At 34.8% G+C, this 72,089-nt stretch overlaps 1 protein-coding gene across 2 annotated transcripts; it reads left to right on the forward strand.

Annotated features, from left to right (window-relative positions):
* Positions 1-21,708: 21,708 nt before the first annotated feature.
* trx (histone lysine N-methyltransferase trithorax) lies at positions 21,709-40,017 on the forward strand. 2 transcript variants are annotated; one of them, XM_031980291.2, is made up of 10 exons: positions 21,709-22,052; positions 22,772-24,206; positions 24,324-24,890; positions 24,981-25,414; positions 25,512-25,673; positions 25,734-26,129; positions 26,549-33,288; positions 33,374-33,536; positions 33,613-33,759; positions 34,267-40,017. In XM_031980291.2, exons 1-10 carry the CDS (start codon positions 21,888-21,890, stop codon positions 34,438-34,440), a joined length of 10,383 nt encoding a protein of 3,460 aa, XP_031836151.2. In that variant the 5' UTR covers positions 21,709-21,887; the 3' UTR covers positions 34,441-40,017. The 2 variants fall into 2 exon arrangements, with proteins under 2 accessions (XP_031836151.2, XP_076225772.1); XM_076369657.1 differs by lacking the exon at positions 25,734-26,129.
* The last annotated feature ends 32,072 nt before the right edge of the window (positions 40,018-72,089 follow it).

The following is a 72,089-nucleotide window of genomic DNA, read 5'->3' on the forward strand; positions in this document are numbered from 1 at the left end:
GTTCCGAGACGGCAAACGGCAAAGCACCTGAACTGTTCGCGCACAGGGAACTGTTGGATAACGCATGTTTCGCATAGGGTAAAAACGCCTAATACGGAGCGCCACAATATTTTGGAAAACGAATAGCTTGATGTGACAGTTATCATGAAAAACACGTATTTAGTAATAGAAAATAATCATATTAATAGTTGTTTGATAGTACTTAATATAGATATAGATTTCTTAATATAGATAGACGAAAGAATTTCATTTTTGCATGATTTATTATTGAACACGTTCGTTTGTCACTATTTAAAAGCAACTTGCTGCAAATTTATTTTCTTCTTATAATAGTTATTATTTTTCTATCGGAATATGTGGATTCCTAATATGAAACACGTTTCATTTTGGGTGCACATTCTTTGTTAATGTTACATATTATTATGTTATATATTTATGTTACGGTGGTAATTACAAAACTGATAGTAATGAAGAAACATACGTCCAATACATCGTATTTATTAAGAACGTAGCTTTGATGCAGGTTTCGGTGAAAAAACGTATATCTCTCGTTTTGGTAAATTTTTCAAATTAAGTGTACTGTATTAGGTACCGCTACCCTACACATCGCTTTTGCCAAATTGTGATTCGGAATCTCTCGGTTCCGGTGATCACTTTGGAAACTTAAATCTCGATGATCAAGAGGTCGTAAAATTTGCGTTTTAATGTTTAACCGCTGAAGATCGCGTGAATGTTAATGAATCGTTGGAGGGGTGCAGGGTCTACCAGTGATTCTTGTTGAAGACTATTATATTGAGTGGCCCGGAATGATAGCGGTCTAACTAATGTTTCTGAGTTCTAGGGGAACGGAAGGTTTTGGGAAATGCTTTCGGATTAATTAAATACTAGTGTTATAATGTTATTAATGGTGTTAATTATTAATATTAGTATATAGTCATTGATAATATTATTAATTATATTATTAGTATTGATCAGTTTCAGAAAGATACACCTCTTTACCTTCAAATGAAACATTTTTATACACATTCGTATATTTTGTTACGGAATGTTAAATGTTAATTAATTTTATATACTTTCTCATTTTTTTTTACTATTACAGTGTAATTTCATATTTCGCCATAAATTAGCAACAATCAATGATAAAAAGCAAACTGATTTAAGTTACAGTTTATCTTCTATATTTGTCAAGTATATAATAATATAATGTATCAAAAATGTAGGATTATTGAAAAAATATATAAGTACTTTTATATGTATGATAACCTAGTTCTTCGTACTAAAGCTATTTCATTATGAATTATAAATTTTAGAATATTCTTTATTACAAAGATAGTTCGAATAATGACATAGAGACTTATTAATTAGTAATGAGCCAAAAATGTATAAAATCTAGGTTCATAACATATCCAACAGTGAAGAATTTCATCCCGAAAATATCTCCGTATCATTTAAAGTACGTAAAAATACGTAACAAAAATGTCAAGTATGGCAGTTCATCCGATCTCATAAAAAAAACTCCCAACATTGCTTTGAAACGATGCTTTTAAACCGGAAGACCTTGTTAATAATTAAAAAATATTGTCGAAAATACGCGAAAGAGTCAACGAACTATAACAAATGGTAAAAGTGGATGTATGAAACATTAATATCGTCAAAATTTTAGTACCCGTTGAAATATGACGAATGTAATGATGTTTTCTTATAAATTTCATTATTTTGAACAGAAAACATATTTGTCGCGTGGTATTTCTATATGTGGTATTCATGTTTTCATTACTTCGTATTATGCGCGTAGTCATAAATACTTCAATGTTATTGTAAACCATATTTCCATATCATAAAATCATGTTTCTTTCATTTGCGACAGTAAATACAGCATTAAGCCAGTTCGTACAGAATACTTCCAATTCAATTTCATAAACAATGGTATCATTCGTTAAACATAAGTAAAAATTCATACTTCGATGTTATCAATATTCAATTTAACCCATCGATTATCGAGTCAGCACTTACTAAAAAATTCCGCACAAAGGAAATTCGTTTATTAATAAAACAGAAATTGAATTGGCCATTTGGAAAGTCACGTTGATCGATAACAAAATATTGTACTATTGGGCTTCCGTTTTTGAAGTTTTGAAGTTTTTAATTTTTAGTTTTTAGATTTTTTTTAGAAGTTTTTAGTTTTTAGATTTAGTTTAATAGCTCAACTATTCGCTGGCTAAATCAAAACTAATAAGGGAAGTTATCAAACTCGGAAATTCAAAAAATTATGAAACGTCATGTGTAAGTCACGCCTATTACATTGCAACTTTTTTCATGTCAAATTTCATTTTGAAGGGGTGAAACTACCCCTTGAAAAAAACACAAGTTTTTCTTTTCCGTGGATTCTCTTGAGAACGATCAAGAATAGCAAGAATAAGTTTCATTAAAAAAATACATCGTTCCTTCGTGTCTATAAAATTCCAAAATAAATTTTCCAAAAAATTCAAATTTTTTAAAATACGCTCATTGCCAATTCTTGTCAGGAAAAACGAAGAAAGCAGTGTCCTTCATACGTTATAATAGTTTGAAAACAGATGTCATTTGTTTCGAAGGAAAAACAATCCTTTCGTTTACCAAGTACAAAAAAGACGTCCAAATTTTCGCATCGACCCAATATCTTTCAATACCGATTATATACCTGTTTTACACATTATATACTTATAATGTATAATGAATGATATTGGTTTGATGCGAAATTTGATGTCTTTTTTATATGTGATGAATGAAAGAATTGTGTTTCCTTCCAAACAAATGACATCTGTTTTAAAACTATTATCCATTTCACAAACAATCAACTAATCCCAACGACCATTCTCCCAAAAAAGTCTCATTTCAAAAGGTTAAACCTTCGTCCTGTGCGTTCCCGAGGCCTCCCGTAATTCCGCGTATCCCCGCAAATTAATCGAATGTAAACAAGACCGGTGGATTCCAGAGCAATGAAGAGAGTCCCGTCGCGAGGCGGGATCGCGAAGGAATAAAAGTTTCCCGCCGTTGACTCTAAACCGTATTTTTGCGCGGCGGATCACACAATTTACGCATGCAGCGAGCGTAGAAAGCTAGAAGTCGGTTCATCGCACGGGGAACGTGAGAAATACACATTCTACCTTTTTTTCCTCCCTTCTCCGCTCTTCCTCATCCTCCTTCGCGCTCGCGTACACACGCTAGAAGTTGCGGGACGCGCGTGCACCGCGGAAAATAGAGTGAGAGACTGGAAAGGGGCCGAAGGGTGTGTGTGTGTGTGGGGGGGGGGGTGAAAAAAGCGAAAAAAAGAGAAGAAAATAAAAGAGGCGAAGGGGGAAGTAAAAACCGCAGCGTTCTGCGCTGCCTGTCCCCCCTCCCCAGCCACTATTAAACATGTAGTTCCCTGGGTAAAAACAAAAATCGCTCGATCCCGCGCGCCACGCGTTGCGCGTTCGCGTAGGATCTTCGTGGAATCGGGCCGGCCGCGGCCGACAAAAGCGCAAAATCGTTATCGGCGCACGATTTTTACAATCGTACACTGGGGAATTAGCCCCGGGTATTTTTTAGCGAGCGACTCGAGTGGCCCTCGATCATTTTCGCGATTTGAAAACTACGAATAGGCCGTTGGTTCGAGTCGTTCGCGCTAAATGGAAGGTAGGAAACTGGGAGGCGAGAATAGAAGAAAGGAATAGAAAAGTGAAAATCGAATAGGGATGAGAGCAACGCTATTGACATTACACGCTGCCGACGACGGCTGTTTCATCATTTTTTTCTTGAGAATTTCTAAATACTAAAACTACCAGATTCCTGATTTCTTCTTTCCGCAATTATGAAAAAGATAACAGATGTTTCTGTGAGAAATTGTTAAAGCAATTGAGTTAGTAATACGCAGACTGAATTATAAACCAATTGAAGTTTCAATAGATGCACTATTGGAGTTTCTATAGAAGAATTTCAAAAAGTCAATTTAACTTCTTGGTTGTTTTAGTGTTAGCTGTTTTTAACGAGTATACTCGGCATAAAAGTATTGCAAGGTTTTGTGTTATGACTGAGAGTATATTCGTCAATGCAGTTATAACCTATGTGTAAAATGCGACACATTTTAGGTACGCACTTTTCAAAGAGGTCGCAACAGCCAACTCATTAATATTTCTTTCTTTTAGTTTGTACCCTAAACACGTCTGTAGTGGCAATTCATATGCAATTGTTCTTTTGTTTTCATAGTTCTCTCTTCCTTCCTTGTCTTGCTCGTTGTAATGTGTCCGCTTGTAGATATGCGTTTATATTTGAATAAATCTTTGTGTATCTAAATGATCTGTGTTAATTTATTGTCTTCAAATCCCATAATTAACAAGATTAACCCCTTGATCTATGATTTATCTTTCAACTATTTACTTTGTCGTTAATAATTTATTGCAAACAAAGAAAAATTCTGGACATATTTTACATCTGTGTTTGCTCTGAGATATAAAACGGATAACAAAAGAATAATATTTAATTTCAATTCGAAAGAATCAAGTAATATTTATAACTGTTAAACTTTGTTTAAAATTTTCACCACGAGTCTGACACATTAGTATAAGGCAAGCGATTAATAATTGGTATTTAAGCATTTCTTTGTAAGATTTTTTAATGTTAATTAAGGAGCAGTAAGCGTAATGGCCAATGGATTATTTTAGATTGCGTAATTTCATAGTTTTACCTTGCAATTGTTATAGAAGGAAGTAATTTAACCTCTTTTTGATATAGTACAGTCATCGATACTGCACGTTGATCCATTTCTCACGGAAATAAACTGTTTAAAAAATAAACGGCTTTAATCCAGAATTCAAACTTAACCCAGATCCAACTCCAAACCATATAAATCGCACTTTCACAAACTATCCAGTGATCGAAGGATTGCTCAAACGTTGGTGATTCACAAAAAGCATCCGATAAACGATGACTGAATCAATGGAACTATTGAACATCATGTAATAACGACTTAACCCCTTAATGTATTATTTGCTTTCGTTACAAAGTTTTTGTAACATTTTACTATCGACAATTTGGAAATTGAACAAAATTTCCCATTCCACTATAAATGCAAACATACTTTGAAGATAACAAATTGGTAATAGCAAAATGGTGTCTTGCTTTGGTCCCTGGACAATGAACAGCACTGATTTTTATTAAATTGGTTTGCAAATCTTCATTGTAAGACAAGGGTTTAAATAAAAGGGCAGCATCCACCAACTGTTGACCTTGCGATGGTTTACGACAAATTCGAACGAAGGTTCGCTATAAGTCAGACAATAAAATGAAACGTAATAATTGGAATTTAAACAAAAGCTTATATTAGCCCGCGCTATATCAGACAGCGGTCCAATTATATTCTTCCACGCAATAATCCCAAGGAAAATTATTGGATCACGTTACACACGAGATGACTTACCGGTTCACGATTATAATTGTAATAGTGTTGCCAGCGTGAAAAGAGAAGCAAACGAGTGGTCGGTAGGGGAGAATGGGTTGCGGTGGGGCGGGGGACGAAGGAGTGGAGAGAGAGAGGTCGGAAAAAAGAAACCGGCGAACATACATGCTTATACATATTAATAGGCGGTGCAGGTATACACGTAGATCTACAAGTGCACGCATAGGTATCGATATCGTGGACCGGTTCGTTCTTTACGACGGAGTCGACCGTTTCCACGGAGAACGAACTGCCGCGTACCCCCATATATCCCTCGGACCGATCCAGTTTAGACACCCACGTGGCATCCATTATCCGGATCGTGTCTGACGTTCAACGAAAGAAATTTGTTTTATTGTACACACGACCGTACTCATATTCTTAGCTGAAATCGCTGCTCGGACACGGATAACGCGCCGTCCACGCTTTCTTTCGTTCTCGATCGAGTCGGGTTGGCAAGGGACAACGAATACGTAATATGCCGGAGGGAAAGGGACAGAGAGAGACGGGACGGTTAGATACACGTATCAATAGCGAGGGATATATAGGTGCACGTTAAGAGACAGAGACCGGTTCACGCTTTACGACAATGTAACCGTACTATTCGCTAGGACTCAATAAGATAGGATCTTAGGAGTTCGAAAGAGCGAACCGATGCGAACGCCCACGCGGTCGCTCGGATAACCATGTCGCGTGACGTTTCCTTTTTGCTTTATTTCTTTATTTCTTACTTTATTTCTTTTTATCTCTGTTTCCTTCTTTCATTCTTTCCTTCTCTGTTCCTTTCCTTTCTTCTTCTTATATTTCTTCATTTCATTCTTTCTTTCCTTCCTCCCATATTGTTTCCTTCCTTTCTTCTTGTATGTGTTCCTTCCTATATTTCTTTATTTCTTTTTATCTCTATTTCCTTCTTTCTTTCTTCCTATATTCCGTTTTTCTTTCCTTCTTCCTATATTGTCTTCTTTCTTTGTATTTCTTTCCTTGCTCTCTTCTTACATTTCTTTCTTTCTTACTTTTATTTTTGTGCTTTTCTTTTTAACTGCACTTCCTATATTTCTACATTTTTTCCACATTTCCTTTGCTTTTTCTATATTTCCTGTATTTTTGTATTTCTATGTTTCCGTGCTTCCTTTTTTCCTTCTACATTCCTCATATTTCTATATTCCTTTCTTTCTTTCTGTATTGCCTACAGCTACCTATAATCCTATATCTTTACGTTCTTGCGCTTCCTTCTTTCTATTTATGTTTCCTATATTTCTATGCCGTTCTCTATGTTCCTTTCTTCCTTTCTACGTGCCGATTTATTTAATCGAGGAATACAGAAATGTAACGAATATGCAGGTATTTGAAAAAATACGAGTTACAAATTAAATCAATAATGTACCGTTATATACGTATACAAAATCAAACTCACATTGAACGTCGAACACGTGTCGATTACAACAAATTCGCGTTTCGAATTTCTAACATTACGTTCCATATATGTAAACTGTTTCTTTTTAAAGTGGTATAGGTGCATTCTTTGAAAAAAATGAGTTAATGGTACTTTCAGTAAAATATAGATATCCTCTTGTTATATTTATAATCACACGGTCAATGACATACGATATACTCATAAATTAACCAAAAGCAGTTTAATTATACAATATTATCGCAAAAATGTTTTCTTTGTAAGTGGAATATGTCCATTTCTATCTGAAAAATCGTTTATTTGCTTCAACAAGTTTATTAATCATTATCGCATAATAAAATTTAACAAGTATATGATTTTATAAACATTACCCGAGTTAATTTAAATTATTATAATAAAATTATTTTCCAAGTTTAGTCGTATATTCTGAATTGACTTCTCGACATCTCGAATAATAAAGATTACAAAATTAAATGTCCAAAATTCAATTAAGGAAAAATAATTAACACGTTGATTGTCATGAGGGTCACCGGTGATCTCCACCCAAATCGAGTTATTATAATTAATTCAATTAAATGACAATAATAACGCAATTCAATCAAATGATTTAATAATATATTTTTTCCGTTGTGTGTATTTTACTCTATGGAATCGCGTGGCATTCAACGTGTTAAACTGAGAAAATAATTTTAACACTAAAACTATCGAACTATCGGTCAAACTGACTCACTTCAGAATCTTTATTTTGCAAGTATTTAAATTATGAAGGCGTTTGCGGCGGATCTTCAATTAAATTCATGTATTCCCACAGATACAAGACTAGAAGACTAAGAACCTCAAAAGACATGTTGTTCTAATTTTAATAAAAAAATTAGAAATGTCACTCTAATTGCTCGGTAGTTCTAATGTTAAGTGAAAATTTCAAAGAGTTCCGATGTCTTCAGTAGAAATAGCACTAAACATCTCAGTGTATGAAAAAAAGAACTTATACCACTTTAAAAAAAGACGACTCACATCTTTCATTCCATGTCCCCCTTTTACCTTTTCCTTTCCTTTCATATTTCTTCCTTTCTTCCGTTCCGTTTACCCAAATACCGGGAATACATTAATCTCCTTGGAAACATCGATACCTAGATAACTTTTTAATTGCACGAGTGGGCGATTCAAACGGGTTCGCCGCGATAACGAAGCAAAGAATTATATGGTAATACGAATCAGGAGGAGGCGCATTGATCAATCGTTTCCACCGTGGCTGTATATCAAATTTTCCGCGCCTCGTTCCGCGCCCGACATACATATTTTATACCGGTATTTTCAGGGCCGAACGAGAATTACAAACATTCCGCGGTCAATACAATTACCGCGATAAATTCTGCGGCGCGGGTATAAATTGTGCCCGCGAAAATATTAGAATTGAATACAAAAGGAGGGGGGGGGGGGGGGGGACAGATGAAAAACCGTTCCCGGCGCCGTTGTCGCGGAAACGCAGCCTAAATTTCCGCGTTATTCGCTGCAAAGGCCGACGGGCGTTTTTGAATGAATCTGTAGCGTTTCTGCGAGCTCGCGGAAGCGTTTTACGGGGAAACGTGGGAGCGTTTTGACGATGAATTATTCGTCGTTATAAATATATTTTTCGTTACAATATACGAATGTTGGGTGATTTATGATTTCTTGATATTTTTATGAGACTCGAATGGCTCACTTGCTAAATCGATTAACTCCACTTTTTGAATTTTTAAAAGTTTGTCGTTAAAACGCTTCGTCGGCTCTTGACTTTTCATATTAACCCTTTACATTCTGTAGGCTCTATTGAGGCACCACTTATATTATTAAATATTTCGATGATCAACAGTGAAAAAACTACCCTATGATTATTACATTTGGAAGTGGAGTACTAAGGATTAAACATAGAACTTACAATAATAATAAAAATCACTTCGGAGTTATATTATTTTATACATTTTACGTATTCTTTAGGTTAAAGCTATACCTGTAATAATGAACTAAACTACGTTCTATAACGATTATTTAATTTTCTATTAAAAGGGAAATTTTGAAAATCATTGTACAGTTGTTGTCCACTTTTCCACTCCACTTTTTGTTTTACGGAGTTAATCGATTTGGCAAGTGAGCCATTCACTTATGCCCAGCACAGGTGTAATTTGAACGTGTTGGGATTTGAAATTTGTTCGTTTTTCTCGAATCATGTTTCACAGTACCGATTGTGATTGTAAATACGTCTGACTCTCAATTTACGAGGTACTTTTTCTATGCGATAAATTGGAACACTATTTAAGTGCTAGTTTTTATGTACGACCTTATCACTAGAACTACCGAGGATTTAATATGATTAATATATAATTCTTAGAAAAATTATAACAATAGATTTTCCTACGTTTCTTCATGTATCAATTATAGTATTCAAGTGAATCTATTTATTTTTCAAATCATTTCGGATGTGTAACAATCTCAAGATATCAATATTCGTGGAATAAGAAAACTGAAACCGTTTTGACGAGTGTGGTAGTCCTAGTGTTAATAAATATTACAAATTGTTAACATTTTTTGAAAACTCTGACTTCCAATATCTTTAAAACTGTTTGAACTAGCAATTAAAATTTCACAAAATGTAATTTCTCGAGATACACATCGTGCACTGTAAGTTTGAAAAAAGTCTACGTGACCACGCGGCAAATTCAGTGCGATTTGACGTGGAGTGGAAGTATGTGTGACCGAGCACTCAGCTGATTGGGGTTGAACCCGCGTATCTCGAAACTCGAATCTTGAGTTTTTAACTGTAAATATTTCGAAAATGGAACTTTAAGTCGCTAATCGATGTTCCTTCTTGTCTCTTAAAGATAATAGTATGTAATTACGTCGTAATACTCATACCGTATAAATTGCATTAAATTTATATTTATTACCGTTATTATTCACGTTTAACTGTCTCTAAAGGATTGCTAAGTAATTTTCCAATAATAATAGATTATACAATGATAAGTGTTTTCTGCCTATCGAATGATTCTTATTATTATTTATTAATAACTTCGTTACCATTATTCTTTTCAGTAACAATCTTCGTATTTTATTAAACATAATTTATCTTCGTTGTAAAACATTAAACGGAAAATGAGAAAGAAGTATTAAAGACGTCATTAAATAATACAACATATGTTACAATTTTAAATAATAGTATGTATAAAATCGAGTTCTAATTAAATATTATTCTTCTCTAATCAATTGTTGTGCCTTAATTTAAACGTGAACATAGTGTGAGTACAGAATTCCTTTTTTCTAGTAAATAATTGACAATAAAGTATTACAATCGAACGTAGTTAAAAAAACAAGTCATAGGACAAGCGTTTGACAAATAATTTTTCTATATTCTGCTTCATATGTTTATATGTAATTAGTTTTACTATTTCAAGAACATCCAAATATTAATCATTCATCAACGAAATCAGTATCTTTGACTAAATATTTAAAGTGACACACTGTCTTAGTTTCATCAATATGTTTCAATGTAACTAGCTAAATAAATAATAAACAAAAGTCTTTCCTTCTTGGGGAACTGTACGTTTAATATTGAACATCTTTTAAACACTTTATTACGAAAAACGTTGAATTTTATACACATGAAAATCCATAAAGAAATTACGAACTAAGAGGTTCGTCAGGTTACGGCAACGATGCAGATGGTCCATTTATTTTATGAGACTAAACGCATTGAGAATTTATACAGGCGTATAAATATCACAAACGCGTTGCATTTATAATAAAACTTTATTCGAAGGAAACTCTGAAATGGTGCAATTGTCCGAGCAGTTGAAATGAAATATGCACTTGCACTACATTTATTATTCACCGACCGAGACGTATTGCTTTAAAAACGGTATTTATAAAATATTATAAACGATCTCGCGTGATCTTGCCGATGCTCGTTGCCAATGGCGCTATATATTTTCAAGACAAATTGCCACGGATTTCATTCAGTGAAACACCTCGAGTTTACCTCTTGCCAAAAAATAATATCTTGCTTCAATAATATTTCTTCCGCTATTTTCGCACTGCTATCCGACACATCTCTTTGCACTATGCTACCGTCTCAGACGCGCGATGAAAATTTTTAACTGAATTTGAGAAATTTATATGGTACTCCCAACCGTTCGAAAGTATGGTATACATTTTGGTGTTTTTCCTGTACGAAATTATGATATACATTTATAATTTTAATTGATTAGAATGATTTTATTCATGGAATAGTTACAAATATCTAGTGAAAGATAGAATAATAGAAGAAGTTTAATTTAACACTAAAACTACCAGAGAAGTCAAAATGGCCCATTCCTGATGTCCCCTTTTTGCAATTATTAAAAAGACAACAGATTTTCTGTGAGAAATTATGAAAGAAATTGATTTGGCAATGCGCAAATTAAATTGTAAATCAACTAAAGTCATAATATTAGGTTAGTGCGTATGAAATGTCGGATTTTTAAGTGAATATGTAAAACTGCATATCTTTTTTCAGAAGCTGTTTATTTAATTAAAATTGCTCCATTTGCTTCAATATACTTTTCTCAACGAAATTTTAATGCATAAATGCCTGTCTTAAAGAAATTCTGATCTTTAATTCATTTAATTTCGCAATTGTTTTGTACGACGTATGCGGACGAGCGTTGTCGTGGAGAAGTATTGGGCCATGCCGATTAACAAGTGATGCGCGTATAATTTTCAATTTTTCATGCATTTCATCAATGTACTGGCAGTACTTTTCGGCTGTAATTGTCTCTCCAGTTCGAATGAATGAGTAATGAATTACTCCAGTCACATTCCACCAAACTGTTATTAAAATTTTCCGTGGATGAAGTGATGGCTTTGGAGTATGAGCACAAGCCTCATCCTTATCAAGCCACCGAGCACACCTTTTCCTATTGTCGTAAAGAACCCATTTTTCATCACAAGTAGTAATCCGATCGAAAAATGGCACTCGATGAATTCGGGTAGTAATGATGAGCATACGTTCAACCGATTCAGCTTATTTCGCTCGGTTAGTTCGTGCGGTACCCACTTATCTATTTTTTTCACCTCGCCAATTTCAGAAAGGTGTCGCAATATTGTTGTATGGTCAACTTTCATTCTGGTAGCAAGTTCCCTTGTAGATACAGTTGGATTCGTTTCCACCAATGCTTTCAGAGCATCATTTTTCATAGACGTTTTGGGTCTTCCACGCGGTTCATTTTGTACGGAAAAATCACCAGACTGAAAATTTTCAAACCAACGCTGCACTTTTCGATCGTTAACAGTATTCTCCCCAAACGCCTGGTTTATATTGCGTGCAGCTTTTGTAGCATTATTACCAAGTTTATACTCATATAAAAAAATTACACGAATATCGGTTGAATTCATATCGGTATAAAATTCAAAACAAATAACAAAAGGGAACACTTTTGAAAAAATTTTCTTTGTTGAAATATGACTCTGGCAATGGGCAGTAAGACTATAAACGAGATTATGCCAAAAACAAAAGCATAACGAAAACCTAATAGAAACACTCTTGGAGTCTCTATACAGAAATTTCGAAAAGTTTATTTAACTGCTCGGTGGTTTTAATGTTAATAAGGACGTGGCTGACTGGACAGCTTTTATGGAATATGATAATGTTGTTTGTAACCGTCCCTCGCGACAAAGTTTTGCCTTATTAATGTTAAAACTACCCTACCAGTTAAAATAACTGGTTTCAATTTCTTTGTTTCGCAATTATTATATCTTAAAAACATTGGATATTCGAAACGATTTTAAAAATAAATAGTTTCACTTGAATACTATAATGAATGTCTGTAAAAACTGAAAATAATCTATCTATTACGCTGACGAAGTGTTAGTTGCTTGGATTTGGAACCTCTTCCTTACAATTCAACACAATTTTGATCGAAATTCGGCATTTTGTAAGAACACCGGGTATCACATTAATTTGTTTTAAATACACGGATTTTTTCTGTCAATTACTTTTGACATATGCTAAACTATTTCTTCGCCGTTTGTTTATTAGTTGCCTAGCAACCACTTATTTAGAAATAAAAAAAGGTCAAGATAATATGATTTTCGTTAATCCCACATTTAAAAAAAAAATGTATACCATATTTTCGGACGGAGGGAGTATTTTGTTTGAATATAAATGAAATGTCATTTTCATATTATCAATCGTTAACCTCTGTGTTGGATGAACAATAATTTTATTAGAAAAAGGGAAGAATTCGATACTTATTGTATATCTCTGACATAAATCCAGAGTGACAGAATTATGCAGAGCAATATGAATTATTTAACTCGTTCCGCGCTACGATGAATTTCAGTTATATTTTGCTTATGAAGTATATTAATTTTTTAAATCAAACATTAAATTGTATTTAACTTTTTGATGAGTTTTATATATTTTGATAGTATTCCTTTACGTTTCCGTGGCTTTATAGCTGCCATCCGTGACCATATGTCCCTTAAAAATAGTTTCTTAGGAGTACTTAGCTTCTTAGTTCTATTAATAATCAATTATATAAATATACAGATCGAATTAACAGATTAACAGAAGAATAACATACGACATTCAACGATGTATCGAAACATACAAAAACACACGCCAAATTTATTCGCAACACAATTGTTTATGATTAATATAATAGGTGTAACGTGTTGCAAGTGAATTTGGCATGTGTTTTATATGTTTCGATACATCGTTGAATGTCGTATGTTATTCTTCTATTAATCTGTTAGTTCAATCTGCATATTTGTATAATTGATTACTAAATAGCTCATATTGCACTGCATAATTCTATCACTCTGAAATAAACGTAGATATAGCGTAAGTATCGAATTCTTTTCTTTTTTTAATAAATTATTAATATTAAAGTAGCTTTATTGAGCACAATTGTGAAAGAAATCATACGTCAAGTGATTAATATTACAATAATGAATAGGTCATTCTTGCAAATTCTCCTGTATCGAATGATAATCTGAAATTCGTTAATCTTCATGGCGCGAATTCGTACAAAAAGTTATTCACGACGACGAACAATGATTTGTAAACCCGTGTTACATGCTTTCATGCATTCTACGAAAAACTTTCATATGGCTTTCATAACGAACGCACAAGTAATTTTATTAAAAAATTCAATTTCAGAAGGAAGAGATCTAATTTTCAATTCCAAAAGTTATATGTGTGTTAATTATGAAAGCCATACTTATGTTCTGTGCAAAGTGAACGAATGCTTGTAAGTACCGAATACGAAACTGAAGAACCTCGTTTATTTATTCAGAAATTTTATTTCAGAAGAATTTAAATCTTTAGAAATACTAGGCTGTTAATTATAAAAGCCGCGCAAATGTTCTTCGCGAAACGCACGAAACTATTAAATGCGAATCGAAAAATCATTGTTTCTCGTCATTCACGATTTTCTGAAGAATTTAATTTCGAAAGCAAAAGATCTACGTTCCGCTGAAAACGACTTATATTTCGATTACAAAGGCTGTACAAACATTTCATACGGAACGCGTGAAAGTAAGTAAACTAATTTCTACGTAATCGCAGTTCTTGTAAGAGAATCCATAAAGTTTTATATTTTGACAGACATCTTGCACTATCATCTGCAGATATTCCTCGCGTATCGTTCGTTCGTTTATATTGTTCGCTGTTATATTGGTTTTCTTAGAATAACGAAAGAACCAATGTGGGAAAAGGGAAGTATAATATTATTCAAATATTCTTTTATCTATGGCGCCCCAATCTCCTATTACGCTGGTTAATGGTGCATTTTCCCTAGGTCATAAAGGTAATAGTTCTTGATGCCGCGGCTGTTATTATATTTCGCGATATCCTCAGAAATAATACCCAAAGATAGGACCTTAAGTCTTGTCCGCGTAAAAACAGCGGTCGTTCCGGCTGGAAATTGTTTATAGGAACAAATGACGGAAATAAAAAAGTAACAAGCTATCGTTCGCTAAAGATAGTCCGATTCGACTTAACGAAATCTTGGAAAGACTGATTCTTTTATCCCGACTATTGATCCATTGACTAATATAATTCTGGGTCGTAACGTAAATTCGTTCGAACATATCAAACATTTCTTCCTGCGTCACTAAATCCAGAAATAATTTCTTATTCAAGACAGTCGTGTATTCTTGAGAAGTTATAATTAAACTGCGAATCTTCATGCATTTATGGGAAATTCAAAAGTACAAAATTGCACAGGAGGTACATAATAGAAAAAAGATTGTAATGTGTCTAAAATGTAGTGCTATTTATGATATTTCTCTAAAAGAAACTTTTCTCCATTACAATTCTATTCTTCTAATTATGTTCTTAAAATCTTAAATTTGCATAAAAATCCGCAGTCTACTTATAATTAACCCTCTATTGCATTTCCTTCCCGATCAGGAATTTAATTTTAAATATTCTATAATTTGATGAGTTAAGCCGCACTGCAAATTATGAGTATGTATGAAATAGTCATAAAATACAATAAATAGTATTGTTTACTAATATTTTCTTATTTATTTATTATAGAACGTTGGAAATTGTTTTAAAAAGTAAATATTATAGTAATAATAATAAATAAAATAAATATAAAACGTTGAATCCTACCACTGTAAATTACTTTAAATCATTTCCCTAAAAATAAGTACAAGCTTATACCCAACAACATAAAAAATAAATCGAGTGTAAAGGGTTAAATAGAATAACAAGCATATATATATTTTTTCACTGTTCATAAAAATCCATGCAATAGAGGATTAAGTCTTCAAAATCAGAAGACGTTCACAATTACAAGCAAATTTATTTATGTTACTACACGATGGGATCAACATTTTTAAAAGTACACTTCGCCTCGTTTTTAAACGTCATGCTGCAAATGCAATTCTGCTTTACATTTAAGCTGAAACTGACAATAACGTTATAGATAATCAATTCATGAACCAATTTCATTAACCCTCATATTTTCGGAAATATTTGGAATAAGTTCCAGTCGAATCACATTTTCCTTGAGAAGATATCCGTCATAATGGAAATAGAATCTTTATTCAATTTTGTTGGTGCAGATTCTCTGACAAATGCACCGGTGTACGCGGTACGGATTTTAAATAAATGACGCCATCATAAAAATTCTGGAAATATTTGCTAACCTGACCTCCTTTCGCAATGCGCTCGTATCTATGTGTCGTCCAATCTGTTTTGTTTTTAATAAAATTATTATCTGAATTAAAAGGAACAATTAAAAAGAATATTAAAATTGTTATATATAAAAGTATAATTTTTCATTTTTCGATCATGCTGGCTATTAATTTAACAGTATCAATTTTCAGTAACAATCGCTACAATAGTCGATTTTGACGATTTAACCGTTTACAGACAAGAATTTTTTAAACTTATGAAAACATATCCAGAAAAAAGCTGAGTTATATTCTTAATAGTTTTCAATTTTATATTCTCTTTTCCAGAAGCTTTAGCTCCAACTTTTCTAAACGTTTTTAAAGGAAATTTTGAAGGCTAATGCAATACTTGGACGCCATTCATCGTTTTCCACTTCACAAAGTTATAATTGTCGACAATGACCTTACCGACATAGTCCAATTTGGAATTCCCAAATCTCTAACAGGAACCTTGATTGTAATTAAAGTCCATTCATTAATATCTTACCACTAAGAATTGAGCATTGCACAGAGAAATATAGGATAACGGCACCTAATATGGAACACCCAATTTGAAAAGTTTACCAAAACAACAGATATACGTTTTTTCAGTGAAATCTGCATCAAAACACGAAGAAATTAATAAACATTCCATACACTGAACGAGAACAATGAAAAAAATGTAAATGCCTTCAAACCACGATAAAAAATGTAAATAAAGTTAAAAATAGCGATCTGACAAAATGGCTTCTGATATGCAAGATCTAGGTTATTTGTAAACGAAACTCATTTTTATCAGGAGAAATGAATATGTATGGAATTAAAAAGCATAAATAAACAAATTTTCCACTTTTTTAACATATATTATGTTAATTTTACCACTACATTCTTCGTGAACACGATGCATACGACATATTTTTTTCCATTATTATCATTTTTGCAATTGCCACCATAAAATAAAAATATAACATAAAAATGTAACATTAACAAAGAATGTGCACCAATATGGAACGTATTCGATATTAGGAACCCACGTATTCCGATAGAAAGATAATAACTATTCTAAAGAAAATTAATTTGCAGCAAGTTACATTTGAATAGTGAAAAACAAACATGTTCAGTGATAAATCATGAAAAAATAAAATTGTTTAGCCTATCTATATTAAGAAATTTGACTATTTAATTCTCTGTCTGAAAATTTAACGTACTACCATACGCAATAATGCTTCGCATTCAGTGATAAATTCTTAATTGATGTCCAACTGTTAATATGATTGATTTCTATTACCTATGAAGTATTTCTCGTGGTAACTGACACGCCAAACTATTTATTTTCCGAAATATTGTGGTATTCCATATTTGGCGCTGTTGCCTTACTCGAAGTAATAATAAAAGTTTAGACAATTTGACATGGAAAATTTGTTCCAAAGAAAGCGATAAAATCGTCGTTGAAATTGAAGCTAATGCTTGAACGTGACCATTTGAGTGTTCTGCTGGCCTGAATGCTCATCGAAGGGTATTGTCAGAAAATGAGACACGATGCAATTGAATTGAGGGCGCGTCGAACGCAATTAAAGAAGGGAACATTCATAAAACGCAATGAGAAAGCAATTAATGGAAGATACAACACCGAAGAAAGGTAATCTGTCTGATTAGGGAATCGATAATTGCTTCTACGAGGCAAGTATGAAAATAATATTTTTTCCACTTCGTTTTCTCGGAACAAAGTTTTCAAATCAATTCAGCACTTGAAACAGTAATGGTTTATAACACGCTTTATACAATCATTTACTATATTTAATATTCTCTTTCCTTGAATGATTAGATAACTATGTTAAATCAAAAAGAACAAAAACAATTCCCTTTTTCGAAAATTAAACTTCGAAGTTTGATCACTCATATTAACCTTATAAATCGATGTTTAAATTATCGGGAAAGTTAAAGCCTAATGTTATCAATCTGCTGTCAAAATCACTAAAAAATTGTGACAAAAGCTATACGTATATGATTAACGCTTGCGTATCAATTATTCACGATCAAACGCGCGCGTAAAATGAAAAATAATCTGCGAAGAGTTCACAAGGCGATTTGCAATTTTTGATGGAAACATGCCATTTATTGAATAAAAACAGAATTATTTTAAACAAATTCTTTTCATTGAAGCGCAATATTCGTTTTTCGAACTCAGTTATTAAGACCGAAATTCTGGTTTCAGTTGAAATAAATATAACCTGCAACGTTCTGCCATACGGTCACAGGTACGATAAAATTTGTCCAACGCAACTCAGACGATCTGTTTGGTATAAGCATGTTTAATTAATGGACGGCGACATACTATCCCTGTTGTACGTTAAATATATATTCTTTTTATTAGTAGGTGACTGCGTGTATCCCATACGCTATACATAAATATTTATGACACAAGGAGATCGATAAAATAGGACGCGGCACCGGCGCCCAATATAATGCAGCTCGATTTGCACAACTATAAAAGAAAGAACGGTTACAGACCCTGTCCATATTCTCTTGTTACGAATTCGATTGCGAAAACAGCTCGTCTGAATTTTTGGTATTTTTTTTGGACTGAATAAACACTGAGTAAAATACGTTTGATTTGTTTACTCCAGAAAATAGAAAATAGTAATTGGTATCAAATATGCAATATTTAACGTGCACATAGTTGTGTGTTAATTTTCCTCTGTTGAATCGCTGGAGATTGTTTTTAGAAGAATTCGAAGCCTAAATAAATATAATATTCGTTATTGTTTTTTAACATCTTATAAGACTTATTTAAAAAAAAAATGAGAAAATACTTTGAATTTGTAACTATATTATTATCTTATTAAAACAGTGGCGGATTATTAATTGGAGCATCTAATCCAGAGAAAATTAATTACTTCTCTTACACATTTATCTTTGAAGAAAGAAAGTGCCTGAACTTTGTTTAAAATTTATCGGATTTGTTTATTTCCCTTTCTGTTCAATATGATGGGTAGTTTCCCAACAATTTTAATACATGAGAATTTCTAGTAACGTGTAGTTCGAAACTTGCGCATTTTTTGAAATAGTAGTTTGATTGCTACTTGAATGTAGGGTGTGTCGAATTTAGCACAGGTCATCGAATGCAAAGCTTTAATTTATACTTCACGTATGTCGAATTTATCAGGTTTGTTTTAGTGGACGTACATAACTCAAATGAACTGATTTAATTAAAAGCTTCGAAGCTTCATTATTAGTAGGTGAAAATATCACGTTACGGAAACCTAAATTTAATAAAACAACATTACTGCCTGAATAGAATTTAAATATTTTAAAAAAAGTAAGAATCAAAATATAAAGAGTGGTATAAAGTATTAATACGTTACTTAAAAAATATCTTTAATGAGCATTTAATATATAAATGTTAATCACGTATTTTATATTTTATTACATTTACAATAAATTCAATATAAAATCTTTCAATCGATAAGAATATCAACTTCGATCTAACTAAAAGAAAAATAAATTAATTGTTCTAAAACATTATATACGAATGACAAAGAATACAACTCAAATTGCTATTTTCGAACTTTTACCATTATCGTTTACGTACAAATATTTGAAATAAATATTAGTTATAACATATCCGGATTTTTCTGTCGCGTATTTCTTTTTCGTACTAGCAAATTTATACAATTTTTAATCGTAAAAATGTCGCATAAAACGAATGCTCTGCGTAAATCGAGGAACGGTCGTAAAGAAGATGATTCGATAGATATAATGATAAAACTGTTCCAAACATGGAGTTACTCATTACATTCTGTACCGATCTAATTCGGTATACTCACATCTTTAATACAATTTATATCGAAAGCAGTCTTAATTGCAAAGTGAATATATAAATGGAAATGGAAGAAGGGAATTTGTTAAAGATTTTAATGAATTATCGTGGTTAATTTCAATTAGCATTGATTACAAAGCATAAAATAAGATACATTTTATTGTAATTGTCTGGATAAGCCACTAAAGATTGATAAAATGTACATTAAATTCATGAATAAATGAAATAGTCAATAACCTGGGAGCATTTCGAAAATAATGAATTCAATTTCATACAAATTCTTTATGGAAACTTCAAAATTCAACTTGGACGTTTTAAACAATTTCTCTAAATACACAATAACGGGAATAATTCTTATTTTACGTCACAGAGTAAATACAATAAAAAATTCTATTAAAATCACAGACCCGTTCAAAGAATTGCGGACTGGCCTGTACTTCAATAATGCAAACAACACTGCGGAACGTGCAAAATATCGCCGAAGAAAATTGATAAATGTGAAACATACAAACATCATTCTGACCATTTGCTAAAATAACTTCTACATAAAAGATTCATATGTTTAATGAAATTTTTTTAATTTATTACATTATAATTTACCATATTTTTTTATTAAAATTTTTTCATTGCAAATGACGATTTAAATTGATCGATACAACCAAAAAAATGTTTTAATGACATCAAATTTTGTCTCCATCAAAATCATCAAAGCTTTCTTTAATATTTTTCGTCAATAATTACGTAAGCATTCTTTGTTGTTAATAATTCCGAAACCATTCGAAAATTAATTTAAGTGAAACGGTGTACGCATTTCACTGCTTTACCCTATTATAAAAATATGTTTAACTATAACGAAAGCTTGAAACTCCAGCATAATTTAATTTGAAATTAATTAATATTTGCGGCAGTGTTGCGTTTTTTTTTTAATACCGTATGAATGAGTGATATTATGTTAATTTAAAAATAAATTTCGGAATATTTAAATTAGTAAAAAATAAAATATAATATACTATAATACCATGAAACTTTGTTTAATATGTTGAATTAAAAATTCATTTTTACGCATATACGAATAATTATTATATTGAAATAAAACTTTCAAAATGTATTTCTAAAGAGCGCGATAAAAAGTTCATAAATTTCCCAGCCTTGATAAAAATGTATAATTTAAGACTAATAAATAATATTGACCACTAGAATGAAATTATTTTACGTTAAAAAATTTAAATTGTCATAATGGTTCGCTCGCGTAATCATTATAACAAATAATGCATAAATAAAATGAACAAAACGTGTAATACAATAATTAAAAAGTTTGAACAACGAAAGTTATATTAACGAGCGAGGCTGAAGATAATTCAATATTCCCTAGAGTTAAATGCATTGTGGTAAGTTCAGAGTGAGCAGCGCTCAATACGCGACACACGGCGCCAATCGCGTGCTGGTTGTTACTAAATGTCAGCTGCCACTTCTCTTCCTATGCTTACATATACCAAGCTCTAAACAGTTCAATTACAAATTGAAATTATATTATTGCATGTCAAAAATTAGTATATCATGATTCTCCAAATATTTTTCAAATAAATACACTTAATAAGTAACTTCGAGTCATTTAAAAATCAAAGGGTCGTTATAAAATTTAATTATTCAAACTTGTTACACGAGTAACACGAGTACATTCAAAATTCCAATTAAATTAGCCGGAATAAAAACCGACGATTACAAACTCACGGTTCAAGTGCCGTTCGAATAAAAATCACTAGATGGACGCGCGCACGTATATATTCAAAAATACATTCACCCACCTTACTACTACTGATTCTGTGTTTGACAGTACGCGCGTATTTCGCGGCTATCATCGAATTTGGCCGACGTTAACCGATGTTTAACGAAGCCTGCAAGTTCCGTGTGTGTTAAGTGTTCGTCGGTGTTCAGTTGGTGCGCCTCGACTGGGCAAAATCACGTAAAATGGAAACAGAATTTCGTTGTGAGGTTGAGGTTGGCCGTTGAAAAAAGTGAACATGGGAAGGTCCAAGTTTCCCGGGAAGCCGCCGAAGACGGTCACCAGGAAACGGATCAAAGTTCTCGGCCAGCCCGAGACAGTCCAAACCGATTCGGTAACCGTCGCCGAGAACATCTACTACGGACTTTCCCTGTTCAACGAAACATTTGGTGACAACGAGAAGGTAATTCCTAGTTTACTTTCGTAATGAGTATCTACTTAAAGGCGCCTAATTAGAGTCATGCGAGAAATGTATCTTTTTCGGCCTGCAAACAGCCGTATTTGTTTTATAAGCATCATAGCTACCTATACGGCGCCGATTCGGTGGCCAGAAAAACTCGGAGATTTGGCTGTATAACGAAGGTTAACCTATTGGAAGGGAATCGCAGCCTCGGAATGGCAGATGTGTATAATATGTACTGACGTATCGCTATAGTTGAAAGTGTCAGTGACTCGGTGAAAGATACTATTCTGTTCTTGTTTTTATTTTGTAAACATTATTTATATAATACTCTCATACTTGGTTGCTTTTAGCATAGAACGGAATTTTAATGCGTTGTTATTATAGAGTATAGCCTCTCGTATCCGAACTAGCAGGGAAACAAAAATGTTTTTAATAAAGAAATTTTTCGATATTACAACGATCACTTTTCTGATACCAAATGACATTTCTTTAAATCGAGAATGTGAAGACTGACAGTTGGTTTAAATATTTATAGTTTCTACATTATTGTAACTATTAAATTTCGCAAATTTTTCGACATACCACAGTGCAGAATTTTGTAGCAAAACAAATCAGAATTTTAGTCGTACTGTTTATTGCTAGGAGATAGTCTGTGCAAATAGTAAAATATTTAGAAATTGGATATTAATTTTGTTAATGGTTATATTCTTCTTGTGTAGGAACATCCACCATTCCATGGTTTTAGCACTAAAGAGGCTAATCTTTCCGTGTCATACATCAAAACACAACAACATGACACAGAAAATGCAACTGTTAAGTCACCATCTGATGCTATTGAGAATCCTGTACCAAAATCAAATGAACAAAACACAATCACAGATACTAAAAATTCTCCTTCGAATGTTGAAACTAACGTAGAACCATTATGCGATAAAATTGAGGAACCAACAGAGGATGTTAAGAAAGATGTGACCGTACTGAATTCCAAATGTGCTTCTAAATTTCATAGAACTAAAAATCGTAGAAGTTGTAAAAATATTAAATTCTCCAATTTCATGAAAACACCAGTATTAAAATCAGTAAACAATATCTTAGATCAGCATCAGCGAACAAGACAGTTGCGCAACAGTACCGCAAAAAGATTACTACAGAGGGCAAAATCTAATAGTAATAATGTTCGCAGTATCACAGCACAATGCGGGGATAAACCAAATGCAGTAAGAAAATTTATTTTACCAGTTCGAAGCGCCCATTCCTCAAGAGTTATTAAGCCAAATAAAAGGTTTATCGAAGAATTGGAAGAGATTTCTGGTGTAGAATCTAGTGAAAATGAAATCGGCATGCACATGAAGAAAGCTAAATTTTCGTTGAATAAGATTTGTAATCAAGAGTCGAAGTTGAAGGAAGGAAATATTAATAAATTATGTACAAAATTGAAAGACAAAGATGTAAGGAATAAAACTAAGAAAGTAATTCAGCATAAAAGTTCCAATGCCCAAACCGTAGTATCATGTGCAAAAAGTTGTGAAAAATTAACAGCTTCTCTACAAGACGCACAAGTATCAAAAGTTAATAATACAGATATAAAGAAAAGTAATGTATCAAACAAAAGCAAAGTAATAAAAGCTACATCAAGTGAATGTAATAGTACTCAAGAATGTTCGCAAAATACGATTAGGAAAACCCAAAATTTCAAATTAACTGTACCTAAAAGTCAAAAATCAGTTTCTGTTCCTATAAAAGTTCTTCCTGATTCCAATGTTCCAAGTTCAGAGTCTTCCAGGATTCAAACAAGGTCGGGAACTCAAAACGAAGTTGCTGGTCTAGAAGTTCAAACAAATTCTGAAGATACTTCAAAAGCAAAAGAAACTATTAATGGAAAAAATCAAGATAATTCCACTAGTAGAACTAAAATCACAGAGGGAAATTCAGATAATTTTGACACTGAAAGCACATTGTCTGAAAGTGGAAGTGAGCACAGTAACCATACTGAGGACGAACAGTCAGAATGGACTGGGATGAAGTTGAATGGTGGAAAAGTGATTTTAAGGAAAGCAAGATTAAAATTAGATAATAAATGTGTTGGTGGAACTGAAGGACCCTTTTCAACCACAAATAATAATAATAATGTTACGGGTGGAAATACTAATTTGGGTATGTATTGAACTTATCTTTGTAATTTAATCTTAATTTGATGATAAATAATAACAAATTATAAGATCCTGTAAATGTTATCAAATTTTAAAAGCTTTTATTTTGGTAATTCTTTAGGCTTAACGGGCACTATTAAGTGTGGTGTGTGTGGAGCTGTACGGTTTTATCGATTTGTGAAACAGGCCAGAAAATTTGGCATTCATAGTTGTGAATCTTGTCGAAAGTTTATTAGTAAAATGATTAAGCGACAGGCTTGTGCAAAATCTACGAACAATACCCTTCCAGTTCTTCAATGCCATAAAGGAGATGGTTTATGCTTAGTTCCACCTGTTGTACGAAGTCAACAATGGAATCTCATGAGATGTGTTTACAAAGCCAGATGTCCAGCATGTTGGTTAAAGATGTGTTTGAAATGTTACAACATTCCTTCTTCATTAAGAATGGGTTTAAATGCATTACTACCACCAATGATGAGAGATCCTCTGAGTATTCCTTTATCATTGAGTCAAGAAGACAATGATAATCAAGGGCAGAAGTTAATATCTTCTAAATTAGGTTGGCCTGCAGAAGACAGTTCTGAGAAAAACTTATTCAAATCAGCTATGAATTGGAGAAATATAGAAATGGGTCAGAAAACTAGCTATCAAGGTACCGGTGGTTTTCTGTATACAAAGTTAGATAAATGTAAGTCATTATTCTATTTTTCTGTAACAATTTTACTATAAAAGAATCTATGTAAATATATTTAACTATCATATTATTTCTTTATTTTAGTTGATTCATCGCTAAATATATCACCTAGTAAAAAGAGAAGAAAAAACAACAGGATAAAAGTAAGGAAGAAAATAAAAAATCCAATGTTCTCTTCATCACCTATAAGCCAATGTCCGCAACCCCTTAGGCAAAGACTTGAATTAAAAGGGCCAAGAGTAAAACATGTTTGTCGAAGTGCAAGTGTTGCACTTGGCCAACCAATAGCTACTTTCCCTTCTGCAGAAGGGAAAGAAGATACTGAGAGCAATAAGCACATTCCAAAAATGCTGAAGGAAAACGATAGGCCAGAGAAGAAAGATTGCACTAAAGAAAAGGAATCACCAAAACATAACGATGAGAATAATGTGAATCAAAGTGCTGTCAATGTAACACAACAATCCCACCTGAAAAGAGGAAAATCTCAACAAAATATTTTAACATCTAACTTTCATGCGGTAAGTAATTTCAAAAACTAAGTTTACCCTTAGGTACTGTACACTATATGAATTTACTTCTAATAAAATTTATTTTAAAAAATTCAAATGTTTATAGGCATCTAAAACAAATAACGATTCACTGCATACAGTATCTATAGACTTCTGGGAACAGTATGATCCTTCAGAAGTAGGTGCAAAAGGTTTTGCCCTTATTGGTTCAGAACTCTTTCATATTTCTGCTATTTGTTACCTTTGTGGAAGTGCTGGAAAAGAACCAGTAAGTAATGTGTATATACATATTGTTATTTATGATTGTACATGGTAATAATCTTTCCAGCTCATCCATTGTCAGTGCTGTTGCGAGCCATATCATGCCTTTTGTTTGGAACCCAGCGAATGGAATGCTTGTGCCCAACCAAACTGGTGCTGTCCTCGGTGTACAATATGCCAATCCTGCCATCTAAGATCTGGTCCAAAACTGTCTTGCATTCGTTGTCGTCAATCATTTCATCATTCGTGTTTGTCGAAATCTGGTGTTAGTGCAAGACTTTATAGTCCCGAAAGACCTTTTGTCTGTCAAAGTTGTGTCAAGTGTAAAAGTTGTGGTAGTGAAGGAGTTACTGTTCACGTGGGCAACTTACCTTTATGCTCCATGTGTTTTAAATTACGTCAACAAGGAAACTATTGTCCTCTGTGTCAAAGGTGTTACAACGAAAATGATTTTGATACAAAGGTAAGCATAGATATATTTCTCATAATACTAATTAAATAATTAATAAATTGATATAACATCAATGTACAGCTACACACATACTTTTATGCAAATTTAATATAGCATTACTTTTATTATAATATAGTATTTCATGTTACGTTAGTTAATGCTTTGTGCTTTAACATGTTCAGTGCAAAATTGATGTATATATCGAGTAAAACGTATTCTTGAGTAAAAAGTTCGATACACATGTCGTGCGGCAATCACATTAGATCTTCGTAAATAGCGAATTTCCAACTGTTTTAGAATACAATTAATTAAAATTTTTTTAAGTACAATAAATAAACGGAACTTAAAAAAATTCTTGTATAAACATCCTGCCGTATTGAATGTGTTAAAGTAACATTTGATACCTTAACAATTTTATGTTGTACTTTCAGATGATGGAATGTAGCGAATGTTCGTACTGGGTGCATGCCCGTTGTGAAGGGCTTTCGGATGAGCGGTATCAAATTCTTAGTTATTTACCTGATTCTATTGAATTCACATGTAGCCAATGTTCCTCTAATCCTAATTCAGTTTGGAGAAATGCTATAGAGGCTGAACTTAAAGCCGGTTTTATAGGCGTTATAAAATCGTTAAGTAAAAATCGAAAGGCTTGTGCTGCTTTAAAATGGAGTCCAAGAAAGGAGTGTCTATGCAGACCTGTTCCCAATCTAAGGAAATTAGAGTTTTCAAGTGAAAAGACAGATTCGAATTCAATTAGTTCTAAAGAAACTCTTAACTCTGAAGACTCTGAAGAATCTAATAACGAAAAGTTTAAAGATACAGAATCCGGCTCCAATAATAATTCAAAATCTGATGTAACAAATAAAGCAAGCGAAGATCAACCTAGTGATTGTTCGAATAGAAGAGGTTTGAGACGGCTTCGACAAAAGTTTCACCTTAAAGAATGCTCTGTTAGAGTAAAAAATTGTGCTGTAAAAGACACACAGGACAGTGATAAAAAGGATTCGGTAGCTCAAGAAAATTCAAGTAGTAATTCCAATGACACAGAATGTCATTGTTTAGACCAGCAGATTATTGTTAGACCTTCGCCTACACTGATGTCAGTAAAACGAAAGGTTAATAACAATGAATACAAAACTTTATTACAGTTTCATATTGACATGGGACATGTAATTAACTGTACAGGAACTAAAGAATTAATCGACGCTTATCATGAAATTTTACAAGAGGTGTTTCCATGGTTTAGTCCAAAAAGTATTAAAACTAGTAATGGAAAAGTTGACGCGTTAACACCTACCAAGGATAATAGTCACGATGATATCTCTCATACGAAACTTGACGATTCTATACTAGAAATATGGAAGGAAGAAGTAATGAAAGCACCGAAGGCAATCGCGGCTAAAACAGCAAATTTATATAACGTGCACGCTGAAGATAGTAGGTCGTGTTGTTTGTGTAAAGGTTTAGGCGATGGCCAGGAGACAAAGGAAGGACGACTCTTGTATTGTGGTCAAAACGAGTGGGTACACTCGAATTGTGCGCTTTGGTCGAATGAAGTATTTGAAGAAATAGACGGTTCTTTACAAAATGTTCATAGTGCTATTTCAAGAGGACGTTTAATTCGTTGCTCCGAATGCGGAAAGAAAGGAGCAAGTGTTGGCTGTTGTGCAAAAAATTGTAGCAGTACCTTTCATTACCCTTGTGCAAGGAACATTGGACTTGCCTTGAATTATGATAAAACAGTATTTTGTTCTTCACATTTCAACAGTTGCTCACATAAAACATTGCAAAATGAGAATGATTTTAGTTTAAGAAGACCAGTATACGTTGAGTTGGATCGCAAGAAGAAAAAATATGCGGAGCCAAGTAAAGTAAAAGTCATGATTGGTTCGCTAATGATTGACTACTTAGGTACAATTATACCAGAATATTCGGATACAGTTGACAAAATTATACCTTGCGATTACAAATGTTCTCGGTTATATTGGTCTACGGTAAATCCATTTAAAATTGTAAGATATTACATCAGAACATACATACAAGTGTATGTACCAGAGATTTCTCCTGATCTAGAAAATAACATAACTATTGATCATTCTAAAGAACAAGAAAGAGAAGATTTATTAAATATGCAGAAAACTGAATTTCTAGCTATTAAACAAACCTTGGATGCTTTGATTGATACAGTCTGTAACAAGGAAGTTGATGAAAATTTAGCAGAACAAAACAATACAGATCTTTTACCTCCGGAATTAAAGGAAGCCATATTCGAAGATTTGCCTCACGATTTGTTAGATGGTATTTCTATGCAAGACATATTTCCCAAAATGTCGTACGAAGATTTTTTAGCTATGGATTTAAAAAATGATGGTACATTTGCGACTGATCTGTTCAAAGATGATATGCTAACATCTGAAGTAGATGAAATAATAAAACCGGCGGAAAATAAAATTTCAAAAATTGATCCTTCTTTATTAGAATTGGGAGCGCATAATGATCTTTGGGTGCACTTAGAAGCAAAAACTTCAGTTCAAGATTTGATGGATGATTTGTTGAATTCTAAAAATCAAAAACGTGGTGGCAGAGAGTTGAAAAGGTCCAAGTCGGAAGTAATGTCGAATAGCCCGTTGGTTGTTGGAGGACAAAGACATCATCAACGATCTTGTAGTTTAACTTGGAGTTGCAAGTTAGACAGCACATACGGACCCAGTATAAAAAGGAGAAAATTATCAAGAAACTCGAGTATGACGAAATCTAGCGAGGCAAGCGTAATGGTGTTGGATTCACAAAATGAACGTCCGCCTACTTTGCATGAATTAAGAATACCAGATGGTATTATGGTTACTGTGGGCAGAGCGAATACACCTAACATCTTATCCGATTCCGTACGAGAACTAAAATATTGCATTGAGGATGCAAGTGGCATTAATCGTCGTGTACTCACTACGAGTCGTGAAGAAGGGAAAGAGCATAAGCGGCTCTTCTGGCATACAAGACAACAGCCACGAATACTGCAAGTTGATGGGATTGCTGATCCTAGTAGTGCTAGTGAGTGCAGTTCACCAGAGTACAATATTGAAGAAAAAAGTGCTGGTGTACGTGTATCAGAACCCTTATCTATTCCACAGTTAGATGGCATTAACGACGAATCCTCCTGCGACAGTAATGAATTTACTTTCTCAACTGAGAAAGATTCTAACTCCTGTACGAAAACATCAAATAATATTTTGCGTTCGAAACGAATATATGGATTCATCAGATCACACATAACGAAGAATAATGATAAATCGCAGAAAAATAAAATGAATTTGTTTAAAGAAAATAATTTAAAATTAAACTTAGAAATTCCACAATTAGATGGTGCTGATGATATTTCCAGTGATGATGAGTGCATATCACCTCAGCTTGTGGAAAGTGAGAAAACCATTGTTACCTCTCAGTGTGATGCACCTTTTGATCACATAGATCGTCCGGTAACTTGCAAACGATGCCGTTGCACGTACAGAACGCAAGATAGTTATAATAGACACTTGACACACTGTGATATCATGATTACAAGTGACAGTGATTCAGAAACTATGGATAATAAATTAGCATCGCCTGATTCTAGATTTTCTCCAAGTGTTGGCTCCCTGTCTCCACAATTTATAACTTTATCACCATCAGAAGGACATACTCTTTCTTCTGACTACCCAGACATGCAAGCTACATCTCCTTTAGAAGCGTCTGTACCATCTCCTCATCCAGCTATTCAAATTGAACCTATAGCACAAGCAATTATTACACCACAAATTCATACACATGCCACTGTGGAAACTGTACATCAAACAGTATTAACATCTAATGATATGATTGTACAAACACAGTATACCAGAACAACAACAACATTACCAAATGCTACAGTATTACCTCAAGAGAGTACTGTTCAGATAACAGAAATCACGGATCCACCATCTGTTACAAGTGATTCTAGTATTACACAGAATATTATTAACACGCCAGTAAACTCTCCTGACGGTGCCAGTTCTCAAACTGTTCCAAGCCCGCAAGTATCACCGACATTTTCTTCGACTGGTGTACAAACTGCGAATAACGAATCACAAGCAAATGCCCACGTAACAAAACTAATAAAGTCAAAGAGTCCAAGAGCACCAAAGTCGCGAGCAAAAAGTGTTAAAACACAAATCGCGAAGAATACTGTACAGCCTCATAACGGACATTCTAGATTTCAACCGATGCAAAATAGCACTCCAGTTATTCAACTGCAACAAGCTCAAAGAACAAACGGGCCAACTGTAATATTACAACAAGTGGCATCACCTGGTATCATGTCCGCATATGTGGAGACATTGCAACAACAGTCTGGACAAAATCTTCAGTATGTTACAACAATTGGTGGTCAACATGAAGCCGCATTTAAACCCCAGTTCATAGCAACTAATCATTTAGTTCCTGGTGCATACATACAAGCACCATCCGACAACTTGCTGGCATTACAGAATGGAGGTATATCGATATTACCAAGTGTACAAATCGCCCAAACACAACCAACGGTTCTAGGAACAATAATACAGCAACAACCTAGTGCAATTCAGTGTGGAGTAATATCGTCGGAACAATTATTATTAAGTTCAACCCCAACGTTGGAAATGTTCACAGACTCGACAGGCAGTATGTTTCTTTCAAATCAACCGATGTATTATGGTTTAGAGACCATTGTGAGCAACACAGTAATGTCTTCCAGTCAGTTCATGACTGGCACAGTACCACAGGTGTTAGCAAGCAGTTACCAAACAACAACACAAGTTTTTCAAGCTTCTAAGCTTATGGAACCTATTGTGGATGTTCAGACTGTTCCGGGTGTTCCGACTGTAACAGCGGTGCAAGCAGTACAAAATGTACCTGGAGTGCCCAGTGTACCTAATGTTACTAATGTACCCAGTATACCCAATGTATCCAATGTACCCAATATAGGTAGCATACCGAATGTATCCAATGTACCAAATGTACCCAATGTACCCACAATACCAACTATACCAACAGTTCCCTCTGTATCCAATGTATCCAATATAGCAAACATAGCAAATATACCCACTGTATCCAATGTACCAACAATACCCAAAGTACCCAGTATACCCAGTGCATCTAGTGTACCTCCTATACGCGGTGTATCTAGTGTATCCAGTGTGCCTAGTGCACCAGCTCCACCTACTACACCTAATGTACCTAGTGTACTTGGTGTACCTAACATACCTACTACACCCTGTACACCTGGTATACCTAATGTACCTAGTGTATCTAACATGTCTAGTATACCTAGTGCACCTGCTTTACCCAGTACCTCCAGCGTACCTAATATATCCACAGTACCTACTGTCCAAAATGTATCCAATATTTCCACATTGCAACCCAATATACAATCTGTGGGTAATGTTCCAAACATATCTACGGTACCCAGTGGATACGTAGTAGTGAATCAATCAACACCTATAACAGAATCCATCGTGCAACCACAAATTAATTTGTCTGCAACATCAGAACAAAGTTTTGCTCCACCCACGTGCAACTCCATGTTGCCTGTATCGTGTCAAAGTGTTGATCCAATGACATCGATGCAACAGCCGGATACATGTCCATCCGAACCTCCAATTGTAACAAATGTGACACCATCGTCTAAGCTGCTGCAAAACTCGATACCAACAATACCAAGGGTAGCTGTACGGCCAAGTCCAGTTTCCAACTCAACACAATTAAATAATGGACCATGGAAAATCACAGAACCACTGTTCAGTTCAGAACAGATGATGAATAACTGTGTCCGACCATACTTTGACTCAAAGCATGTATCAGAGAATACCAGTATGATAAAATCTAGCATATCATCTAAAATACTCCCCTTACCTAATCACTGTATAACTCAAAGGGATATAATTGTAAATAAGTTAAATCATGATGTAAATAATGTGCATAATAATTATATTAGCGCTGTACCGAATTCTAACAATATTAATGTAAGTACAAGTAATAATCCAGTTATCACTAGCTCGACTGTACAAAATAAAATTACAATGTCTACAAGCAACGTACCGACAAGTCGACCGATGAACAGAGTATTACCCATGCAAGCCGTAACTCCGAAACAAGATACGATGAAAATAACGCCAAAAACTGAGATCATTGAAGAGCCAACGAAACCAGTGATCAAACCAGCAGAACCGGAAACGGAACAAAAACTGACGGAATCGAAAAAGCAAATCACCGAGGAGGTGTTGTCAACAGCGAAAAAACCGGAAACGATCAAAACCGATATAAACGAAACCCTCAAGCTGAATACCGAAACAATTGAGAAAGTAAAGGAGAACATAAAGTTAGAACTGGATAAAGAAAAATTGCAGAACGCTTCCTTGAAAATAGTATTGCAAAAACAGTTGCAAGACGGCTCTTACAAAATTACACACAACATGAAGACGGTTACGCAGAACAAGAAATCCCCACAAGTGACGTCCGTAGAAATATTACCATCGAAACAAGTACCTCCTCAGATAGCCTCACTGCAGTTGCTACCGATAAAAACGTTCACATTGAAAACAAACAAGATAGACGAGAAAGTAAAACCAATCGATAACAAGTTCAATCTGTTGAAAGCCAAGACTCCACCGGTTGCTGTCAAAAAGCCAAGGCTCATAAGCAAATCGATCAAGTCTGTTCCACCAAACTTGCAGAACACACAAACGCAGAAGACACCCGCAAAGGGACCGACACTGATGTATGAAATTAAGTCTCAGGATGGGTTCTCTCATACAGCTTCTTCGATGGCAGAAGTTTGGGAAACCGTGTTTCAGGCAGTGCAGAATGCCAGGAAGGCCCACAATTTGCCGCCATTGCCTCACAATCCCCTCATCGAGAATCTGGGTTTGGAAAACAACGCTACAATATACCTAGTGGAACAGTTGTCAGATGTAAATAGATGCACTAAATACAAGCCCAAGTTTCATAACTTAGCACCGCCTAAGACAGGAGATACAGAAAGTGATCTACCAAAGGCATGTGACAATGGTGCTGCTCGCGCAGAGCCCTTCAGTGGACGGAAAGTCCATGACATGTTCAGTTGGTTAGCGTCCAGGCACAGGCAGCAACCAAAAATGATCGCCATCTCAGAAGCCGAGTCTAGGTAAAAATGAATTTATTAGAAATTATGTAACGGCGCAAATTAACTGGATGTATTATAAATTTTCTCCTTTCTTTTTCTTTTACAGGCGTGTGACAAGTACAAACTTGCCAATGGCGATGCGGTTTAGGATACTTAAAGAAACATCGAAAGAATCGGTTGGTGTTTACCATTCACATATACATGGCAGAGGTTTGTTTTGTTTAAGAGACATCGAGGCCGGGGAAATGGTTATTGAGTATGCCGGTGAGGTATGTAAAGTGGTGGAGACATTGTTTTAGTTTAATAATATTTTTTATAACATTTCCATTTATGTTTCGTTACTAGGTGATTCGAGCCTCTTTGACCGACAAACGCGAGAAGTACTACGACAGTAAAAATATTGGGTGTTATATGTTTAAAATCGACGATCATTTAGTTGTCGACGCTACGATGAAGGGAAATGCAGCGAGATTTATAAATCACTCGTGCGAGGTATTTATTTCCGTAATTGTTTACTTCTTTCAAATTTTCTTTATTAAAATGGTTCGATAAAAACTCACCTTGATCAAATCTGTCTAACTAATAATTCACTTTTTAATTATTACCTTTGAACAGCAGGGAGAACTCACCTTACAATTTCCACTAACGGGTATTTTTGTCTTTAAATAGTCTATTAACACTTAAACAAATTAATTTTTGAATTAAGAACAATCAGTATAAATAATATCAACCCCTTCGACTTGACGAATGTACACTCTAAGTATATTGTATAGCTTCATATTTAAGAAATATGATAAGAAAATTATTGTATTCAGTATTCTATATAATATTTTAATACTGAATAATAACGTAAGATATTATAAATTGATATACAAACATTAGGCTCGATACGTCGTCTGGTCGGAGAGTTTAATTTCTCCCATTTATAATTAAAATTTAGTTTATGAAGAGCCTGAACAATGCAAACAAATTCAAACTTCTTGCCGTTTATCATTACAGCCGAATTGTTATTCGCGGGTGGTGGACATCTTAGGTAAGAAGCATATTTTAATTTTCGCTCTCCGTCGCATAATCCAAGGAGAAGAGTTAACCTACGACTACAAATTCCCGTTCGAGGATATCAAGATTCCATGTACCTGCGGCTCCCGCAGATGTCGCAAATACCTCAATTGAGACTGCATATATACACACAGCTATCGTAAAGCAGCCGCCGACAGCCGCAGCAAACCACATGTGCTATAATTGGCCGCGCGCTTCGGCAACATAGGATTCATTTTATTGAACGTTATTCATTTAATCATCGAACTATTTTCAGAGATTGCAGCTTTTTATTACTATAATATGGAAATAGATATTATAACATTTAACCGCGAGCGAAAGGCAAAGGGAAAGGAAAAAAAAAGTACGCAAAAAACGTGTGTTTTAGAATGGCCAGATTTAATAGATAACACGAGGCACACATACATACACACACATACACACATGCATACATACACATCGCGTTATGACAATGTTACTTTAAACAGCTACACTCGAGTAGTTGATTTAAGGGGGTTTTACTTATAGCAATAAACGATTTTGATCATGTCCTGCTTTCGTATCGAGACAAGTCGCGGCGCCGCGCCACGTCGCGCTCAGGCTCATTGAAAGTGTTACTTTTATCCACGCCTGTGCTTTCACGCACGTCTTCTAGACTCTACTTATTATCTACTATTGGGACCGAGACGTACGAGATCTCGTCGCTTCACGCTAAAATCAACAAAGTAGAAATTCCTCGCTCGACGTTTAGAATTTCGTCAATTCTATCTATGATTGGACCAAGAATGGGGAATGAAACCGACCGAGGGGAAACGTTACTGAAAGTCCTCGTACTTAGATGTGAACCAACGTTTTCCACGATCGCTTGTTTCCATTTGACGAGCGTGGCAGCGATACGCTTTTTAATAACAGCGTGAAATCTGAAAGGCGATTGCCACGAACGAATGGCGCGCGATTATTAAGTGAGACGACGCGCGCCATTTTGAATTTCAAAGTCAAACGGAGTTTAGCGTGGAGCATACGGCGAGCCTCGCGACATTTCGCGTTCGCTGTAGGGCCAGATTTCAAATGTTCTTGTAAAATATGTAATTGTTAGATTAGACACTGTCTTGATGTAAGTATAGCTACCACTTTAAGTTAATGAAGAAAAATATAGCCGTTAAGGAATACTGCACGCGCGCGCGTGCGTGTGTGAGAGAGTGGGAGAGAGTGTGTGTGAGAGAGAAAGGGAAAGAATGGCAAGAGGGAACAGTCTCCTGGTGTTAGGATACTGTTGGAAGGTGTACCTACTTTGGCAGACATTGATGATATTTTTTAAGTCTTATTGTATTAAAAGGGAAAAGAAAAATGAGAACAAAGATCGAGAGAGGAAGAGGGAAAGAGAGCGAGCGAGAGAGAGAGAGAGAGAGAGAGAGAGAAAGAGATAGAGCGAAAGAGAGAGAGAGCGAGCGAGAGAGAGTTGGAGAAAAAAACGAACGGGAAACGAGAAACTTGCTTCCTAACGAGATCGAATTGTCTTGTTCGTTTCTTTCGAATGGAGGATTTTATGTACGCGCAATATTATTTTGATATGTTCTTTTTCCTTTTTTTTTGTTTTTATAGATTTTTAAACACTGCACCCATGCGTTTGTGCTTCCGCCTTGCCAATATTACAATATTAATCTCATTACTTTATTTTTATATTTAACGAAAGCCGCTGGAGAGAAAGAAAAGCGTGAGAGAGGGGGAAGGGGGAGGGATGGGTGGGGGATAAGCTTTTATTTTGCAGAAACCCAACGGAACCGCTATTCAGTCGGGACGAGGTTTCTGTCTGAAAAAAGATGAAATTTTGTGAATTGTAAAAAAATAATGATAATGGGAAAAACGAAAAGTATGGAAATAATCATGGAACCGTTTACGTTGACGAACTGCGAGGGGAAAAAAATGATTGGATCATTGTTTCGAGGAAACATTTCTAGGACATACGTCTAGAAAATGTTTGTGATATTTTCCCACACTGGGAAAAGAATTATAAATGTTCTTTATAGGAATATATTTCAGAACTTTACGGATATTACATGTTCCGTGAGCTGAGAAGCAAAAGGGAGATAAAAAAAACGAAGTAAACGACGAAGCGAAGAAGAAAAGAATAGAAAAGACGAAAGAGAAAGAGAGAGAACACCTTTCTGTGAAATGCAGTTTTGCCTTACCTTTAAATGTACCTACGCTTTAACCCGGTGATAGATTCTAGATGTACCCCGATGACTTTATATTCAAACTGAAAAAAAGAAAACAAACTGTGTAATTGCGTCTATTGCATCGATTTAAGCTACGATAAAAGTATTTTAGTCCGATTAATCAATTTCTGCCGAGGTGGTTGTCCCTTGAAAAATTTTTGGTGCTCCGTGGACACCGTTAAGTGCACTTTACAATAAATAAAAAAAAATGGCCTAGAGTAAGAGATAGTAGACGGCAGCGGAGGAAGAGTTTGATAATAATAAGAAATGCGTTATACGAAAGAATATTGATCGCGGATTATTTAAAGAGGTAATATAAAGAATAAATGATGGCAGGAACATTATTTGAGCACGCGAGCAGCGTTCGTCGGTCGTGCGACAATTTTTTAATCGGCCTGGTTTGGTACAAAATGAATACGCTGATTTGTAAAAAGTTTATTGTGAAAGGGAAAAAAAGGAACAAACGAAAGGGGAAAAAAATGTAATGGAAACTTGTTCTGGTCACGAGAAATTGCCATTTTTTTTGTGTTTCTTTTGTTTTTTGTTTAGGTACTTTCGAATCTTCTTTCTTTCTTTCTTTCTTTCTTTTCTAATATTAATACGATTACCAATAATTAAAGTAACTATTATTGGAAAATGAATATTGTTAATATAATGATAATTAATTTTAATCTGTATAAAAAAAAGAACGAAAAGGTAATAATGACATATAAGGAAGAAAAAGGTAATTTACTTGAAAATATAATAGCAATGTTAGATATTTTATTGATATTTATTACTTACGAGTGACGGTTCTAGGGGTTGGACGAGAGAGAGAGAGAGAGATAAAAAAATATTAATTAAATTAAAATAACGAAAAAAAATGATGATTTAGAACGTGGTGCACACGATGGTCTAATTATTGTTGAGACGAATTAACGAACGTCGGCTTTTGCCTTTTTTTTGAAACAAGGAGGGAAACGGAAAGCGTCGCTTTTCACCCCTCCGATGAACGCATTATACTCTCGTGATTGTTATGTCACCACCACCAATTAAAAAAAAAAGAAAGAATGGGGGTTATGAAATATATGATGTATTCGATGTACATACTTTATACTCCCGCACGCAGATTTAAATATCCGTGGTGATTGTAACAATAGTCTGAACTGAGTGTATTTACAATGTGTCCGTAAACAAATTAAGAACACCGTTTCTTCATTATTTTTTTATTTATATAAAGAAAAGAAAAACACAAGCACGCGAAGTGTTCTATGCTCTGGAAAGGATACGAGATAGTTTTTAACGGTTATATATATTATATATACATATATATATATAAATATATAGAAACACACGTATGTTTTTAATTTACATTCTTTCTCCGAGGAATTCAAGAGAAAAACAAAAGGGAAGATTTTATCGAATGCTTTCGAAAATGAAAAAAAAAACTTGCTCCGTGTCTTTTTTCCCGAATACGATCCCCTGACTCGCGGAGTCCGTACGAGCTCCTTAGTATTACGCATTCAACCTTCATTATTATCATTATTATTATTATTACAATTAATTATAATCTACACTGAGAAGATAGCATAATACATCACCACTCATACTTGTGCACCGTTTGTTTACTACACCCATCAGCACCATCTATTTTTTTTTCTTAGAGAAAAAGAGCGAGAGAGCGAGAGAGAGGGAGAGAGAGAAAGAGTGAGTGAGAGGAAAGAGAGAAAAAGTGATTCGTGTGCGAGAAGAGTAAAAAGAAAATATTATAATAATAATTATAATTATTAATTATTATTATCGACGTTAGAGAAACATAACAAGTGTAAACGACTTCGAACCTCGATCATGTATATGTATACCTCGAGATAAATTTTGCTTTAAGTAATGGAAGTGTCTAGACGTCTTAACTAGTTTTTGGTGTGATTAAAAAAGTGAAAACGAGTGGTTAAGTTATTCCACGGTAACTGTAACACGGTGCCCGTCATCAAACGACTTCGAATTACTACGATTTCAGAGCATCGCAGCGTTGCGTCCTCTTGCATCCCCCTGAAAGAGTTTCGCCTCTTCATGGTCCTTTTGGTTCTCCGTTCTTTTTTCAGTGTTTTAGGGGGAAAACTCGTAACGAGGAATTTAAGGGATTAAGGATTAACATTGTGAAACGCTTTTCAACAAAAATGGAATGGAACACGTGCACACATGAAACATGTATAAATGCAGAAAAAGAAACACTCCTATCCTAATGTTTAAAGAGAACGTAGAATTTTGAATATTGTACTTATTTAAAAAGACGAAGACGAAGAAGAAAAAAATAATAATACTATTGATAAATTTAATGAAGAAAAAAAAGGGAAAAAATGGTATGAAAGGAAAATTGAAAAAATTGTCTGTGATTATCAGTCATAATAATCTTTAGGTCGACATATTTTTTAGAGAATATTTTTTAGCAAATTACAAAATTTATGATATACCCCTATTATTGATATGATATTGGATCGGACACGCTACGCATAATATTTAACAAATTTAACAAAAAAAAAAAGCGGAAAAAGTGAGCGGGTTAGAGGGAGGAAAACGTGGAGAGCAAAAAAATGAGAGAGCGGGAGAGAGAGAGAGAGAGAGAGAGAGAGAGAGAGAGAGAGAGAGAGAGAGAAATGAAGATAAGAAATTTGAAAAGTGTAAAAGTTGCAAACTGTTTAATAGAATTATAAATAGTTGAAGATCGATGGCTGTTGTAAAATATTCTGTGTTTGGACAAATAATTATTGAAACTATTTATAATAACTAACTGAATCGTGGTACGATTATATAATTATTGTATCGCATTACAAGTATAGTAGCGTTTTTATCTATTTTGCGTTCGCATAATTCATCCGAAATAGATTAACGGAGCGAAATGGGAAACGTGAGAGAGTGAAAGAGAGAAAGAGAGAGAGAAAGAGCATGAGTGAGAGAGAGAGAGGGAGATATTAATGGACGGTGAACTTGTACCGAGTTGCGTACGGTGTACAGGACGAGATAAAAAAAGAGAAAAAATCATACGACGATTGTAAAGAGTAAAAAAAGGGGGAAAGAAAAGAAATGAAACCGAAGAGACGCTGCGGGCAAATGGGACGTATATACTGTACGCGTTCAGCGTGTAAAGTGTCGTTATAAATCTATCTACTTATTGTAGGAAACTTATGAAGTAATTGTAATAATTACATTAACCAGATGATGTGCGTACCGCATAGAAGACACGTAACCGCTTTCATTTCACGTACCAGACATGTACACGGATACACAACTCGTACACGTACATTTAAACCTACACACAAACACATTGGTCTACATTACTCACTCACTCTCGCACACAAACACACACACACACACGTACATATACATACATACAGAATGAGTAGGTACATACTCTGTACACATATACCCGTACACAACCGTGCGCTCATGTTTTGTATTTAAATGTTTTGTTAGTATTATATGAGAAATTAACAAAATAAAAACACAAATGGAAATATCATATTTCCCGTGCTCTGTGTAAAGAAGTATCCCATATATACGAATATACAAGGCGTCCCGTTGGATCTGGAATACATTGCAGAACGTTTTGTAAGTCAAAATCGAATTCAGCGAGACGTTGGATGTTTTTGTATTACAGGCAAGCGTTTTCGTGTATCTGTACAGTTATTCGGTGCAGTTCTTTTTTATTTTCGAGTTATCCAATTAGCTTAATTGAAATTAATTGTATGCGTAACAAAGCCGTTGGATTCGTAGTGAAGTTAAAACTGAATTCTCGATTAAATGAAAATTAATACATACTCTTGCGTAGTAAGTGGAAAATTAAATATTAAGGTAGATTCTTAATATTAAAAATGACCTTTGGGTATTGATGATTAAGAAAGGACATTTGACTCAAAAAGAAATGAAGTGATATTGTGGAAGTGTTGATTTTTTGTTATCTATTTGTACTGAGGGAAATTCATTTGCTTCCTTCTATATGGCTAAACTTCATTTAAATTTTGTTCATTTGTGATGGTTCTCGTTTGTCTTTAGAAAATTGCTGATGTAGTTGCTTAAAAAAAGATGAATAAAATTATATGAAGCAATTATTACCATTCAACATTAACATCCAACAGGATTTGTTCATTTGCACAATCCGCATCGGTTGTATGAATACAAAAAAGTGCAAAAATCGGAGTTGAGCAAAATGTCAGATAATCAAAATCAGACAATTAAAACGTAATAGCTGATTCGATTACAAATTACTTCTTACAACTGTTAATTATCACCAATCTACATTTGAAATCGAGGTAATTACCGCGAGTCCCAATTAACAAATACAGGAAGTAACTCAGAATCGAATCAACAGATGCATTATAATAGTCGATCTCAACACGTAATTAAATTACATTTTGCCCAACTCTGTACGAAAGTAATACAAGAACATTCGACATTTATTCAATAATTCAATCTTGACTTATAAATGTTAGTTTGTCCCAAAAGTCTTTTTCGTTTTATTCATACGTAGTGGATCCTCGGTACTTTATGTTTTATATCGTGTTATTGAATCATGCACAGTCCATTCCGATCTATTACCTTCCCTCATTGTTCCGGAAGCTTCTGCTAAATCAAACATTGCGGTTAGAGTGCGAAACAAACCTATGGGACAACCTAATATTTTCATCCAATTAGGTTATCCCATGAGTAATGTTTTTCTAATACTGAATTCTAATCTAAAAAATAATTACTTATATTTTCTTTAATCATCGACGTATTGACCATCCTTTACCCATTGGTATATTGATTCTTTCTTTTCGAAAATGACGTTAAAAAATATCTTACAAAGTATGATAAGAAACGACATTACTTATGGGATGACCTAATATTTTCAATACGCGGGACACTGTATACTAAGACTAGGACTACACGAGCGTTTTAAACGTCGCGTTTTCTCTGTTGACGTAGAACCTCGGTTATTAATTTATTAATAAATATTCAATAAGAATTAGTTCAAAACAAAAATGGATGCTTTGATCAATATTAAAAATAAAGAAAAAAGTGACATCATTGGTGATCGCAGCGTGTTGCACGCTTATGCGATCAATTACATTGAAATAAATACTTCTTACTTGATTGATGGAAACGCGACGTGTAGGGCCCAATACACACTATCGATCCGGTCAAAATTCTTTCCTTGTTTATTGTTTCCGATAAACAAAGGTGGGGCGAGGTTGAACCAGGATTCATAGTGTGAGCACATACATTATAAATAACTGAAGAATATTTGAGCTAGTATTGTAAAAATGAGCTCCGAGCCTCGAGCTTTGAAAGCTGCAACCGCAACTGGAGCCTTTAGAGCTTGAGCATTGAGCTCTGAAAGCTGCAGTCTTCAACGTTTGCTATATTAACACCGCAAAGCTAAAGTCTAACAAAATTTGAAATGCCTCGAAGATTGTACTTTAAGTTTGAAATTTCCAATGCCATGTTAATATAGCAACAGACGGCACGAGTCTTTGATTGTTTTCCAGCATAAAGACTCGATCGTCGATGGCTCTCAAGGCTTAATTCGAGTTTTCAAAGCTTCAAGGCTGAGTCTTCGGAGACTTAGCCTTTCATGTTGAGCTTTGAAGCTTCAAAGACTCGAGCTTTATTGAACTCCAAGCCTTCAAGACACAGCTTTTAAAGTTAACCCCTTGCCGTACGATTTATTTCTCTACTATAATCGATTCAACTACTTTGCCATTAGTAATTTATTTAAAAAAGACATTCTAGCCATATTCTATGTCTATGTTTGCTCTCAAGTATAATCATTGATAACAGAAGAATAATGTTCAATTTGAATTCAAAAGAGTTGAGTAATATTTATGCTTGTTAAAGTATCTTTAACCAGTTATCTGCATTTGACGAGTATACGCGTCATCTTAAAACTCGAACTGATACAAATCTTGTCGATGGATCAGTTAGTTTTTCAGATACACATATAATTCTTCTTCGTTTTCCTTTAACTTTTCGTCAGAAAAACTGCGTTTGACGAGTATATACTTCATTGCTTGACTTTGCTGCACGCACAACGAGAGATTCTTGAAACTAAATTCCACAGTTAACTGGTTAAAATCTTCACCACGAGTCTGTCAAGCTGTTATAAGGCAAGAGATCAAGCCTTGGAGTTTCGAAAACTCAAGCGTTTTGCAACACTAATTCGAACGGACCGAGAGTCAACCGAGACCTGTCCAATAGTGCATATGGGGTCTAAAAAGGCCGTGTAGTCATGGCCTAAATCAAAAGCCAGGGGTGTCCGTGCTCGACTCGATTGTCGAGAGACTCGCGCATCGAAATGGGAACCATCGGCGAGCAAGAACGGCGACGCGGCTCCTCCGCGCGTTACTCATTAATTTCGAACATTGTCAGCGCGCAATTAGTTTAAAACATAAAAGCGGTAATCTTATCTGCCTTTGTCCGTTCCCACAAGCGGCCCGCTCGGACCACACTCTACCATATTGTAAACGGCGATACACATTACCCCCCTTGTTCATTATAAAACGGGCGGCGTGTGCGTCGGTAGGTCATGCTTTTTTTCCACGTGTGAGAATCTTTTTTCTTCCTACATTCTGTGTGTGTATGTTGTTTTCTTTTTTCCTTCGTTCGTTCGCGTTTTTTTTTCTTTCCTGTTCACGTGCGTGTACGGTTGAGCGCGCGACGCTGACTCATACAAGTTGCTCTCGGATGTTGTTACGCGTGAACTTTACGAGGAGAAGAAAAAGAGATTGTTTTTTTCGCCGAGGGGTTGAACTCTCGCGGCGTATGTGCACGTCCGCCGCGCGCGGATTCCGCTGGCAGTCGAAGAACTGAGGACGCGGGGAATCGATATTGTATTGGCTGGCCGAAAAGTCTTGTCGTATTCTTTTAACCTTTTGCGACGAAGTGTTTGCAGCTTGCGAACACCTAGGTTTTCTATTGTTTCCCGAATTTCCAATGTGATTTCAATCTGCAAATACGCTTTGGTTATGCGAGCAAGTTCCCGTTATTGTCTTGAGGCAACAAATTCAGTCCAACTGTAAACATATATATTCGTTATTGTCTTGTTATAGTATTTCAAAGCTTCTTTAAACGTTTTCGAAGAGATAGTTACGTGTCACGAGGGGTCTTAACACTAAAACTACCAGACGGGTCGAAATGACCCATTCCGAATTTATTCCTTTTGCAATTATTAAAACGATAATAGATGTTTCTTTGAGACATTAGTCAAGAAATTGATTTAGCAATACACAAACTGAATAATAAATTTATTAAAGTTTTAATAGATGCATTCTTGGTGTTTCTATAGAGAATTTTCGAAAAGTCAATTTAACTGCTCGGTAATTTGTGTTAACGATAGAACTATCAAACGTTTAATATGACTAATACATAATCCTTATCAAAATTGTAGCAATAGATTTTCTTCAGTTTTTGCATATATCGATTATAGTGTTTAAGTGAAACTATTTATTTTTAAAATCATTTTGGATATTTAACACGTTTAAGGTATCAATAATGGCGAAAGAAGGAAACTGAAACCCGCCATTGTGATAAATGTGGTAGTTCCAGTGTTAATCTCACGTCATTTCAAAATCTGCAGCTAACTATTGACAATATGCCTCTATCATATATTTTTTATATTTGTATACATTTGAATAGCAGATCCCTGCGGTGTTCGGCTATAGACATTGGGAAATTATGCGGTCACGAATGTGATACGACGAATTTCACACTGTTAAATGAAACTTTGTTAAATTATACGTTGTTCATATTGTTCGATTAATTTCGATCATTTTCTGGTTTATTTGTTTACACCGCTTGCTCGCATATTGTAACAGAACCGTCAAATTGAAAAAGAAAACATGACTTTTAAGCTATCCTGATATTTGTTACGAGATACGGATAATTTTTTTCTTCTTTTTGAGGCGAGGAACACGAGAAATCAATATTGTATTAGGTTGGCCAAAAAGTCTTGTATTCTTTTAAGAAATTATTAAGATAAATGTCACGCCGTCAAATAAAACTTCTGTAAACATTACGTTGTTAAATTCGACAAATTTCAATCATCTTCCAGTTCGTATATTTACGGTATTATTCAGATGTTGTAGTATAAGTGTCCGATTGAAAAAATAGGGCATGACTTTTTGACCAAGCTAATATTTGTTGTGAGACACAGATATTTTTTTTCCTTCTTTTCGAGGCGAGGAACGCGACGTTAGGATTCGATTCTGTGATTTTTTGGAGAAAGTAACGGTCGAATTACTCTAGGAATCTTCGGGAACGCATGAATCCGTAGGAGCAATAAGTTAGCTACGAACGAAGCGCTACGACTTGTAATAATAATCAATCGGCATTACACGGTGATGTATCACTTCGGTGAAATATAACGTTGGGATAAGATACGGCGGAAACCGTAGAGGCAGAGTAACATTGTAACGATAGGCATATTATACATTTATTATCGTTATTTTCGCGTGTGTTAATGAATGCACAGTCCTTCCACGAACTATCTTTGATCGTATTATTATATGAATGTAGCATTATCGAATATTATTAGATGATGTAGATAAAATGTAAATATTATATATGACATTGTATCGCTTGACAAATGAAATTTTATTAATACATTCGCTTGTTTCGTATTTAAAATGACGAGAAATATGGCTATATTCTGATTATTACCGAGACGCATGCATGTCTTTCCATTGAGGGATTCTTGGGAGAGGTGTGAATAAAACACGTTTATTTGTAATTACATTTGATTTCGAATTCATAAAGTATACGCAATAATGAAAAAAACGTGTACACGCAACGTTAAACATATATAAAGATATAATGATTAATATTATAATCATAAGTTTGCTAATTGAATAATAATATTTCCTTAGGAAATAAGAACAGCATTCAACGTATAACGTTGACTTTGTTTAAATAAAAGTTTTACCTTTTTGATACATTAAACGATACTAGAAGTAGCTTATGGCACATAAATGTATTATACATTAGAAATTACTAAAACAATTCAACTAGATAAATTCTGTGTGAATTCTAAAGATACTTTTAACAAACTAGAAACACTCATGTTCTAGATTACGTTTTACATTAATATTAATTACACTCAGAAACTCGAGCACTGCAAAGGAAAACCCTAAAGAAAACATTTTTAACTGATGTTATCCTGGAAGATTATACTTTACAGATGCTTTACCATCTTCAGAACATATTACATGTGAACTGCTGTGTATTTTAAATCGGGTACCTTGCTTATACTTAAGTCGTTTTCAGTTATGAATTCTTAAAAATTCGCCTCTGTGCATCGTTGCCCTCGAACGTTTCCGTAGAACAGTGAATAACCTCCTCGTTCTCACGTACGAACACTTAAGAAACGTGGTTATCCTATCCCTCCCTCTTTACTTACAGCTTCAAGAAAGCCCGTGCGTTAAGCTGTGTACATACCATGACCCATCTCGCGTGACTTGTTCTGTAACAGTGTCTTAAAGAAATCGCTAGTACACTTATGGTGGTATAGAAATAACAATAAGGCGAGCTAATTAACCCCTTGGCGTATTATTTACTTTCGATACTAAACTCGTGTAACATTTTACTGTCGATAATCTAGAAGAAACGTAAACAAATTTTCCATTCCACTGTAAGTGCAAATTTATTTTGAAAATAATAAATTGGTAATAGCAGAATAGTTCTTTGCTTTGATCCCTGGACAAGAACAATGTTGACTTTTATTAAATTCATCTAAAAATCCTCATCGCGAGTAACACTCGTCATTCTATGGCAAGGGGTTATTATCAAGGGTCATAACGACAGTAATGAGCTCATATAACACACGGTATCGTGTAAAGTTGTCCATTTCTAAATCTGTACCCATTTGCACCCCTCAATCTAGTTCTGAACATTTTTTAGAGGCTGAACGCAGATCTAGGTTTAAGGTGAGATTCCTAGCATGGCCGGGTCCATAAATGGAACTTCTGTTTATGGAATCAATGGGTTTACTAGCCTCGTTACGTCCTTACATTTCTAGGCATTTAGTACGCATGTTAACAATGTCAGTAATTTTTTTTAACAGAATTAAAATCTTGTATCATATAATTTTAATCTCAATTTTAATTGTAATTGGATATTAGGTAATGTTCATGGTCAGAGGGAATTAATTTTCTATAATAAGACGGTTACAAATATTGATCTATGAATTTGCAAACAAATTCTTCTTTCAAATTTAATCTAATAACTTTGTTACATTGCTTTCGAAATGTTAAATCTTTATCCTTGAATTGTTCATAATAAAAGTAGCCCAAGTTCATTATTTATGACTTACAAAAACATATTAATATATATATATTCCAAATAACTTATGATATATTTATTCATAATTAAATTGATAAAAATGTGAACAAATTGAATAATTTTTAACGCGTACTAAAATCTTCAAACATATCGACACAGGGGAAACGCACTTCCACCGCGTTCCATAATAAACAGTCCAGTCAATCTTAAGTTCCCTAACTCCTAAAAATTTCCACTGTCCGTACGCGGCGCATCGTCCCCTATCTGCAGCCGAGAACAAGCGAGGTCGACCATCAATTTTTGTCGCAGGATTCATCGCGCGCCGGCCGAGTAGAAATATCGCGCGATGCGTGCGCCAATGTGTACATAGCTTAACACAAGCGGACATTCGCCGCTCTTTTCTTTCTCTATCTTTGTCCTGCGAGGTAACATCAAAGTACGGTTCCTACTACTATATACCTCGTCACCGCGTGTTCTCGGCAACGAGGGGTTCGGTAGCTCCAATCGCCTAACCCTTTTCCTCTTTCTCCGCTACCAGCACCCACCACCGCCGCCACCGCCATCTTTTCCACCTCCCCTTCGCTGTCATGCATCCCCCTTCGTACGCCCAAGCAACGGACGACAAGGTGTTAGTCACCTCAAGGACGTTCGCTGTAATTGGGATAGGTCGGATAGATATGTCAGAGGGGGAGAGAACGATCGAGATAGAACGAGACCGTGGCAACGTTGAAGAGAGGGAGACGTACTTACTATACACACGGCGTGTGTGTACGGATAGTGGGGCGGCGGAGAGGCGGGAGGTGGCACGAGAAGGTAGCAGGAAGGAGACGGTCGAAGCAAAGATAGAGAGAGGTCGCGGCGACGCGTGCGTTTTCTGTAAATGGCGCCTGGTCGAGCGTCGCGCGCGTCACGACTCTCTCTTTTTCTTTCTCGTGGTAGCCGGGACGCGGGTCCCCGCGCGTCCTACTCGTGGCGCATCAGTCCTGGACCGGAGGTTGTGCCGTGAGATACGCCCGTGTGGAAAGCTGATGCGAGTGCACGGTCGCTACCGATTGACGTTCCATTCTTTTCCCCTATATACATCTCGGTGGTATAGATATCCCGGCCGTGGTACTGCGTACGTTGTGTCGCGTTTCGCGGTAAGTGAAGAGCGTCGATGCTAGTGGTACTCGCCGTTGATATTCCCGTGCCTGCAACATGGAAGAAGGTGCGTTGGTGCTACGGTAGTGGTTTCCAAGCGAGGAGAATTCCGCGTGACAGCAACGCCGCCTGTACACGGAACGAAGAATATATCGGCTGCTATCGTCTCCTGCTTCTTATTCTTCTTCTTCTTCTTCTTCTTCTTCTCCTCTTCCTCCTCGTCCTCCTTCTCCTCTTCCTCCTCCTCTTCTTCTTCGATCCCTTCTTCCTACCTTATACTATCAACACGCAGCCGCCTTTTCGCCTTTGTTCGAACTCGGGCGAGCTCGTTGCCACGGACACGACGGAGGCCGCAGGTAAAGACCGATTCAGGGCCGACGCTGTCACGAGACGCGGGAGAGAAAGAGAAAGATGGGTCGAGCGGACAAAGAAGGAGGGGTCCGGGGTTTCGTCATTCTCGGTGAGAAGAGCAGGCTAAAAGGAATAAATAAAGTGAGGTTAGGAACCGAGTCTTGTTCGCGGTCGGCGGCGTAGGTGAAAATGCAATTAACGTCTCCGTTCCGCTAGGCTGATGTGAAACCGTGTGCTGGTCGCGAGATTATGGGTATAGCTACTACGCGTAATACGCGCGAATGAAATGCGAAATATTAGTAGTAGTACGCACGACGTGACCTGAAAATAGACGTTCAAGATAGAGGGAGACTGGAGGAGGTAGATGACCGTGGGGTCTTTTTGGGGGTATTCGCATTGCGAATCCGTCAATCGCGTTCTTCATTATGCACGTTACATTTTCAACATTTTCTTCACTTGTTAAATGTTATTTACGGAGCACATGAGACGACCAATTTGTAATCGAATTTACTCTTTCCTTTCGAATAAAAACCATTTTAAATTTCTCTCGCGGAACGGTTTCTTATGGAAGAGGTTATAATGGCGAAAGTAATGGTATTTGAATAACGAGAGGAAAATGCTGTAGAGTGTATAGTACCATAAATATTTGTCTACGGTTAAGCCCGTGAGAACCTGTTTTCCGAGGAGAGTTATTTCAATCGCAGTGATCGATAGGGATATTCCCATTAAAACTGCCAATCGTTGTTTTTGATAGTATTCGCTCCATTCTGGAGATTTGAGTTCTAAGGTTTGTACAGGTATCGGTTTACTTGTTTCCTTTCTAATAGAAATCTGAAATATTTTGCTACATATGGAGATATCCTACGTGAAAAATGTTGCAGACAATTCGCGTAAAAGAGGTTATAGCGGCGAAAGTAATGTTATTTAAATAACGAAAGGAATACGCTATAATAGACTACTGGTACCATGGATACTTATCTATGGTGTGAACCCGTAAAAACCTGTTTCCCGTGTAGAGTTATTTCAATCGCAGCGATCCACAGTTTAATTTCTGCCTCGAGTGCGGACATGCGCATATGTTGCGACACGGCTGCTCTGCTATTCTCACCGAATAATTTACGGCACGTGAGCTCCACGGGATTGAACGCGTTCGTGACACAAGCAATATTGTATATGAATCAAAGATACGTATGCTTATCTCTATACGACGCTTAGGCGTGACCTGACGATATGTAAGTGCAACGTGAACAGCGAATGAGCTGAACGACCGCTCGTGAAAGTTACAATCCGTCGGGCGCAAGAAATTTTGCCGATACGTTTACACGTCGTCTTCGCTTATCGCCATGTATTAATTGCGTATGATCCTTTGTCGAAGCATAATAACGGTTCACCTCTTTTCTAAGTTTAAACACGGATTCATCGAGTTATATTTCCATAACCGAATTTTTCATTTAAAATTTGTTGAAACTAGCAGGCACTATACTGTTGATATAAGTTAACCAATAATTAACGGTTTCTAAATATTGTGCAGTGATGTATAGTACGTACAGTGTGAATCATTGAATACACATTCTTTATATAGCGAGTAGAACGAGTTATCAGGGAAAATATATTTTTAATGATCTATCCATTGTGTGGATCGTTCATCGGTACAATTGATTCTAGAAAAAATAAATCTGATCTCACGCTATACAGGATTTGAAACGGTGCAATATGAACTTCCGTGATGCGTGAAACTTCGGAACGTGCGAGATCTCGTCTTCTCGCAGTTAAATGTGATCCAACCGCTACTCGTAATATCGCACCGACCGCAACTATGAGTATAAATGGCATGGTCCCACAGTGGCTTTACTGTGTTTTTACTATCGTCCGGTGCTTCGTTTCATTCTGCCGTTTCTCTGTTTATTATTTCGTTTCAATCCTTTGTCGTATAATATCGTGTCAACCCGTGGCGCGAAATTCAAATTGACCCTAACGAACATGAAGATATTAAACATATCTAATGGAAATAAATCTAATAAATATACTAAATAAATTCAATAAACAGATCTAAACGAATCTAATAAAATAATAAACGATATAAATGTACCATGACAAGTTATGTGCTGAATTATTTTACATTGAAATGAAACATTATTGTTTCCCTATATTGACATTTTCAAATTGTCGTTACCTTCGCATGAATGCAGAATTCCTTTCTCTCAAAATATTTTATAAATGACTCGGTGTCTTCAATAAGCGGAAATTTGAAAGAAATCACAAGGCGAGGGATTAAGTAATCCATTTTCCGTGCGTTCGTCGAGCGAATGCGCGGTATGCGCGCTAATTAGAGATTAGCTTTCAATTGGTTGCCCGATAACGTACAGATCATATTACTCACCCTTATGATTATGTGTTGCGTGTTTGTGCCCGATGTGAAAATATGATTTCGCAAAAATGCCTCATGTGAGCGCATGAGACACCGATTCTCAGGTAAACAAAAGAACTTTCGCCGCTCGGGTCACCGATGCGCTGCGTGCAAACGATGAACCAAGCGGTGCAACTTCTACACGCGTGACGGACCAGTGACGTCACGCGGCGAACATCTTCGTTGTTTCTGCAAAATATCTCATAATCCACGGTATAAATCAGAGAAGAATGTGTCAGATGAGTCAACGATCCAGCCGAGAAAGGTTTAAGTACAAAGATTAAGTCAATTTGGTTTGCGGAATATATGGGGTACATACAGGGTGACCAAACTTATTAGTGTAACACATAGGGAAAACTTGGGAATGGTTTTTGTTCATTAATCACCATTTCTACTTATTATTAATATTTATATTATTAAATATAATGAATGTAGTATATATAATAGCAATTTAATTATTAATATAAATATTAACAATACTTGATACTAATTTAATAAAATATTAACAGAAAGTGGTAATGGTAACCTATTTTAATCATTTCAACTAAAATAATGTAAGGATTTTTATTTCCTTTCTAAATTACAAGGGTGCACTTAATGAGTTCGTTTGATTTATCGTTTAGTATGAGCATTGGTAAATTGAATTATTTACGAATTTGATAAACGTGCATTCTTTCAGTGATTCAGTTGGATAGGGTGTACTATATTCGATTGCCTTTGATAAATTAATCTTCTACAACCTCTTCCTACTAATTATAACGCTCATTAAAAAGATGAAAAGATCAACAATGATTTTCCTTTCGTCGTGACGTAATATCGGATATAAAAGAAATTAATTATATGAAAAGCGGTACGATTGTTGCTATGCGCGGTTTCCGGTTTACCTTACGCACGAGCCCCGCGGCGGAGTAAACCAGCTTCCTTCTAGTCCTCCATCGATCAATAAATTCATGTAAATCGAAGCTGAATTTTTAGTCTGATTCATGGTACAGTGTCCTTCGGTTGCCTGCGCTGAATCTTCATACAATCTGTTTCGGAATAGATGATGTCGACTTCAAAGGAAGAGAGGGAGGGAGAATACATTGAAAGTACAGAATAAATGCTTTAATTACCTTTGACTTCGAGAACTTGTATCCAGATTGGCATTGTTTATGCAAATATTTATGAACTAATATTTATAGAAACTGGAGTTGAACCGAAATTCGTTCATCGAGTAAACAAATGAAATAAAAACCCAGACGAGATTTATTCAGGTTATTATTACGTTAAATTTACTCAACTTTTTTACGTTTACAAATACGTAAAGGACAATCATTATCTTATAGGATGTATCGAAATACTATTGATAATCGTGCAATGAATTCAACAACTTACTCATCGTATTTAATCACAAATTTAACCCTTTGATTCGACGCAGAGGAACCACAAAATTTCATACTTAATATCAAGTATCGCGTGTAGCAAGCATATGTGAAATATTGAAGTAAAATATCTCTGTTCCTTAATGTATGTGTGATTTTTCGGCAATATTTCTAGCGAAAAGCTTTTTTTGAGTGTAAAGGGTTAACGTATGATTTCCTGAATATTAGGAGCTTCTGAAGATCACTGCCATTTTATTAATGTATCTCGTTATTTAATTATCACTGTCACTTTTATTTAGAAACAGTAATAAGTTATCCCTCGGTGCAGTCGTTGAAAGCAATAATAAACGGAATAACAAGATTCAACCACATTTTCACGCCCTATTCAAGAAGACACACGAGAAGTGAATAGGTAAAGACGCGCGCCAAGCGATCAGGAATTCCACTTCTGTTTCCACGTATGCTATCAGTTGCCAATCAATGAGACATTGGGCAAGTGGCCACGCGTTATGAAATAATCCCGAAATTTGGCCCGCGCGTAACTCTAGCGAGACAAGAATGTTATTAGTTGATACGCGGCGGTCTTCCTTCGCCCGTTTTATTACGATGAAAGCTAATTTAGGAAGGATCAGTGAAACCTCACCTTTCCGATCCTTCGTTTTAGACCAGTGTTTCCCAACATTGAGGCTTATGCCCCGCACAGGTCTAACCTGAACGTATTGGGATCTAAAATTTGTTCACTCTTCTTGAATCGTGTTCCATAGTTCCGATTGTGATTGTATCGATGCAAAAGTTTGAATGTCTTTTGATAAGAAATAAAAAGAAGCGTTCTGAACTGTCTGTTGGCTAAATCAAAGCTAAATAAAAACGAAGAAAGAAGTGTCCTTTATACACGTTGCAATAGTTTGAAAACAGACGTTATTTGTTTCGAAGAAAACAATTTTTTCGTTAACCACGTACAGAGAACGTAAAAAATTTTGCATTAATCCAATAGATATTTCTTCTTGGCTTTTTGATGCAATTTTTTTCACAGTTCTTTCGGTACTTATGTATTATACGAACCACCTTTGTTTTCTAACTGAAGGTCGCGTTGATCAGTTATTTGTGTTATATCTGGATTAGTATTTATTTAATGTTATAACACATTATTAATATTTTATTTCTTAAATACAAACGTGGTCCGTATAATACATAAGTACCATTTCTCCTTTTGAGTTACTTTCGAATAACCAAAATAGCTATTTTTTACGTTAAAAACTAAATTTAAATAGTTGAAAATCATAGCGAGGTCAATGTAATGCGTCTTTTATTTTCAAAATACCGAGATAAATTTTTATTTAGAATTAAATAATATAAAAAAATATTACATACATAATAATTGTAAGCGTTTATACGCAGAATAAAAAAATTTTTTAAATTAACCTTTTAAGTGGAATCCTTCTTTTCACAGATAAATTTCTTACATAAGTTTTTGTTTTTTTAATTGAAAAATCATGGTCAATAAATTTGTTAAAAACTACCGAGCAGACAAATTGACTATTTCGTATTTCCTTGTGCAAATCACAAGGGCGTATTTATTGCGATTTCAATAAACTTATATTTTTGAATGCGCACTAATAAATCAATTTATTTAAGGACTTTTCAGACAAGCTACCTTTTCAATGATTCAAAATAAATCTAAAATCAACCATTTAGACGCACCTGGCAGTTCTGTCGTCAACCTCTAATGTTCTTCGTTCCTCCACCTCCGTTTTTATTCATTTCTATACAATAATCATGCGCAATAAATTCGTTCAGTGTTAAAACCACTAACTAGTCAAACTGACTGATTTATATTTCCTTATACAAATCACGGGTGTGCATTTATTGAGATTTCGATTGACTTGTACTGTCCAGCTCCCACGTCCTGTGTCAATCCTAAAAGCTAAAAGTGCACAGGGGCAAGGGGAGACGTCCACTCGCGACGTTCGCCCCGGTTGTTATGGCAACAGTGACGCCTCAGTTTCGGCACGTCCTTGTTATTAGCCGAGTCGCGCAACGAACAACGCAAGCGAAACAGAATACGATGAAGTGAGACGTACGAACAGTGGCGTCGGATTTCATTACGGCGCAGCGGTAGGTTTTTGTGTTCACCGAATCTCGGAGACATGGAGGCTCGACTACTATGTTTCCTGCAAGGGCCGAGGTGAAGCGTGCGGCCGATTCCCCTTGCCCCTCTGACTTTTTAGCTTTTGAATTGACTCAGTCGTGAGAACTGCACAGTATTTTACAAAACGAATCGAGTCCCTCGGGGAATCATTTGTGTCTTTTCGATAATTGTAAAATAATAATAATCAATTGAAATATATCTAAAATTGACTGTTTCGATAACATAAATAAATGAAGTAATAACCATATAAATAGCCTCACTATGAAATTGTTAATGCTTGTAACTCAATTCTTATGTCAACACTAACTATTTGTATGATTAATCGTTAAAGGCTCGATTCATATTACAGAAAATATAATTTGTTACAAAGAATTGAATATTTCAAATAAATAATAATAATTAAATCTATAAATGGGACGAATTGTAGATAAGTTCAGTTAAAGAACGGATACAACGATGCAATTTCACTAACCACTGTTATACATAAATATGATTAACATTACAGAACTTATAATTCACTGCAATTATGAAAAAATTCTGAATACAATTAAACGTTTCAAAACAAAACCGTAATTTCAAATCTATAAATAGTACATTACAGAATACATAAAATCCATTAGCACGATCAAAAAATGATCAATATAACAAACAGTTAAACGCAAAATACATAATCCATTACCACGATCAAAAAGGGATCGATACGATCACTCACAGTTCGAGATAAAATAATAATTTCGAATCTATAAATGGCACACGCTTCAGACAAATTCAGTTTCCGAATGGATGCAGCGGAGCGGTTTCATTGGCCGCCGGCGTATATAAATAAATCGATTCGAAGCATCCGCGGCCTATTGATCGCGCGACGAGAATATGAATGATCGAAACGAAAGTGTCGTCCCGATCCTTCTGAAATCTGTTGCTAACCGCGGCTGCCGTCTCGGCCGATGCTCGGCGACGAGCGTGTCGCCGCGTCGAGACGCCCGCGCATGCAATCGTCTTCGTCGTGGCCGTCGCTCGCGGCTGACGGCCCTCTCCGTTGCACGCGTAACAACTGTATATGCCGGTCGCGGGTAATCGCGGGACTGCAACCTACTACTCTTTTAATAGACGACGGAATAGGCCTATAGACACGCGCTAGACACGTCGTCCACGGTCAATGCTTGGCACATGGCGACACCGGGGCTGAACGTTGAATGAAATATTTTCGGAAGCGTATCCGGTTGTGTGCGAACGCAACAATCGACCGGGTACCGATGACGATTTTGACATTATTGACCGCCGCTTCACCGTTCGATTGCGAAACCGCGTGGATAATACGTGGGAATTCTGTACGCGGTACGGCATTTCTTCGGTTGGAGATAGAATGGTCTTAAAATAGGCTTTTCGTCTTAACATGTCGTCGCTCTGAGAGTTTTGTTTATTAATAATTGACAGCATTAATGTTTTGGAAAAGAGACATTGGTTTAACCCTTTGCACTTGGACGTTCCTAGCTAGAAATATTTTAACATCTTCTGATGAGATAAACACGATATTTTGTGAAAATTCGAAGAGAAATTATACGCACATTGAGGATCAAAGCTATTTTATATTTATACTTTTTAAATTGATGAGTTATACTGGGTATAACATTAAATATCAAATTTTATAGTTTTACTGTATGAAGTCAGGTGGTGAGTTAGAGTCACCTATCGAATGCAAAGGGTTAATACAGCTTTTAGTGGTTTGAGGATATTTGGATTGCGTGAATTGAAGCTTTTCGAATATGTGATTTATGTTGTTTCGTTATTTAATTGCGGGAACGTTTCTAGATGGTATGATTTTCATTTTAGAAATTGCTTTGATACTTATTTCTCGTCTGGAATTGTAGATTCCGTTTTGTAGGCTTCGATTCAGATGTGAACTGATTTTTTCTACAGGTATAATTTGTGTTTTTCTTGTCATGTGACTACAGATAGTTTCTGTGATTGCAAGATAGAAAGACTTAAGTCACATGCTTGCCATTTTAAGATAACTCAGTTGAGAGTTTCATTCATCGATAATTGCTAGAGATAAAGATATACTAGCATTGTCATTTTAAAAAGAAAAAAATTGCTTTAATGCTCCTTCGTCATTGGAAAATACAAGTTGCATTTTGTAAAATCTAATTTACTTCATTTTGCTAATGATTTTGATAACTACAGATTTAACTCTACGTGCGATTTCTTCAGGCTGATCCTATGCTTGTCAACACATTAGCAGCAGATGACGTAGATCTACGTCATTTGAACTTCTATAACTGGTTAACGTTGACGTAGTTCTACCTACATCATTTACTTCCTTCACATTTACGGCACGTTACGATCATTTTAAAATTACAAGGTTCTTATTATTTAGTTCACATCAAACTACACGTTCAGAATTTTTTAAATTTTCCTTACGATTCAATATAGATATCCTTACAAACTGAATCTTTTTATTTCCGTTTCTGTCGAATTGATGCAAATATTTTAACGTTTCTTACACGTGGTTAACAAAAGAAATTTTTTTTTCGAAACAAATCACAGTGGTTTCAAACTATTGTAATGTGTATAAAAGATACTACTTTCTTCGTTTTTGCTTGTATTTAGCTTGTGTTTAGCTAACTTGAGCTACTAAACTGAATTTAAAAACTAGAAATAAAAGCTGATTGTTGAAAACTTTTGCGACACCCCAATATTTATCTGTGGAACACCTGATGATGCAAATACAAAGAAACTGAAAACAACTACAACATTTTACATTCTTTCATAACAGATGGGCTCCTTTTACTCTTGGTGTCACCTTAATCATTCGATTCGATAACGAATTATATAATTCTCGAATATAATCTTGCGATAAGATATCGCATTTTCTTTCGGGCACTGTTTCCGATTGGATTATGTTTTGAAATTGTTTATTGTCTTTACAGTCAACTCAAATAAGGTATTACCGCATTATTAGGTAAGTTGTGCCATTCATTCAACCTTCAATGAATACCTTTGTTACCTTTTCCATTCTAGTCAACGATAACTATGAACCAGTCACTTTGATTACTCTGTAGATCTGGTGTCACATTAAATTCTGTGTTTTACAACTAAAGTCAATTAAAATAATTAAAGTAATTGATTTTATCAAATAATTATTTTTAAATTGTACGCATTAAAACTAAAATTAGACTTGTATCTTCTGTAGTCCAAAATCTAAAAAGTTGAACACCATTTCATTTCAATAGCTACAAATTTCACCAATTTTTGTTAGAAATATCCATAATATTAGATCAACTAAATAGTTTAAAGGTAAATGTCACTTCATTAAATTAAACGCACCTAGACCATGCGTTGTTCACTTGTTTCACAATTTTTTAATATTTTCCGATCACAATATATCAATTTAAAATACCTACAACTTTTGTTAAAACTATTTACAACTTCTCATATTTTCAAATAATAATTAAAGCGACGCATTAAGTTATAATTGACTTGTACACTCAAATAATGTCCACACGATTTCCAAACCAAAAACGTTAAAACGCTACGTACCGCGAAAAGCAATTAAACTCGCCACAGGTGCATCTATCTAACCAATGAGTCACGAATATCCCATTCACGCGTGCGCTTACGCTTTATTTAAAAAAAAAAATGCAAGCCTACGCGGCACGTGTATAAATATCCTATTTATTATTTATCGTTTATTTTCCTCAGCGAAACGCAATCAATTGCCGCGATGAAATCCAAAGATATTTTTATTCCGACACAAAACGCTATAGGTCAGAGTTGACCCAACTTCGTTATCGGTCGGTTTAAATCTAGCCGCGAGTATTTGCAATACAGTAGAGTCCTCAATAACGCAATTAATAAAATATTAAAAAATAACTGTTAAAGCGAGACTCTTCATAAGAAACTGATACACGCAGACCAACTTAACGCTTTGCGATCGGATGCTACCGTAATGGCGGACTTCAAGCTTTCATATCTAAAGTCGAAAGCTGCAAATAAATGATATCATTATTCAAATAACGCGTGATCCATGTGTGTGGTTTTCTTCTTCCCTAGTATTTAACCTTGGTCAGGCCCATTTTTAAAAAATTTTGTGAAGTGTGAACTTCTTAAAAAATTTTATTTTACAATTTTATAGACGTGAAAGAACAGTGTATTTTTTGTTTAAAGTTTTTCCACTATTTATTTCCGTTTTCAAGACAATCCACGGGAAAGAAAAATACTCGTTTTTTTTCAAGGAGTGGTTCCATCGCTTCAAAGTAAATTGCAATTTATTAGGTTAGACTTACTCTACTTACGCACACAGTTTCATAATTTGTTTAATGTCCGGGTTCGACACCTATCCTTGTTAGTAGAAAAAAAACCAAAAGGAAGGACGAAAGTTTTAAAACCTGATTAATTAGGCAATATAGGAATTTATATGAAGTTGAATAAACAAAAGAAAACGCAGCATTTTAACACTAAAACAACCGGAGGGGTGAAATTGGTCCACTCCAGAATGTTTATTTTGCAAGTACTTAAATTATGAAGGAGTTTTTGCGATAGATTTTCAATTAAATTCGTGCATTTGCACAGATACAAGACTAGGGGACCCTTCGAATTTTAAGAAACGTAGTGTTCTAACGTTTACAAAAAATTGCATGTAAGTCACTGTAATTGCTCAGTGGTTTTAGTGTTAAATGAAATTTTGTAACCGGTCATTCGACCGGTTCGCGTTAATCGCGTTGTAGAGGGTTCTACTGTGTTCGCAATAAGTGCACAACCGATGTCCAGGTTCCAGTCATCGTGTCGTGCGATTTCTGCCCGTCGAAAACCGGCGAAACCTATCCCACCCCTTTCTCTGTTCTCTATTTTTCTTTTTCGCTGCCGCGGAACGAAATAGCGTCGGACTTTGCTGCACACTTCGATCATGAGATTCAATTAAGGTGCGTCGCTGTATACTCTAGTGGATGGTCAAACAAATTACATTATGTGGAATTGCAAGCTCAAAAGCCCGTCTATTAACCACCGTTTGTGGGCCGCGCTGGTATACGTGCATGCATACTAACGAGATACGCGTGACGCAAATATATATAGAGACTTTCGATTGATTCTGCGTGTAATAATAGCACAACGGGGTGGTGCTGCCGAGCAGTCTGGTAGTGCGCAACTGATTACGAGGTGTGGAGCCCGGTATCACTGAGCACAGGACATTGGTTAAACGCGGTTTAATTCAATTTACACGCGATACGCATCTTAGAAAAATGTTTCAACTCTTTGCACTCGAAAGGCGACTCACAGGCGCTATTTGTTTTGACGTAGCGAAATTGCAAAATTCAATACTCGGTATTTGATTTTATATGGTGGATTCGTTTATTACTTCTATTTAATAGAATCGGTAAGTTAATTGGCGTTTCATTAGAAAGTTATGAATGTATGTAGTGAGAACACTTTTGAGTGAAAAGGGTTCATCTGTTGGAGGGATGGAATTGGTTTTTCGAATTGTGGAAAGTACAGTGTATTCTCTAAACAGGATTGTCTGATTATTTGGTAAATGGTTGCTGGAAATATCTTTTGGTCGACGATTTTTTTATAAACTTATTATTACGTTATATTAATCTTTTGTATTCAAAGCACTTGGATTATATCTATGTTGGTACTCTTTAAATATCTGAGAATTTGAATAAAATATAGTTCATGATTAGAAATGCAAATGTTTAAAAATGATTTACTTCTTACACGTATATCTCTGAAAATTAAATTAAATTAACAGCAATGCAATCGAACAATTATTCGATTGGTCGAAAGAGGACAAATATGAAAATGCGATACATTTTATTATGCGTACATTTTTAAAGGAAAATACTGGAGATAATACAATAGCAGGAAAAATAATAAGTTTTTCACGAAGAATTTCGTGCATTCGAATTTAATGTGTTTTCATTGATAAACTCAGAAATGCGAAGTAAAATTGAATTGTTTAATGCCGGAATTGATAACAGCCAGTAGAGTCGAGGTTATTGTAGTACCGCACAGCGACTGAAATAAATCAACAAATCAAAACTGTTACTCTACACCGGCGAAAGCGTCAGAAGACAAAGTCACTGAAGGGTACTCACCAAGGTACAACGGAGTTCTCGGCAATACAAACGTGTTACGTTCGACAGATACGTAACACTTTCGCATCAGTATTACTAATGACACCGGTATAAGCATATAATCCTTCGCGTTGCTGTATATTTCATGAAGGAGAAAAAACGAACTCTTGCCGGACAATAAATTCTGGTACTTATTACATTGAAATACAACTGACCAACTGTCGACGTACGGAGAAGCGTGTTAATTTATTAAAATGGAGCATTTTGGTAAATGAAATATATAATATTTAACACATTCATGTCGGCACATGTTTCTGTATGTTTAATCACAGATCATAATAATAACCATATCTGCAAAAATGATGTTGAAATGCATTCTTTTGTCACGTCTCTAGTTTCTGGATTTCATTTGCTAACTATGGATAAATGTTAATAAACAATTTAACCAGCCAACTGCGTTCGACGAGTATACACGTCAACTTAAAACGCAAAATGTAATTTTTCGTTTTGCTTTAGTTTTCTGTTAGAATATATTATTGATGCATTTTCTTTGCGTTTGAGGAGTATACGCTTTATTTTTAGAACTAAATTTCGTAATTAACTGGTTAATAAATTACTTAGTGAGGTTGATTTATTTTAATGCTATAAATTTATTGTGTACCTCCAGTGGTACATGCCGGTGTGAACGTGTTAAACATTGATTTGATATTTGTCGTGACCTTTAATAGTCAACAGGAAAAGAATGAGTATGATAAACGTTTTCATTGTAAGAAATGACATAGGGTAGTATACAACACCACGAAAGTTGTATCAACAACGATGTGTGTTTCTTACTAACTTTTATACAAATAATGTATTTCGCTTCGATGGGACAAGGTCTCGTCCGTACAGATACAATTTCGAAATGGCAGGTCACATAAATGACTAATTACTATAAGGCTGTCGTAAGGCTATCGTAAGACTGTCACAAAATTGATTCAAGTCTAATCCTGAAAAACTGATCCACAGAGTAAGACTGTTCCACAAGGCACTTACGACGTCATTTTTTAAGAGAATCGCGCTAGATCATTAGCTTTCCCTAGGAACGTCGACAGGAAAAGCGTCCTTATCCTGATCGGTTCATCCCTTGTTGCAACTCCAACATTTGCAGGCCTTTGACAAGCATTGACAAACGACACTGCGTCTGGACAGTGCCGTCGCTTACGCAGATTCCTAGCCAGTTTTCCGACGTTTCTCACAGTTTCGAGTGCCATTTCGGTTAATGTGATGAATTCAAAACTACTGTCTGGAGATACAGGCAAAACCTTTGGTCTTCAATCAGAAACTATCAGTGTTAGTTTCCTTCCTCTGATATCTGTATACTATAACCTAGACCAGTTTTGGACTATCAATATTCTCTTCGTATGGTTAGCTGGGGCAGCTTTTTAACACGTTAAGCGCCATGTCAGTCACCGATGACCGACTCTCCTGAAATACTTGAAAGCAGTCGTAATATTCAAGATAACCGATGTTGAATGAAAATATTTAATAACGTAACTAAGCTGATAACAGTATAATGCAAGGATTGTAATGCCAAATAGTGAATAATTGTTCCTGCTTTCTTTGACTACAAAAGAATGATTTTACGGAAAAACGGCCAACATTTTCGTGGCGCTTAACATGTTAAATTCCAAAATTCTCAATCTTCTTTTTAGGATAACATAACTTTTGCTTACATATATACATTAAATTGTTAACATTATATATTCAATATACGCTAACATTTATTTGAAATGGCATTTCAAAGAAATAGATTTCAGATTCAAATTTCAAGTCTGTAGTATCAAATTTCAAATTTCAAGAAATTTTGAGAAACGTTGAGCTAGAAGTTTCGTGCTGAAAAGACAACGAACTTAGGATTCCATCAGTATTAGAACAGTAGAACTTCGATGCCCTAGTGATTCTTCTATTTCAACAGTTCTCTTTCTTCTTGAGTGCCGTAATGCTCATGTCATAAAGTACATACTAGGCCTAGATTACTAATAGTTCTTTTTTTCATTGATCGATTCACCGCAGTTTCGTTCCTTTGAAACAATTGTCCCTAGAACCGCACCAGTACTAAACTACTGGGATCCTTAGGGGCTGGCAGTGTTCCATCTTTAATACTTCTGTCCTTTCGTTACTGGGCACCTGGATTCCTAGTTCGAACTGGGCATGGTCTTCATGAGGTCTGTCCAAGTAGGTCTTCCGCGAACAAGAGCCCTCTTTGAGGTTGCGAGCCAGGCGATGAATCACGTGAAGGGCCAAAGCCATAAAAGAATGGGACATCGCCTCTGCGTGAATGTGTCTCACAAAAGGGACTGGTCGTGTAAATACACATCACAGTTGTATTTGTAACAGTGCCTCACTTACAGATTACGCAGTAGGAACATCGATTCTTTTGTGGCGTGGTTTAACACTAGACTTACAGAATCCGTCAATTTGACGAATATTGTATGCCATGAATATTATTTGGTGAAAATGGAATCTACAAAAGGGTGAAAATGTTAATTTCTTTGGGGAAACAAATGAACTTTTGCTTTGAGAGACACAGAACAGTTTTGCGACGATGAAACAGTTATTAGGAGTACAGGTTACTTGAAACGAATAAAAATTGTGGGATACGCCGATTTTTATGTTAATCGAATTTCAATGGTTGAATCCCTTTGATATTTAGTTTTTTAGAACCAAACGCAATACATTTATATTATCGATTCAAAGATTCCTTACGGTGAAAATGAAGTAAAGTTTCATTAATCTTTACTAATTTAAATAGTTTCTTTTACTTTACGGAATTCGTCGATTTGAAGGATATTAAATTTCATAAATATTACTCGACGAAAATTTATGTCAATTTTGATAACAATTATACGAATACGTATCCCAATTTTGTATTCTTGAAACTGTAATTTCCAAAATCTGTATAAACGAACACCTATTTTTCTAGGAACAATACTCCAAAGTGTGCAGTACAATGTCCGTGAATCTAGTGTTAAAGGTCGAAGTAGCTTAGCGACCTAAAAATAATACTTGTGTTTGAAATCCGTTTTTTATTTCGAGTAAATGAGATTGCATAAACATCTTTTCATTGGCACTTCATAATTAATTAATGGAAATACATTCATGATTGAAAACACAAACGAGTGTTACCGCCTATATGACAAACGCATAAAAAGTAGGTGAGATTTTTAACGAGTATTGACTTGTGACGAAATGGTGAACATTTGAAAGGAAAGATACATTTCTCGGTTTAAGTCTTTATGTAAAAATGTATATCTGTTTAAATTGAAATACAAGACAGTACTCGGTAATAATTTCAAATAAATAGGACAGAAACATGTGGAAATGTGCAATGCAGTCTTTAAAAGTGCCATTTTGAGAAGAACACGGTTAAAGATCCGGTGCAGCACTTATAAAATTAATAAGTTTTATAAATTCTTAATATTTAAAAACATTATATATAAGGAATAATCTTCTACTAATAAAATTAATGAAAATAAAATTAAAATTTTAATCAGCAAAACAGTAAAATCTTAATTTTATCTTGAGCCTTCTATTCCTGGGCATTGCGAGTACCCTTCCAATTGTTAACTTTCTTTGTTCCCCTCTTTTCTTGTACTTTTTGTTGCTTTCCGAGTCTCCTCAGCGGCTGCCGTCAGAAAATGGTCAGCTACTTGGATGCGGAGCGTCTCTGCCGCTACGTTGAAATTGTAACAGTCGAGGCCAATGGCGAGATTCAGAAATTACATTATCGTCAGTAACCGTTTTAGTGGCAAGCGGCGTGTTCGCTCTTTTACGTTACACTGTCTAAAAGTGTCAGCCTATCGGTTCGTGTAATCAATTAAGTTTATTTGTTTTCCTTCTAATCACTTATTTTTATTTTTGTTATTACCTGCTTAGAAATGGAAAAATGGAACGATCGCAATATTTAGAATATTACGATGGCACTTTTCGACCGCGTTTATGCAAAGACCTGTGGCGGTCAAACGGTTAACGCTAGAACTACTTAGCAATGAGATCGACTAATTTGTTATACAAATTACCAGAGTGCATTCATTTGAGTTTTGATTTACTTATATCTTGGAATGCGTATTATGAAATCAATTTGTTTGATAATTTCTCAGAAAGATATCTGTATTTTAATAATTATAAAAGAAGGAATTCGAAATGGATCATTATGATTCAGACACCGTTTTATAGACATTTTTATAGTAGCTCTATTAAATTTTGTTATTGGAAACAATGTTTGGCGCTAGTATCCACATAAGTACATTCAAATACTCGTTATTATTGCATTCAGACTCCCCTAAAAAGCGAGTTAATGGTTCATCGCTACTTAAATGTTCATAAATTAGCGTCACATCCGCCGACATTTTTTAAAACGGTGGTTTATACGTGTATCCAGCAAAATTACTCGAACTATAACATTCTACAATGTATCCAATGCATTAATCCTTCAACGTACAATTTTTTACAGTAATTCAATTGAATTTTAAATCACTTTTTCAACTTTTTCTTCTTTGATTATCAAGAGAAAACTGATTTCATTCGATTGGTCATAGTAAACGTTTTTCCTACATGCTTATAATAAGCAAAACATATTTTTGTACTCGCATGAATATGTAAAGTTCATTGTTATTTGCCAACTCCGGCGAGAGCACATGGTCATTCATTAATTCATTAGTTCAAGTTCATTTATGAATTCATTATATCTACATAAATGTTAAAAATAAGATTCGCATGATATTTTTTAATTAAAATAATATTATAGTGGATCGATTCAAATTTTTGTATATCCCTTACGAGACACCATGCATAATATATGCACGTATACACAGCATATTCTGTGAGAAGACCTGGACAAAATATAATTTGTTTCATTTGAGATGTTAAGTGTCCATATTCTAACTATTACTGGCCATTATATTTAAAGTTCGCGTCTCACGTAGTTTCGCTAAACATTTAAAAATTTAAGAAATTTTTTACATTGAATTCTTTTATTATTTAATACGAGCAGTTCCCCGGCTAAAATAAATTCAGAAAACCGATACAGTTTCCAAAAGAATCGATGAATAATTCAGCTCCGCCGTGCGCAAGTACACCTCCAAAGAATTATTTTTCCCGCGGTAATGCGAAAAGGTCAAACGATTCTAAGGCGAAATCAATCGAAGCCGGCTTATTATTAGCGACTCGATCGATAAGAAATAATCTACATATCGGGCACCCGTGATTTTTCTTTCGATAACTCGTAAGGTATTTGTAAAAGTAGCTACTCAACCAGTATGCCCGTAACACTCTGATAGCATGCTCGATGTCGATTATCTTGAACTTCAGTTTTTTCCTCTATTATGTCATTGAGACGTGTGCTGGTCTCGTATGGTTGTCCATGCGCGTTACAACCATGACGACGACGATGCATTTGACTTGTAAAAGTGTTTTCATTTTCAAATGTTTTTACAATTATTGCATTGTTGTAACGATATGATTAGACTTTGAGATTTTATGTAAATTTTCCGATTTACTATTCTACTTTTAAAAGTGTGGAAGTAAAAAAGAAATTTAGGTTCTGCTTTAAACATTATTACTGCGTTTTATTTATGTTTCTGTTTGTTAGATTGTTTATATATAATATATTTTGTATATATATCTTTCATCGTAAGAATCAATAAATTCATCTTTAATTACGTAAAATTACGTAAACGTTAGAATTTGATGGAACTCATAATACATTAGACTTTCCTCTTCGTTGTGGTTTCTACGGAGAATTATCGGTTAATTAAATTCTGTTCAATTATTGGAAAGAACAGTGCATAATCTGTGACTGCTTATTAAGATCCAATTATGAGAATACAAGAAAACCCAATATTTCATGAATCATTGTCATTTTACTCTTACTAATTACACTTTGATAACTAATCATTTTGACTTATTATTCGGACACGTGTATAATTTACGTTTTTCAAACAGAACTTCTACTTTGCAATTTGTGTAGTAAAACAAAAAACATATCATCGAATATACGTATGAATAATTTATCTATAATTACATGATAAAAACAATTCCATGTGGAATTAAATAAAATAGTATAATAATTGATGATGGATTAGTTAAACAGAGTAAATTCAAGTAAATTATTACAATTTTTATAGAGATTACATATCAATTATATCAAATGTTCGATAGTTCTAGCGTTAAAGCATACCATTTTAAGCGACTCTCACTGTGTCTAATGGTAACGCGTTCAGCGAAGATCGGTGTCAGTAAGAGTCGCCCTGTGTTCCCCTGAAAGAGTCGTAGCACACGCGACACTATCGAACACGTAGCCGTCTAACGATTACGCATCGCCGTTCACACATTTATCCGTGGTTCTTCATTCAACCAGTACTGTTAAGCGGTAACTGTAACTCATCGATGCCGCATTCAAAGGTCGGCCACTCGTTTTTCCATAATTATCCCGGCCGGTGTATCGTCAAGTATCTCAGCGCGGCGCGTTCCTTATTTTCCTCTCTCTTCCCCTTTTTCCCTTCCCCTTTTTCCTTGTTCGTTCCGTTATTTTATTTTCATACGCGAGTCATCATCTCCACCGCGGACAGGCAACAACCAGTTATCGATTGACTATTACGAGTAATGAAGACAAAAAACAAAGAGAGGAAAAAAGGGGGAGAAAGAAGGAGAAGAAGAAGGAACGAGTTTACGGCGAGCGTCTCCTACCGTGGGACATTGTGGAACGAGCGAGAGGCGGTGTATTATGTAATCCGTTCCACATCTCGGGACGCGTCGTACGTACTTACTTACGATTCTGTAATCGGCCGGTTATCGACAGGATCGAGCCTTGATTGTGTCACCGCGGCAGACACTGTTTTAAATAGTAGACACCGATTTATTCTCTACACGGAACACTATGAAATCGATAACTGGTGGGAACTCTCTGAACGGGAGACGATTCGTTTCGCCGGAATTCGACGCGAATATTTTCTAATCGCGGTGCATCTCTTGGGTCAACCTCTTCAAGGATACTGGCACATACGTAAACATTTGATTTTAGTCTAACATTAACGTCCATCGAACGGACACTTACTTTTTCTTCGTATGTTGTATATATGGATAATAATTTGACAAATTAATTCTAATTGTTTTTTCACAATATGAAAGTACTTGAAATGGTCAATGCATATAGCCACGCGTCAATTATTGCACTGATAAAATGTACCTTTCCTTTTTTTGTGATATATAAACTGCACAACGTTTGCGAGTTTTCCTCGGTAAACTTGTTTCAATGAATGCTCTAGTTATAATGCTCCAAAAAATGGTGCGCGTACATGCGCTAATGATGCAAATGGGTTATCCCTTTGCACTCGAGAGGCGACTCAAAGTCGCTATTCGATTTGACATAAGAAAATCTGAAAATCGGATATTCAGTACTAAATTTGATGTCATGTAATTAAACGTGAAACATCGAAATATTGAGTCGTTGGAAAAGTTTTCATGCTTTCAGTTTTTAGATTTAGTTTGGTAGCTCAACTGTTCGCTGCTTAAACCAAAACTAAGTAAAAACGAAGAAAGAAGTGTCCTTTATACGGGTTACAATAGTTTGAAAGCAGATGTTATTTGCTTCGTAGGAAAACATTTTTTTGTTAACCAGGTACAAAGAACTTTAAAATGTTTGTATTAGTCCAATAAAATGGCTCTATCCCTTGATTCCTGCGTTATTTCTATGTAATACAGACAAAATTTAGCTTCTGTTTCGTTAAAAAATTATATAGTATGCAGCACAAAAAACTTTCGAGTGCAAAAGATTAACCTCTCTCCACAGAATTACGACTAAGACACGCCATGAAGATTTGTAGATTAATTTGATAAGAATTAAAGTTGTTCATTGTCCGCACATCAAAGTAAAATATTTATTTTACTAATTTATTATCTTTAAAGTAAGAACCAAAAGTACTTTGAACCGTAAGGAATTAATACTTTTTATGTCTGATATGTTTGTTTGAGAAGTTGCAGGGTAATTGATCAGGGATAATTTAATGAACATAGGACCAATTTTGTCATTAGATTGAGTTAAAAATAGAGTGGCCATTGGTATGGATTTTGTCAGTGCATTCCATTTACGTTGCAAATTTTCAGCTGCGGTGAAAAACCACCCATAAATATTGGTTAAAGGATTTTTGGAACCAACTGTTGTTCTTATACTGAATTCAGTGTGAATGATCACTCCGATTAAAAATAATTTTCTTCAAATTTATGACAATTTAGAATACTTGAAGATTAGCTGAAGATTATATAAATATTACTTCAATCACCTTAGTGATGTTATTATGTAATAATATTACTGTTATATAGTAATACTATTGCATTTAATAAAATTAACAATATTACTATTTTTGTAAATTTACTATTAATAATTTGTCGATATTTAAAATGGAAATTATTTATTTTTTGATACCTAGACAGTGCTCGTTTTGTTAATAGAACAGCTCTATCCTATACACATTATATAGACACACAAATGAATATAAATTCGAAATATTCTTCAGCAAAGAAAATCTTATCGAGTTATAATAACTTTTTGATTTTTATGAAATATCAATCTTAAATTAGGCGAAATATAATGGATTAGTCATCGCGGGACCTAATACCTCTTTGGTCGTCGATAAATGAACGCACGTCACGAGTGCCGTCAGTATTCAATGAACGTAGGTCGTCGGCGACGATTACTTATTCGAAAGGATTATTATTAGTTGTCTGCCTCTGCTGTAGAAAATATCAATTTTGTCAAATTGAAACCGACCATGAAGCCTACGTTCACTGTTACATCTAATCTCGTATCCACGAGATTATTAGCACCATTCACATTTTAAAATTCTTTGAGTAACAAGTCATTCTGCGTAGCGAATATCTATGGAGATCCACATTTTTATGAACAAGTTGTATTAAAGTGGAATTAAGTGGGACGTTATTTCTTGTAGCAATAGCTTTGACAGATGACAAATAACTTACAACTCCCTGAAATTCTATTAACCCCTTACTCTATGATTTCTTTCTCAACTATGATCGATACCACTACTTTGCCATTAATAAATTATTGAAAAAGGAGAAAAATAGTAGGTATATTGTATGTCTATGTTTCTTCTGAAGTATGATTGTTAATAACAGACCAATAATATTGAATTATGAATTAAAAAGGATTATTCAATAATAATATTAAGTAAGAATATTTATATTATTCAATTCTTTTGAATTCAAAATTCAATGTTATTTTTTTGTTATCAATAATTATACATACTTTAGAGCAAATATATGCATATAATATGGATAGAATTTTTATCCTTGTTAAATTCTGTTTAAAGTAATTACCAGGAGTTTGACATATTGTCATAAGACAAAGGGTTACACCTTGTATTTTACTATTTCTTTAAACATTCAATAACTTATAAATGCATAAAAATTCGTGATTTAGTGATTAGTAATACAGGGTATCTTGCGAATGTAGGTTCCAACTAAAAAGAATGTGCTTCTACGCAAAAATGAACTAAAAATATAAACTAACATTGGAATCTCATTTTTTTCATTCACTTCTAGTTGAGACAAAATATTCAAACTGGATTTTCAGGAAAATCATGTTTTAAATGGAAAAAATGTTATTCCATAAATTTTTTATTTTTTCTCGCAAAGAATCAGATTCATTTCGATTGTGTTTGAAGTTACAGGAAACAGATTATAATTCTGTCTAGAGGAACATCAAAAAAGAGTTATAAGGAAGATAATGGTATCATCACTATTTAATATCGTCATACAAGAACCATTATATACAGGATGAATCGTGATTCATAGTAAAACCGGAAAGGAAAAGATTCAATGTCCAGGAAACCAATAAAAAATATATTAGATTGTGTCAGGAATAGTTTTCCCTGCGGATGGCAAAATTTCAATGTTTTAACCAAATTAATTTAACGTACATCTTTTATTGAAAATTCTTAACTTTATAAATAACTATTATATAATAATTATTTATGATTCAACCGAAGAAAATTTAATTTTCTCAAAGAGATTCATTTTTGGAGAAACTGAAATTGAAATTTTGATTTTATTGGTTTAATCTTGTATACATTGCCATTGGTAAATCATTATTTCTTTTATTATTAACTTAGGACTACTTTGTTGGATCGATCACAAGTTTTATAGGAAGCACTGTTAGCTTTTATTTCCAGTAGAAACAGTAACCCATAGACAGACATAATCATGTGTTCCAACATACGCAATGAAATTTCGAATGCTGCTTTCATAAAAATGAAACCACTTACGGTAAAATCTTAATTCACATTTTTAAGTTATTTGCGAAAAATTTATTTTAACATTAATATTTTTTCTCCAAAAATTTTCTAATATAGAAAATAACTTCTTTAAATTCTGAATTTAGATAATTTGATATTTGTATATTTGCATAAACTAGTATTGTTATTTTTCTTAGAAAATATGCAGATACATACAACAAAGTTGTTTCTAAATTACTTTAATATTTGATGATTGTTCTTTATACCGATAATTTAATTGTATACATTCTTATGGATTTAGAATCACTTTAGAAATAATAATATACAAACAGTATAATAATCTTGGATTCTTGTATATATATTTCAGTGTAAACACATTTTAAGAAAATATTTACTAAAAATTTATTTATAAAATGTAAATATAGTTCGAGCACCGTCCTTATAGTATGAACTAGAGAAAATCTGAATCTACATAAAGATCCATAGTCTACTTATCATCGACAGGAACGAGTTTTGTTTGCTTTTCTTATTCTTGTATTATTTGTCTTGGAAATCACATCTGCCAGTCCCCCAGCCCCTGACAAACTTTTAAGAAACTTTTTTTTACGTCGCGGAGTTTCCGAGCATACTGAGGCCATCCACGTGAAGTCCCATAACGAGGTTACGCCATTCATCGACACGAAAGTCTATGAACAGAAATGCAGAAGGGGAATCGGAGTCACTGCAAGGTACTCTGCAGTGCCATTGATGAAGTCTCTACCGGACGTGTTTTACCTTTAACAAAGAATTAAAGTGGAATTCATACGGCCGTTTTAAGTGACCTTCGAATAATAGACTTTTAAATTCTGTGAATTGATATCATGACCAATCAGAGGACATGTATCCTCTTTTTCAAATACATGTATATTATTACACAAAGGCACGTACACGTGTGACTTCTATGTTCTTTCACCAAATTTAATTTTAGTCTGCGAAATTGTAGAATAAATATTCGTGAATTGTGATTTGTTATTGAATTAATTATTAAATTGAAATAAAAAATTGGATTAACATCTAAATGCTTATTTTATGTTGGAAAGGTAGTATAACAGTAGAAATCAGTGAAAATATAAGACACGTGCACGAGTAACTTCAATGTTCTTATTCTTGAATTTGTTTTTAGTTTATAAAACTGAAAATGAATACTTGTCGGTAGTGATTGTTATTGAATTGAGTAATTATCAAGATTAAAATTGAAATTCGATCGTCACTCGAGAGTTTAATTTATGTTGAAAAGGGAATGTAACAGTAGAAATCAGTGAAAATGTAAGCATTCAAGTCACTTGGATATGAAAGTATGCTCAATGCACGGGAAAAATGTTTCTACGCCAATGGGATGCACGCACGGTAATATATATATAACTACGTGTGTGTACGCATGCACCAAGTCTCTCTTTCCGTTTCTTACGCCGTGCGAGCATGCTTGTATACGGATTGTGTGCAGGGCTGTAGCCAGAACGCCATATTC

The sequence above is a fragment of the Nomia melanderi genome, chromosome 1 (assembly GCF_051020985.1).
Source record: "Nomia melanderi isolate GNS246 chromosome 1, iyNomMela1, whole genome shotgun sequence".
NCBI classification, from domain to species: Eukaryota; Metazoa; Arthropoda; class Insecta; order Hymenoptera; family Halictidae; genus Nomia; species Nomia melanderi.

Coding starts and splice junctions, on each gene's coding strand:
- trx (XM_031980291.2), top strand. CDS start 21,888: ATGGGAAGGTCCAAGTTTCCCGGGAAGCCGCCGAAGACGGTCACCAGG. Junction 25,415..25,511: donor TAACATCTAACTTTCATGCG/GTAAGTAATTTC, acceptor AAATGTTTATAG/GCATCTAAAACAAATAACGA. Junction 25,674..25,733: donor GAAGTGCTGGAAAAGAACCA/GTAAGTAATGTG, acceptor TAATCTTTCCAG/CTCATCCATTGTCAGTGCTG.